This window comes from Mycena indigotica, assembly GCF_014461135.1.
Source record: "Mycena indigotica strain 171206Taipei chromosome Unknown Mind.scaff0005, whole genome shotgun sequence".
Lineage (NCBI taxonomy): Eukaryota > Fungi > Basidiomycota > Agaricomycetes > Agaricales > Mycenaceae > Mycena > Mycena indigotica.
The window spans coordinates 5630710-5700277 of NW_023503004.1; the positions used below are offsets into that span (position 1 = coordinate 5630710).

The 69568-nt window shown below is 52.2% G+C and overlaps 11 protein-coding genes across 11 annotated transcripts; 4 read left to right on the plus strand and 7 right to left on the minus strand.

The window, feature by feature from the left end:
- Positions 1–13068: 13068 nt before the first annotated feature.
- On the minus strand, positions 13069–14678 carry MIND_00653000 (uncharacterized protein; the record flags this gene model as incomplete). Its single annotated transcript, XM_037363259.1, has 12 exons — positions 13069–13164; positions 13215–13288; positions 13354–13483; positions 13554–13587; positions 13631–13738; positions 13792–13890; positions 13940–14022; positions 14080–14131; positions 14190–14269; positions 14319–14513; positions 14564–14594; positions 14644–14678. 12 exons carry the CDS (start codon positions 14676–14678, stop codon positions 13069–13071), a joined length of 1017 nt encoding a protein of 338 aa, XP_037221180.1.
- A 6708-nt stretch (positions 14679–21386) lies between these two features.
- MIND_00653100 (uncharacterized protein) lies at positions 21387–22606 on the minus strand (the record flags this gene model as incomplete). Its single annotated transcript, XM_037363260.1, has 6 exons — positions 21387–21931; positions 21987–22061; positions 22114–22205; positions 22253–22293; positions 22344–22445; positions 22502–22606. The coding sequence occupies 6 exons, from the start codon at positions 22604–22606 to the stop codon at positions 21387–21389; spliced, it is 960 nt and encodes a 319-aa protein (XP_037221181.1).
- A 447-nt stretch (positions 22607–23053) lies between these two features.
- On the plus strand, positions 23054–23518 carry MIND_00653200 (uncharacterized protein; the record flags this gene model as incomplete). Its single annotated transcript, XM_037363261.1, has 3 exons — positions 23054–23198; positions 23250–23410; positions 23456–23518. The coding sequence occupies 3 exons, from the start codon at positions 23054–23056 to the stop codon at positions 23516–23518; spliced, it is 369 nt and encodes a 122-aa protein (XP_037221182.1).
- Positions 23519–23642: 124 nt separating this feature from the next.
- MIND_00653300 (uncharacterized protein) lies at positions 23643–24324 on the minus strand (the record flags this gene model as incomplete). Its single annotated transcript, XM_037363262.1, has 3 exons — positions 24267–24324; positions 23862–24221; positions 23643–23815 (listed from the first exon to the last, which is right to left on the minus strand). Exons 1-3 carry the CDS (start codon positions 24310–24312, stop codon positions 23643–23645), a joined length of 579 nt encoding a protein of 192 aa, XP_037221183.1. The 5' UTR covers positions 24313–24324.
- A 518-nt stretch (positions 24325–24842) lies between these two features.
- MIND_00653400 (uncharacterized protein) lies at positions 24843–26982 on the plus strand (the record flags this gene model as incomplete). The annotated part of the gene is made up of 11 exons (XM_037363263.1): positions 24843–25004; positions 25050–25121; positions 25168–25320; positions 25414–25491; positions 25542–25778; positions 25827–26052; positions 26101–26140; positions 26191–26454; positions 26501–26587; positions 26636–26755; positions 26802–26982. The coding sequence occupies 11 exons, from the start codon at positions 24843–24845 to the stop codon at positions 26980–26982; spliced, it is 1620 nt and encodes a 539-aa protein (XP_037221184.1).
- Positions 26983–27250: 268 nt separating this feature from the next.
- On the minus strand, positions 27251–27811 carry MIND_00653500 (1,2-dihydroxy-3-keto-5-methylthiopentene dioxygenase; the record flags this gene model as incomplete). The annotated part of the gene is made up of 1 exon (XM_037363264.1): positions 27251–27811. Exon 1 carries the CDS (start codon positions 27791–27793, stop codon positions 27251–27253), a length of 543 nt encoding a protein of 180 aa, XP_037221185.1. The 5' UTR covers positions 27794–27811.
- A 40-nt stretch (positions 27812–27851) lies between these two features.
- MIND_00653600 (uncharacterized protein) lies at positions 27852–28397 on the plus strand (the record flags this gene model as incomplete). Its single annotated transcript, XM_037363265.1, has 3 exons — positions 27852–28086; positions 28134–28288; positions 28335–28397. 3 exons carry the CDS (start codon positions 27852–27854, stop codon positions 28395–28397), a joined length of 453 nt encoding a protein of 150 aa, XP_037221186.1.
- Positions 28398–34896: 6499 nt separating this feature from the next.
- MIND_00653700 (uncharacterized protein) lies at positions 34897–35421 on the minus strand (the record flags this gene model as incomplete). The annotated part of the gene is made up of 1 exon (XM_037363266.1): positions 34897–35421. The coding sequence occupies one exon, from the start codon at positions 35419–35421 to the stop codon at positions 34897–34899; it is 525 nt and encodes a 174-aa protein (XP_037221187.1).
- An 8086-nt stretch (positions 35422–43507) lies between these two features.
- On the plus strand, positions 43508–45032 carry MIND_00653800 (Ras-domain-containing protein; the record flags this gene model as incomplete). Its single annotated transcript, XM_037363267.1, has 5 exons — positions 43508–43772; positions 43844–43920; positions 44022–44166; positions 44291–44431; positions 44536–45032. The coding sequence occupies 5 exons, from the start codon at positions 43508–43510 to the stop codon at positions 45030–45032; spliced, it is 1125 nt and encodes a 374-aa protein (XP_037221188.1).
- A 565-nt stretch (positions 45033–45597) lies between these two features.
- MIND_00653900 (uncharacterized protein) lies at positions 45598–46458 on the minus strand (the record flags this gene model as incomplete). Its single annotated transcript, XM_037363268.1, has 1 exon — positions 45598–46458. One exon carries the CDS (start codon positions 46456–46458, stop codon positions 45598–45600), a length of 861 nt encoding a protein of 286 aa, XP_037221189.1.
- Positions 46459–47413: 955 nt separating this feature from the next.
- Positions 47414–52177, minus strand: MIND_00654000 (uncharacterized protein; the record flags this gene model as incomplete). The annotated part of the gene is made up of 27 exons (XM_037363269.1): positions 47414–47767; positions 47826–47833; positions 47887–47952; positions 48006–48122; positions 48171–48211; positions 48270–48385; positions 48432–48549; positions 48592–48698; positions 48752–48835; positions 48885–49105; positions 49161–49198; positions 49260–49326; positions 49376–49435; positions 49482–49639; positions 49863–49956; positions 50061–50096; positions 50151–50180; positions 50229–50277; positions 50350–50374; positions 50430–50546; positions 50606–50768; positions 50816–50962; positions 51019–51141; positions 51292–51475; positions 51526–51658; positions 51700–51918; positions 51969–52177. 27 exons carry the CDS (start codon positions 52175–52177, stop codon positions 47414–47416), a joined length of 3084 nt encoding a protein of 1027 aa, XP_037221190.1.
- Positions 52178–69568: the final 17391 nt, after the last annotated feature.

Consider the following 69568-nt stretch of genomic DNA (forward strand, 5'->3'; position numbering starts at 1 on the left):
ATGGACATGTTACCCTTTTGTGCCCAGGTGCATATAGAATTGATTTAAAGGTTTATAACATTTATCCTGAGATTCTCTATATATTCCATAGCTATTGTGCATGAAAATGAATTTATGAGTCCATATGTTATGATTTATTTAGTGGTCATATTGACTGCTTCTCAGTAGTGCACCTGTGCAGAGAGCTCCTTGGCTTGTCCTCTAAGGACACCTTCCTGACAGTCGCCTTGGGGCCTAGCCTGTAACACCACCCAAGCCTTCTATGCCCAACAGCAGCAGCTATAGACAAGCAGTATATAGTCAGCTACCTAGCAGGCAAACCCTTAGAGTTTCTTGGATCCTCCCCTGCTAGGTCAGCTTTGTTTGTATTCACTTACCAATGTTTATGCTTTAAATCCTCCCCTGCTACGATCTTGATCTTAGGCCTCTGGGGTGGCCTTTACACAGGTCAATTTGTAGGTGCAAATAGAGGCATGAAAAGTTTCCTTTTTTTTAGTAACTTGATTTTAGGTATACTGACCTATTTCATTCAATTAGGCGGGTCACGGTCACATCGGATTTTTTGGCCAAAATATTTGGCGGGTCACAGATCACAGCCAAATCCTTTGGTCCCAAACTGTCCTAATCGGGAAGATTTTCAAATTTTCCGCGCCTGCGGTGCGCCCGAACTTCCTCATTGGGTAATAGGTCACACAAAATTCAGCAATTGGACATTTCGGCCAAACAGTCACGGGTCACTGGGTCAGGTCAAGTCAGGTCAAGTCAGGTCAAGTTAGGTTAAGTCAAGGGCAAGTGCTAGGAGAGTAGAGCTATACTGTAGTATTTAACTCAATTCAAATACCAATATAGGTATGACATTGAATATGAAAATTTCAGTTCAAATTATTTCCTAATTAGGCAACTCCTGGCACCAGAGGCGCCCGGTAATGGCAAAATTATTTGCTTAAATCTGTATGACATGCAAAAAAAAAATCATATAAAATTGGTGGTGTGAGATGTGACATGTGAACTAAGTAAATATACTATTGCACCTCTTAAATATCAACTGCTGTTTTCTGTTCATCACAGTAAAAACTTTAATATGAGCTTATACAACATCTCAAATTACAACTGATATTAATAAGAACATCTGAATCCATTAGCTGTTTCCTATGGCTCAAACCCCAAATACAAACTGCACAAAATTAGGACTTGATTGCTCATTTTCTACGTATATCAAAATTATATGGCTTTTCTGACTAATTCAGGCTATAACAGCAGTGACCCCAAAAAATGGAAGTATGGAGCAAATGAATTGCTATGGCCAGTGCATACATCCACACAACATCTGCTTAATATAAGGCAGCACTTTAGACAGCTACTTGCTTCTAAATCATCTGTAGGATCATACTAAAGCCCTGATCTTGGATCATCCTATCTTGCAGTCACATTTTTTAAGGCGAAGTTAATCAAGGCAAAGAGTTTCATTGTTGAGACAATAGCACTTTCTGTCAGGAATTGATGGCGGTCCGCCCCCGGCCTCCGGCCCGTGATAGTGATCTCCATGGGAGTTCCAGGAGTGTCAGCAGGTACATTACATTTACATATATACTGACACCTCTTTTCCGTTGCCCCTCAGTCTTTGATCCCATATAGCGGGAGACTGAGGGTATGTTACTTTACTTACTTAACTTATATAAATACTTACTGTACTTAGTTACTGCGCTTTCCACGCATTTACAGGTAGTTAATACAGTCTTTGATCCCATATAGCGGGAGACTGAGGTTACTGCGCTTTCCGCGCATTTACAGATTTTGACAGGTTATGGGCCCCGGAGCGCTACAGCTCTGACAACATACTTGCTCTTATCAAGACTCACTGCTCGCTCTTGAAGCTAGAAGCATTTAGAAAATATTCTGCACCATCTAGGTTTTTTGCTATGGAGACTTCTAAGATCAAATTGGCTGGAGCTTCTCATTGGCCTGCATTCAAACGTTTAGCTATAAATGAACTTCGTACTTCTGGTATCTATACTCTGATAACAACAGTCATCCAGGCTACAACTCCTGCTGATGCTACTGCTGCAGTCCCTGCTGCAACTCCTACTGCTGGGTCAACTGCTACAGGTGTTCCATTTAAAGATCAACCAGAGGAACATAACAGCAGAGCTTTAGGTGTTATCCATAGTTTTCTCTCTGATGAATTATCAGGAGAATATCTCAATGATACTAGTGCTGCTGGTCTTTGGGCCAAATTACATGTCCGCTTTGAAGCGGAAAATCGTGCAGGAACTGCAGCTGGAATTCTCTCAGATCTCTTTGACACCAAACTGGTGATTGAAGGAGACCCACAGATTGTGGAATGTACTGTTATAGAGACACATATATCCCAAGTTGTGGGATTCTTCAACAGACTTTCCTCCCTTCAATATGGGATTTCTCCTGATCTTCAGCCACTAGTTCTCTTAGGTACATTGCCTACAGATGCTCACTGGACAGGTATCCGTGATAACATCACAACATCACTGGGTACCAGCATTACTCTAGATAATGTCTGTGCTAGATTGGTTGCTTTAGGAAGAAAACCTACCTTCTGCGCTCTACGTCGGCAGTTACGGACGACCAGTATATAGTTGGCGCCCTAGCAGGCGGACCCTTAGAGTTTCTTCTCTTTGGATCCTCCCCTGCTAGGTCGGTCCCTCCGTGTATTTCCGTAGCTTCTATTCACGCTTTGGATCCTCCCCTGCTAGGCTTTCGTCGGAGTCTCCAGGGTTGCCCTTACAATCAAGGGATCAAGTCCATGGCGGAATTTGGTCACCTTGACCAACACATCTTTGAATCCGCCAAGGTCCATCAGGTCTTCAAAGTCGTCAGTGTACTGGTAGACATCCTTTGTTCCCCATGTGATAGGCGGAAGTCTCCAGTTTGGAGAGAGCATGATCTTACTTGTTCTCCTCATGGGATCCAGGTCCTAGCAGGGGAGTATCCAAAGTGTGAACATTGGTAAGCTGACCTAGCAGGGGAGGATCCAAAGAGAGGAAACTCTAAGGGTCCGCCTGCATGGGGATTTGTGCAAAAAAGGCCACCCGAGTAGGTGTCAGAAATCGGCGCTTATTAACCAGGCCGCACGCCTCCGATCGAGTTCCAGACAGATAGCTTAACCACTACCCGAGGGTACAAAGGAGACGAAGGGGAAATAAAAGCGTGCCCGACAGGCACGCGGACCGCACTATATATACGCCACTCCGGCACAGCCCTAACCCGGGCTCCGGCCGGTCCCGCAATCACATGCGAGATGCGCATCACCCGCGCGTCCGCTCTTTCCCGCTACCGCTAACACACCCCCTCGCGCATGAGGCGCAAACCCACGCCACCCTGCGAGTCCAAGACCACCGACCAATCCAGCCGGTCCACATCCACCGCACGTCAAGACCAGACCACCGTGCACCTGCACAGCTAAGACTCTCTGCACGTCCAACAACCTGCGCCACCACCAGCGTCACCCGTCCTGGCAAGCCAAGTCCGCCCACCATGACGCACCCCTGAATCGGTGTACCAGCCCGTCCCATCCCAGAGCCTAACCAACCCAGGTGAAAACCCAATCCTCCAGGCCGTATTGCGCAAGACCAGCACCGTGACCAAGACCGAGTTGAAGACCAGCAGCATGCCGCCACTGAAAAGTCGCCGTCCTGCCAAGTTGATGTTCCCAGAGCAACCCAGCCATCCAACCTGACCCGACGCCAATCGCACCCCCTCCGCGAGTAGTCCCATCCGTCACCGGCGTGTCGAGTACGCCTGAAACCCCCTGGATATCCGAAACTGGCGATAGCCGCCCCTCACTGAGTGCGCCCCGCGTATCCGACCCACACCCGCAGCCGTCTGAGTATCCGGCGCCACGCACCACCCATTGAGTACTGCCGCGCTGACTGCACTATATATACGCCACTCCGGCACAGCCCTAACCCGGGCTCCGGCCAGTCCCGCAATCATATGCGAGATGCGCATCACCGCGCGTCCGCTCTTCCCGCTACCGCTAACAGTAGGATTTATATGTGACAGATATTTGTCAAAATCAATGGCCCTGATTGCTTGTAAATCAAGGCTCTTGATTCCAGTGCACGTGACTGGCAAATTTCCTTATTTGAAAGGGCGGCCCCAGAGATTTGGTGCTAAAAATGGCCAGCTGATTGCTGCCAAATCAAGGCCTCCAATGTAAATGCATGTGACCGGCAAATTTCAACCCTACCCTCTGATGTAGATGCACATATTTGCATGCAAAAAGCGGTTCTTGACAGTTTTCATGGTGGTTGCATAGTGTGCAAGCCAGATAGTGTGGCCGGTATTATTGTTCTTGGTTTTGACTTTCCGGCTGCCAGTGAGTGCAAAGTAGCCAAGTGCAACAAAGGAGGACATCAGGACTCATTGGGAGAAAAATCTGACCTTGACGACTCATATATAGCTCTGGACATATGGCAGCTAATCATAACAGCTTTGGCAGAGCACTGTTCTTAGCTATGTATTTAGCAACAGTTTCCATGCATAGGTCTAAATCATTTACATCATATCCTCCTTCACAGCAATAATGCACAGCTTTGCACAGTCCAGCTATGTAATAGCTATTTTTGCAAATATGGTAATAGGTGGGATGTGATTTAGTGATCTATCTACTACAATCAAGCCCGTATATACTACTCTCAATTTAATTACATAATCCATGACGATGTGACCTGATCCACTCATCCGGTTCTAGAATGTTCTTGTCCAGGCTTCTGGAAGGTTCTAATATAGGTCCTGGTTCAGACTTGCCAAATATGGACATGTTACCCTTTTGTGCCCAGGTGCATATAGAATTGATTTAAAGGTTTATAACATTTATCCTGAGATTCTCTATATATTCCATAGCTATTGTGCATGAAAATGAATTTATGAGTCCATATGTTATGATTTATTTAGTGGTCATATTGACTGCTTCTCAGTAGTGCACCTGTGCAGAGAGCTCCTTGGCTTGTCCTCTAAGGACACCTTCCTGACAGTCGCCTTGGGGCCTAGCCTGTAACACCACCCAAGCCTTCTATGCCCAACAGCAGCAGCTATAGACAAGCAGTATATAGTCAGCTACCTAGCAGGCAAACCCTTAGAGTTTCTTGGATCCTCCCCTGCTAGGTCAGCTTTGTTTGTATTCACTTACCAATGTTTATGCTTTAAATCCTCCCCTGCTACGATCTTGATCTTAGGCCTCTGGGGTGGCCTTTACACAGGTCAATTTGTAGGTGCAAATAGAGGCATGAAAAGTTTCCTTTTTTTTAGTAACTTGATTTTAGGTATACTGACCTATTTCATTCAATTAGGCGGGTCACGGTCACATCGGATTTTTTGGCCAAAATATTTCGGCGGGTCACAGATCACAGCCAAATCCTTTGGTCCCAAACTGTCCTAATCGGGAAGATTTTCAAATTTTCCGCGCCTGCGGTGCGCCGAACTTCCTCATTGGGTAATAGGTCACACAAAATTCAGCAATTGGACATTTCGGCCAAACAGTCACGGGTCACTGGGTCAGGTCAAGTCAGGTCAAGTCAGGTCAAGTTAGGTTAAGTCAAGGGCAAGTGCTAGGAGAGTAGAGCTATACTGTAGTATTTAACTCAATTCAAATACCAATATAGGTATGACATTGAATATGAAAATTTCAGTTCAAATTATTTCCTAATTAGGCAACTCCTGGCACCAGAGGCGCCCGGTAATGGCAAAATTATTTGCTTAAATCTGTATGACATGCAAAAAAAAAAATCATATAAAATTGGTGGTGTGAGATGTGACATGTGAACTAAGTAAATATACTATTGCACCTCTTAAATATCAACTGCTGTTTTCTGTTCATCACAGTAAAAACTTTAATATGAGCTTATACAACATCTCAAATTACAACTGATATTAATAAGAACATCTGAATCCATTAGCTGTTTCCTATGGCTCAAACCCCAAATACAAACTGCACAAAATTAGGACTTGATTGCTCATTTTCTACGTATATCAAAATTATATGGCTTTTCTGACTAATTCAGGCTATAACAGCAGTGACCCCAAAAAATGGAAGTATGGAGCAAATGAATTGCTATGGCCAGTGCATACATCCACACAACATCTGCTTAATATAAGGCAGCACTTTAGACAGCTACTTGCTTCTAAATCATCTGTAGGATCATACTAAAGCCCTGATCTTGGATCATCCTATCTTGCAGTCACATTTTTTAAGGCGAAGTTAATCAAGGCAAAGAGTTTCATTGTTGAGACAATAGCACTTTCTGTCAGGAATTGATGGCGGTCCCCCGGCCTCCGGCCCGTGATAGTGATCTCCATGGGAGTTCCAGGAGTGTCAGCAGGTACATTACATTTACATATATACTGACACCTCTTTTCCGTTTGCCCCTCAGTCTTTGATCCCATATAGCGGGAGACTGAGGGTATGTTACTTTACTTACTTAACTTATATAAATACTTACTGTACTTAGTTACTGCGCTTTCCACGCATTTACAGGTAGTTAATACAGTCTTTGATCCCATATAGGGGAGACTGAGGTTACTGCGCTTTCGCGCATTTACAGATTTTGACAGGTTATGGGCCCCGGAGCGCTACAGCTCTGACAACATACTTGCTCTTATCAAGACTCACTGCTCGCTCTTGAAGCTAGAAGCATTTAGAAAATATTCTGCACCATCTAGGTTTTTTGCTATGGAGACTTCTAAGATCAAATTGGCTGGAGCTTCTCATTGGCCTGCATTCAAACGTTTAGCTATAAATGAACTTCGTACTTCTGGTATCTATACTCTGATAACAACAGTCATCCAGGCTACAACTCCTGCTGATGCTACTGCTGCAGTCCCTGCTGCAACTCCTACTGCTGGGTCAACTGCTACAGGTGTTCCATTTAAAGATCAACCAGAGGAACATAACAGCAGAGCTTTAGGTGTTATCCATAGTTTTCTCTCTGATGAATTATCAGGAGAATATCTCAATGATACTAGTGCTGCTGGTCTTTGGGCCAAATTACATGTCCGCTTTGAAGCGGAAAATCGTGCAGGAACTGCAGCTGGAATTCTCTCAGATCTCTTTGACACCAAACTGGTGATTGAAGGAGACCCACAGATTGTGGAATGTACTGTTATAGAGACACATATATCCCAAGTTGTGGGATTCTTCAACAGACTTTCCTCCCTTCAATATGGGATTTCTCCTGATCTTCAGCCACTAGTTCTCTTAGGTACATTGCCTACAGATGCTCACTGGACAGGTATCCGTGATAACATCACAACATCACTGGGTACCAGCATTACTCTAGATAATGTCTGTGCTAGATTGGTTGCTTTAGGAAGAAAACCTACAGATAGCAACAGTCAAGAGAACTCTGCTCTTTCTGCCAAATCCCTGGCTTCTTCCAATGCCAAGTTTACTAAATACTATCTGAAACATGGGAAAAACAACTCTCATAATACAGATGAATGCACTGTCATGAAGGGTTTTCTCAAGGACAATAATAAGAATAGTGGAGGGAAGAAAGACAGAAAGAGAGGTGCTAAAGCCAAAGCCAATAAATCTACAGAGTCTGATGATGAGGATTCTGATGAAGATTCTGCTAGCTTTGCCACTGCCTATGTAGATGCTAAATCATATTCTGCTTTGCATGCTTATTTGGCTAAGGATAGTGAGAAAGCAAAAGAGGCCATAATTATAGATTCTGGTGCTTCAACCACTATGACTCCAAATCTAGACTGGTTTGAAACAGGAACTTATAAAATTCTTGATCCACCACAAAAAGTCAGATTAGGTGATAATTCATATGCAGAAGCCATGGGTATAGGCATTATGAAACATTCATGCCAGACCAAACATGGAAAAACTCTTGTTTCTCTTAGAGCACTACATATTCCTACTTTCGGAATCACACTCATCTCAGTGAGATAACTGGCCAAGAAAGGCTTTGACTGTATTTTCACAGGTGATGAATGTATTGTCAGAGATGCCTCTGGAAAACGCATGATTGAAGCTACTACTCATGGTGGACTTTATCATGTAAAATTTAAATCACTCAAGGATGATCCTCAAGCACTATTTGCTATTGATATCAACCACCTTCACAGAATCTCTGGACATACAAATATGCAACATCTGCAGAAGGCAGTTCAGAAAGGTCAACTTGGTGAAATCACAATATTGACAGGTCAACCTAAACTTTGTGAATCTTGTGTTATTGGGAAAATGAAAAAGTTGCCCTTCCCAAACAGCCAAACTGTAGCTCATGGACCTCTAGATATTGTCTCATGTGATGTAGGAGGTCCAGTGACACCTGAAGGTCCTGGTGGTATTAGATATTGGATTGTCATTATTGATCATTTTTCATCACATACTTGGGTTTTGCTTACAGATAAGAAATCTAAAGTCTACAAGTTACTCAAGGAATGGAGAAAAACCACAGAAGAGCATTTCAAACAAAATATTGCCAATTGGGAATTCTGTCCTGGCTGGATTAGATTCTTTCGTACTGATGGGGGTGGTGAATTTACCTCTAATCAGATGGAAATTGAATTCAAAAACCAGGGAATCATTCATGAAACTACAGCTCCATATACACCTGAACAAAATGGTGTTGCTGAAAGAATGAATCAAACTCTAGTGACTAGAGCTATAACAATGCTAGTTGATTCTAGGTTACCTCGTAAATTTTGGACTTGGGCCATGTTAGCTGCTGCCTACACATTGAACAGGACCCCAACTGCTTCTAAGAATTATCGCATTCCTCATACAATACTGTATGATTGGCCTGTGAATATCAAACGACTGCACCGTTGGGGTTGTAGAGCATATCCAAAAATTCCAGATGCAAAACAGGCTAGGAAATTTGGGGACAAAACACAAAGATGTGTATTTGTTGGCTACCATGAAAACAGCAATGCCTATGATCTTTTAGTTATCAATAAAGATGGAACCACTGCCACTCATGTGAAGTTTGATGATGATCATCATTTCACTGATTATCAGCCTAAACTGGAGCCTGTGAATGATTCAACACATAAACTTGAACACATGTCACAGATATTGCGTAAGAGGGAAACACCATATTTTGATGATGATCAGGATGATATACCTGTTTTCCCATCTACACCAGTACAGAGTTCAGTAGGGGGGTTCTATTATAGCACCACCACCAGATAAGAACCCTGGTCCTATACAGATTCCAGCACAGATGCCAAATGTTATACCTCCTGAGCAAATAGCTCCTAGGAGAAGCAATAGACCTAAAGTCCTTGCAAAACATAAGAATGCTGAATATGAACGGATTGCCTCAGGTCCGCAAAGTTTACGTTCAGCTCCAAATCTAGAGCCAGTACAAACTCCAGAAGCAGATAAAATTCCAGAAGCTCTTTTTGATATCACAGATCATGCTGTCCTCTTAGCTACTCTGGAAGATGTGCAAGATGTTGCTTATGCCACTGCAGTCCTCGTGATCCTCCAAATTGGGAGGCTGCTAGAAGTGGTCCAGATGAAGACTATTGGAGAGCAGCATTTAAAGAAGAGATTTCTGCATTTATTGAAAATGGAGTTATTGAAGTGGTAAAACTTCCTGAAGGAGTCAAGCCAATAAAATCCAAAGTTATTCCCAACATTAAAACAGATGAGAAAGGGGACATTACTCGTTTCAAAGTCCGTATTGTTGCTAGAGGTGATTTACAGAAGGAAGGTATTGACTATAAGGAAGTTTTTGCTCCAACTGCAAACTTAGAGTCAATCAGAATCCTTTGTGCCTTAGCAGCAAAATATGATCTTGAACTAGATCAAATGGATGTTTCTACTGCTTTTTTGAATGGGGAACTACAGGAACAAGTCTATATGATGGCTCCAGAAGATGCAAATCTCCCTGAAGGATATTGCTGGCTTCTAAAACGTTCAGTTTATGGTCTACACTAAGCTGGACATACTTGGAATCATACTCTTGATACAGCACTGTTAAAACTAGGATTTTACAGGCTTAATGCTGAGACTTGTCTCTATGTCTATCAGAAAGGAAAACAAACTTGTTTCCTACTAGTCTATGTGGATGATCTACTTCTAGCCACAACTACCAAAGAGTTTATGGCACAGATCAAAGAGACATTAAAATCTACATTCAAAATGATGTAAGGGCAACCCTGGAGACTCCGACGAAAGCCTAGCAGGGGAGGATCCAAAGCGTGAATAGAAGCTACGGAAATACACGGAGGGACCGACCTAGCAGGGGAGGATCCAAAGAGAAGAAACTCTAAGGGTCCGCCTGCTAGGGCGCCAACTATATACTGGTTGTCCGTAACTGCCGACGTAGAGCGCAGAAGGCCTGAGCGGCGTCGCAGGCTCTGTCCCAAGGTGATCGTTGGGAGGGTCTTGACAGATTGGTAATTGTGCGGGCGAAGGAGGCCGTGGACGATGGTCGGGGTGGGTCGGAGCGTCCGAGGGGGCGCCGGTCGGATGCGCCTCGGATGCGTTCGGAGGGTCCGAAGGAGGCCGAAGTGGGGGTTCCCCTGACATCACCCCCCCCCTTTGAATACGGCGTCCCGACGCATAGTTCGAAAGGGCAAGGAGTCGAAGGTCGCTGAGGCGATGTGCCGTGGTTTACCCGGGTACCTCCGATAGAAGTCCGCAATCTTGTCTGGCGCAAAGACACGGTCGAACCGAACCCACGAGTCGTGTGAAGCATCGTAGCCTTTCCACCTGACGAAATAGTTAAGACGCTTATACCTTATCCTGGCATCCAAGATTTGAGACTCCGACGAAAGCCTAGCAGGGGAGGATCCAAAGCGTGAATAGAAGCTACGGAAATACACGGAGGGACCGACCTAGCAGGGGAGGATCCAAAGAGAAGAAACTCTAAGGGTCCGCCTGCTAGGGCGCCAACTATATACTGGTCGTCCGTAACTGCCGACGTAGAGCGCAGAAGGCCTGAGCGGCGTCGCAAGCTCTGTCCCAAGGTGATCGTTGGGAGGGTCTTGACGGATCGGTGATTGTGCGGGCAAAGGAGGCCGTGGACGATGGTCAGGGTGGGTCGGAGCGTCCGAGGGGTCGCCGGTCGGATACGCCTCGGATGCGTTCGGAGGGTCCGAAGGAGGTCGAAGCGGGGGTTCCCCTGACAAATGAGAGATTTAGGTCCAGCCAGATATCTTCTAGGAATTGAAATTACTAGAAATCGCAAACAGCATCGGATCCGTCTAAGTCAAGCCCAGTATATTAGCAAGGTCTTAGAGCGCTATGGAATGCAGGATACTCAAAATGGTGTCAAAACACCTATGCCTCCAAGACAGCAATTGTCTATTATAGATCCTGAAAATGATGAAACAATCCACAAGAAACAGCTTGTTCAAAATGGACCAATTATGCCATATCAAAGTATTGTGGGGTCTATCATGTATGCAATGCTAGATACCAGACCTGACTTAGCATATGTTGCTGGAGTTTTGGGTCATTATAGTGCAAATCCAAAAGCATGCCACTGGGAGACAGCCAAGAGAGTTCTCAGATATCTGAAGACTACCAAAGATTGGGGTCTGACATATGATGGATCTGATATAGGCATGGATCTAAACTTCATAGGCTACTCAGATGCAGACTGGAATGGTGACAGAGATACTTCAAGGTCAACATCAGGCTATGTATTTCTTTCTGCAAAAGCAGCTATTGGGTGGTCAAGCCGAAGACAAAGTCTTGTAGCTCTATCCTCTACAGAAAGCGAGTTTATTGGACTTGCTAATGCTGGACAACATTTAGCATGGCTTAGATCATTCTTTGAAGAAATAGGTCAACCACAACAGGGAGCTACTGAACTACGATGTGATAATCGTGCAGCTATCATTCTCTCCAAAGATCCTCAATATAGCGGGAGACTGAGGGTATGTTACTTTACTTACTTAACTTATATAAATACTTACTGTACTTAGTTACTGCGCTTTCCGCGCATTTACAGGTAGTTAATACAGTCTTTGATCCCATATAGCGGGAGACTGAGGTTACTGCGCTTTCCGCGCATTTACAGATTTTGACACTTTCTAATATCTTTGTCCTTCTATGGGTACATTGTGCAATATTTGACTACAAAGCTTGGAGACGTGCTACAGAGACATCCCATCTGCTATATATACTACAGAAGTGAGGAGTTTTAAATTTAGATACTTCCCTGGTACTATCAATACCAGTAACATGTTCCCCACATCTGCTTATGAAAATGAAATGTTTCCGGATAAAGTTAAAATGACAGTTTGGTTCTCTGTCAGCTACAAATGCTACATGTTGGTATATTGCAGTACTGTTAGCTACAGTTAACTATATCTTGCTACAGATCAAATGCAGATCCTATATTGACTACATATCTTCCCACCTGGCTACTGTAGGAAAACTTTTTCCTGATGTTGGCCTATCACAGAGTATCATTCTGTTACAAAGACTTGCTCTTGCCTGAATTTGGTAGTAGACTGGGTTAGCTCCTAGGTTTCTGTTTGATTTGTAGGAGTTTATGAACCAAACCTCAACTCTATTGCCTTTTTAAGAAATTTTGATTATCACCAAAAGCTGTCAAGAGTTTAATTGGGATACAAAGCTGTAAAACTGAGATTTTGCATTAAGTACCATAAACAAGTCCAATTTAAAGCTATTACTATTCTCAATTAATTCACAAAATCATGATTAGGAATGAGTGAACCATCTCTGGAAATATACACACTGCCAGCATTAGTGTATGGCATGTAGACCTTGAGATTTCATGGACTCTTTGACATGCATAAAATTACAAAAAGTTTTGGAGCAACATTTGAAGCTGGTGGCTGGCACCCCAAATAAACTGGTTTGTTGTTTTAAAATTTACACGTACGATCCAAGACACTCTATAGTATGTAATATTCATAAGGGAGCAAAAAGCTTATCAGCATCAAGTGGGATACAAGACAGATTTCCTAAGAACTGTTCTTAGGACAGGACAGTGTTTAAACTTTTTTTTTGAGCTGTGAAAAAATGATCGACAAATTATGTAAGTTTACTACTACAAGTGTTGGATGAACGTATCTCGCAAACGGCGCACATTATGCCTTGGTAAACCACACCCCACCCTTCACTGAGTCGTCGCGATCTGAATCGCTTTCCGTTCGCGCTTCCCCCGCGGCGTTCGACCGTGCTCGCTATGACAATTTCAGATCAGGCTTTCCTGGAGCCGGACAAAAACACGCACGTTCGGCGCCAGCGTGGCCTTGCCGCGAGTGCCGTGCTCTGGGTCAATATTCGCGCCTGCATTGTGGTGGACGTCTGGACGCACAGTGAGTGCCAGTGCAGAGCCGCCGAACAAGGCCCATATGAATATAAAGACGCACTGATTCCATTGGGGACAAGCTCGCTGAGGGGCGCGCCATCGCTGTGGAAGTGCAGCGCCGTCACAGTTATGGCCTCGTCGCTCCTGCTGATGCCGGGAGCCAGCCGCTTCCGCGCGTTGAGGTTAGAAAGCTGCAGGATATCAGCGTGAGTGCTGCACAGCAGCACGGGTACGGAAGGGTATACCATTGTCAAGACGTACACCCGCCCGATGGAATATGCAATCCCCAGGGACACTGCAATAGGCATCAGCACTACTCGACCGTTTAGCGGGTAGACATGCCGTTGCTCTCCTTGTTGACGAGGTACGCGACGAGCGTGGCTGTCGCTACGGTCGCAGTCGCGCCACCGGTTTGGATGGTCTGGCGCGCCAGGCGATTAAGCACGCTGTAAATTCAGGTCAAAACGGGCTCAAGGATGGGCGGGGCGGCGGCACGTACCTTTGAGTGTCGCAAAAGACGCTACGCGCCTTGCGGAACTCCCAAAGCAGCGCGAGCGCGATGATGACGTCGGTGACGGCCTGCGAGACGATCCACAGCCTGCCATGCGGGTTAGCAGGGAAAGCGGGAAGGGCGTTGGACGACCGACGTGGCGGGGCGTTCGAGCCGTCCGCGGTCGGTGTAGAGTGGATAGCGGCTGACTACTACAGAGGCAATGATTGACGCGGTGAGCTGCAGAGTGCGACTGCGTGAGTACTAGGAGAGGAGGAAGCTGCTGAAGATACCCACGGCCAGTCCGATAACGAGGAAAAGGAACAGCGAAAATAAGAAGTTTCGTGAGCTGATGCGCGGCGGGGTTCCCGGTCAGCGAAGAACTCTACCTGCGATGACACACTCACAAGCGCAGATATCGGACGACCAAGAAGCACTGTACCAGTGCAGCCACGACGCCCGTGGTGACGCTGAGGAGCGGGAATGTCTGCAGTCTGGCGTCAGGAATATCTTTGCCTGTTCAGAGGTCAACTCGCCCAGTTTTGCCTGCTGAGGTAGGCTGCATCGCTCGCATGGGTGATCGTGTACAAATAGACCGCGGCATAGCCCTCCACAGCGGCGACGGTGTCCACAAGCCAGCAAAGCAATACGAACGACTTGAGCTGCCAGTCGTCGTCCGGAAACGTGCGGAAGTACTTGATGACCTGGCCAACCTCGGCGCTGTAGAGAAGCTGTGCCCGCGCATTAGTGGTTGGTGCAATGACGAGGAGTAGTGTCGCACCGAACTGACCCACGTCCCGACGAGCAAAGGGCTGCGGGGAAAGCGTTGGCATACACACAACACGGTTAACAAAAACGCACCCGGTGATGATATTCAGTGAAGGAAGGCCGGCCATGCGTCGGAGTGGGGGAGGCAAGAGAAGAAAGAAATGGCGTCCGCCCACTCTGTGAAACAAATAAGGCCCCACGATTTTCGCCTTGTAATTGAATGCCATCCTCGATTGAGGAGGCGGCGAGGGACGAGGGATACAAACGTCGGCCCACGCCGCCCCCTATAGGCCAGATTGCGGAGCCGTTGCCTTGACTATTTGAATACGGAGCTGCCCGGAGGTGATCTGAATGAAATCGCGTGTCGGGGGGAGCAGTGGTGTGAATGGCGCATGCAGTTGAGTGAAACGCCAAGGGCATGGATACAGTACCCAGCAGCAAGTAGTAATTCTCGATCAGCTCGTGCGGATCCACCTCTAGCTAATTGGGTGTGTCGCCCCGGCCCGAGGCCGACGCCAGCCTTGAGAGAATCGTTTCGTGCGGTTGGAAGTCGACGACCAACCAACGCCGATGATTGCCGCAGCAGATCGGTGAATAATTCCATGCGTCGCAGTGTGGGTGTGATTTTGCAAGCCACTCGGGCTGTTCAGGAGCTGGTAACTGTGCTCGCGGACTATGCATGCGAGCGAAGTTCTTTGCTGTTCTTTGAGTGCATGCACTATGGAACGGGCCGCGCCAGCCGCGGCGGCGATCTGGTCCGGAGGCTAATTGGCAAGCGTCTTTATGGGTGACTTTCTTAGAGCCTTGGGCTCTCTGGTGGGTGTTGTGGAAGGAACAGGAGCAGGTGCCGGACCTTCCGGTGGGCGGAGGTCGAACTTGGAGAAGAAAAAACGTGACACTCGTCACTGCTTCCAGATCCCTCTTCGCTCCTCCCATCTGCCTTGCATGCAATGCATCCATCTCTCGGTTATGCGCTCGCTGTGCGCTCATACAAGCACTAGTTTCTACGGCATATAAGGCGTGCACGGACTCTGGTGCGTTTTCCGTCCACCCATTGCGATGTCTGCTCAAACTGTTGCTTAGCTTGCACACTCTTCTTTTGCTTGGTCCTCAGCCCGTGGTCGCCTCTGGCGCGAAGACATCCGCGAGTGAGGAGAGCCAGAGCCTACCAGGCGGTACTGCATTCGGTATCGCGGCAGTCATGCAAGACGACCAGAAAGAGACAATCAGCCTGACTGGTGAAAGTCGTCCGGGCTATGCTTCCAGCGAAGCAGGACTTAGCACGATGAAAACGAAGCGGACTGCGGTAAGCTTCCTTCACACTGCTGAAATGCCTCCCGCTGACATGACTTTTTTGTGCGCTCTTGGTAGCCAAATCTTCTTACCACTCTCCAAGACGAGTCGCAATCCTGGCAGAGATGGCAAAATTGAAAGAAGGCGCGGAACTTTGGGTACGTGGCAACGCTGTTGCTGCCAAACTCTGAACTGAAGCCGCTTTACAGCGACGACAACCTTTAAAACCGCATCCCTCCCAACTGCAAGCAGCCTTTTGTCCATGGGTTGTCGGGACTGTACCGAAAAATCTCCCCATCGTTCTTTGCTGTCACGGAAAGCAAGTGGAGAGCTAAATCTATCCGCCCAATGTTTTCCCGTCTTCATGTGGAGCATTCGCCAAGATCCGGCTACCCAAACCCCACATCCATCGACATGTCGGCTCAGCACTTTTCTTTCACCACCATTTGACCCCGCTACACCGACACGTCCCGTCTGTCTCTATTCCTCACTCGAAATCCACCTCTCGACAAATTTTCTTCGCCACATCACATATCTCGGGTGGCCATCTCTCCACAGAGTACACCAATCGCGGCGGCGACCCTATCTCCCCATGCGTGAACCACGTTGCATCATACGCCGCCATCTCGGCGCTCTCTGCTTCGTAGGCTGGTGTCTGATGACAGCGGTGCTTGAAAGCACTTTTGTCGTCGTTGGGGCCATAGATTTCACGACTATCTTGCAACTGCCGCGCCGAACTTCCTTCATCATGCGAGCTGTGAAACGAAGGACGGCGCACGTTCTACCGAATGCCGACTACGCCTCATTCTCATTTGTTTGCCACGTTTTCAGCCACTGGCGGGCAGTGGCGGCAACGAAATGTCCTGATGGTGATACTGCCATCGCAGGCGGCTGCGACTACCCTATCCTCCGACTTCACTCTTGTCGACCGTTTCCCAAAGCGACAGCCCGTGATTGTACCTCATCGATATCTCCGCGATGCCATTCAAGTTGCAAACCTTTGTGCGAAAGAATGGCGGTTATTCGGCGATGGTTTGGGAGATCTATTCATTGCTCATGTCTTGGGGTACTCCAAACACGCGTTATGACGCCGCTATGGTATAGCTCCCACTATGTCTTCCATGCACTTAACAGGTGCCCTTTCCTGCTCTATACACTTCTTTCTACACCGTTCCCACTTTACCCTTTCCTCCATTCATTCTATACCATTACAAACACTATCTCCCCACCATGCCAGGTATCCTCGATACTTGTACATATACACTCGAAAACTCTACGCCCCATTTTCTACTTTCCCTACACAGGCCGTTCGGCAGGTCACCCCCCCCTTGTATTTTCTTACGCATATCTTCGCTTTTGACTACTTCGACTGCCCACTTGTGCTCCTGCCCGATTTGGTAGGTAACCTGCCCTTTTGGGAAACACCGAAAAAAGTTGTGGCCCAGACGCCGCTCGAGACATAAGTAGAATTTTGGTAGGCAAGTTTATAGTACGGCTCGCCCCGCACCTTTGGGCTAGCTTATTCACGCAACTCGTTGCAACATTATCAAGTTAAAACGCTAGCGCTCTCAAACTGGTTACTTGCTGGTCACAGTCACGGCATCACAAACTCTGCCTCCCGCCTTCTACTGTCCGCACATAACATCGTACGGGAACTCCGTAGCTAACGAAGAGGGCACTTCGACGCTTGACGAAAGCCAATTGCATCACGGTCCTGGCTAGGAATGCTGGGCCCTAGCCCGGAAACACGAATGGGAAAATGTGATGCTAGAAACGATGGTACGCTGCTGACCTTGGCTGCTCTCACTGACTCTCACCACGCAGCGTATCTCCACGCGGGCTAATTGTCCACAAAGTCTCATCTCAGGCACAAACCAAGAACGTGAATATCGTTTGTGACCTGCTTTTTTCACGCTGCTTCGCTCGAGCTTCCGAACTGGAATACGGCAACCGGTGGTGCCGCCTTTGCTATTCTAAAGAGACGGAGATAAATGGTTGACTGGTGTGTCTGCTTGCTCCTCGGCTGGTCAAAAATTGCCCAAGGCTGACTTTACTTGCCCTCTCTCTCTATCTCTCTGTACGGCAGAATCCAAGATTCCCTCTCCCAATCCCCGTTCACACTCCACTAAGCCGACAAGGACCTTCCACGGTCCCTTTCTCTCCCTCTTTCGCTTCCCGTCCCCTTCCGCCTCTGCTCCTCTGGACGCTAGACTTTGTTGCCGGATGTAGAAAGGATCTTCTCCCCCCCGTGCTTCAAATGATTCTATGACACTCTTCGTCGTGGGTCAAGAAGGGCATTGGTGCGACTGACGGAGCGACAGTTGGCTGAAAACGAGACACGCCGTTTGTGTCGCGAGTTGCAACACGAAGACTGCGCGGAAGCGACGCGACTTTCGAGGATGGCGCGGCCGTCTCTAGAACGCACTATGCGCGGCAAGAACCACTCCAAATTCTATCGTCAATCGTCATGGGCGAAGGGCGTTGGGCCGCGGGCGGGGAGCGGATGAACAAAGCATTGCGGGGTTTAACCAGACCAAAGTATACGCTCAATTCGACCACCAAGTATCTCTGCCAAATGACGGGCACGATTTTCGACAAGCATTGCAACTTGAGTTGGCCAACGCATTTTCGTAACCCGCCAGTCGCGACTCGCGACATCTCTGGGGAGGCTTGACTGGGAGCATGACTCGGTTTTCTAGACTCTCTGAGCATTCCCCCGGAGCCCTCTTTATGCATTCCAAACGCATAGTAGAGACGACACCCCTTCACCAACGTCCTTTCGCGCCTTCTTATCTTGAGTCACATGCGTCACGGTCACGCTACACCCACACAATTTTGCAAGTTTCAATGTACGAAACCTGCTTCCCTATGGACCGCACCTAATGGTGCAACAGAGGACATACATTGCACCCAATTCTTTTGGGACTCGGATACGACGCTGAAGGTCCTCATCGACACTATTTTCTCCAACAACATCCATCCGGCCTGAATCGACTTGTCCTACATTTTGCGACGGATTCAGACTGGCAAACTTGTACTACACGATCACCGACTGCTCACCATCCTTCCTATCGACATTTCCGAACACATCGACTGGCTCATTCGTCATTTGGGTGTTTTTTCAGCCCCCAAAGCCATTCAATGGCCAGGATGTTGCTCAGACAGCTCATCAAGTGTCTCTAGTGATGTAGCAGTATCTCCCTTCCTACCTGAAAATGTCCGCCGCCGCCGCGCCTCCTCCGGCGACCCCTTTCATCATCGTCTTTTCCCGAAGGTCACCCTGTCACTGTCACGCTGCAGGGACACGATTTCGCGACTCTGTATTTACAACACCTGCGCTTCCGTCGACCGTATCTCGTCGTGCAATACATCTTCTTCAGTGACCCTAATTCTTCTCGGATCCAAATCCCCCCTTCAAGGTCCTCTTCGATGGTGTTTTTGGCTAACGAGCTGAATCCGGCCTTTTCGATGAGATCGCAGTATTTCGACACCTCTAGATCTGGTTCGGGAAAGTTGTTTTCAGAGCCAGCGCTTTCAACTTCCCATGCGCCAATGCTCGCGTCTACTGTAGTGGTGTAGTACACTACTTTTACGCAATTCAATCTATTGCAAAACCAAATGTGCTCGTGATTGTCCGTATCGAGCTGGCGCGTTCTCTCTGATCAGAGTTTTGGGAGAGTATTACTGCCATACTGTCATATCGTCAACCCTGACTCAAAATTGCTCGATCGTGGAAGAAGCTTGTCAAGCTAATGTACTCGTCAATACTGTGGCCTGACGAGGAGTCGTGGCCTGCATAGCCCGTTTCTGCTGCTCTCCTCGCAACACAATGCAGTCCAAGGGCACATGCAAATGCATCAAATTATGTGGGGGGGGTCACAACGGCAAAAGGACTACAATGTTGTGTCGTAACACGAGGAGTCGTCGAGGACAAGTCCGTGAAAAACCGAAAACTTCGCAACACTGTATGGCCTGCGCAAGCGTCGCTAGGAAATGGTCAGTTGACTGTGTATCTACGTTATCTGACTCACTCACTAGTGTAGACAATAGTCTATGCCTGGGAGAGTAACATCTCGATCGGAATTCTTCTGTGCCGACAAGAAGCCTTTCCATTCTTCCGCATCTTGGGCAAATATTTCCGTATGACCTTCCGATGAGCTTTCTCTGCCCCCGCAAGTCTCACGTCTTCTTCCTGTACTTTGCGCTGCGTCGTTGTCAAATGCAGAAAAGTGGCGCTAACAGAAGGGACCTACTGGCTCAATGCACAATGCGAGCAGCTGTACGCACCGACATGTCGAGCGATGCTTGTTCCAGGCGTGGGGATATACCTCCCTCCTGTCGTCCAGCTGGATTTCTCTACCACAGCCCCAACAGTCAACCACCCACCGCGATATTCCTGACTTTGGGTCAGAGTCGAAGCGACGCCTGAGACTATCGCAGAAGGGATCCTTCCTGAGATTCTTTATTCGTTCGTCTTCACCTTACGCCGTCTTGATGCCTTCGATATGCCCGGGAGGGCAGGTGAATCCATTTACCAGAGTCGGCCACCTTCATCGCGCAGCAACGAAGCCTCTCCTCGTAGTCGAGGTCGGCGACATCATCAACATTGATATAGGAAGGTGGTGGCGGCGGGGGGAAAGGTCAATTGGGCCGCGTCGTGACTAGGTCTGAAGGGGGCGGGAGCCAAGTGAGCGTTGAGGCTGTGGACAGAGTCAGACAAATGCGACGCCGTATCACCCTTTCCAACTCCAACTTGCCTCGTTCCGCGTCACTCTCTGGGTCTTGGCGCAGCCAGGCTTCGTGGCTATCATCTCTGAGTGGTACTGATATTGCGAGGCATTGCGGCGTTCAAGTCGGAAAAGGATGGCTGGGGAGTCTCTGGGAGTTGAAGGTGGATGAGGAAGGAAGGAAAGGATAGCGGGAGGATGTCTCAGTGTGATTGAGCACACAATCAGTGCCTGCTATCCTTTCCTTCTTTCCTCATCCACCTTCAACTGCCAGAGACTTTCCCCTCCCCAGCCATCCTGCCAACTTGAACGCCGCAACGCTCGCACTATCAGTACCACCCACAGACAACAGTCACGAAGCCTGGTCGCGCCAAGACCCAGAGAGCGACGCGGAACGAGGCAAGTCGAAGTTCAAAAGGGTAGAGGGCTGAGGGAAAGAGAAGTGGGCTATGTAACGATGTCTGCCAACCGATTTATCGGTTTTGCCTATAGTCTCCGAGTCCCAAGAATCATGCTTAATTCCCACCGCTGGAAATGCTCAGCAGCCTATCAATGGCCTTGAACCTTAGACTCCGCATGACGAGGATGTAATTCTCCCATGGCATTCGGAGTCCGGACCGACTCCAAATCATAAACTCCGAGTTACTGAGACAATAGCATAGCACTATCAGTCTATCACTGTCTAGCAGTCTGCCAGTGCCAACATAGGTACATGATTGTTCTGCCAGTGCCAGTGGTCATTTGTATCGGATAGGAATAGTTGCACAGTCAAGCTCCTTCCTTCAAGTTGTCAATCCGAATCATGATCAAACTTCATCACAACCGCTCGCAAGACCAATCCATAATCCCCTCCTCCCCGCGCAAGCCCACTGGCACAAAGTCCTCTGCCGCCCGCAGCTCCCCTTGTCCGCGGAAGTGCGTCTCGATGCGGACGCTTCCCTGCGGGAACAAGCCCTCCAGGATTTCGCTCCATGAGTCGGGCGAGTGGATGTACAGCTCGAGGCCGTCACCAGACGCACGCTCAGCTTCGTCACGAAAGAATGTCTCGAGGCCGGCGGTGCGCGTGGCGATCATGGCCCCGAAGATGATTGTGCCGGGTAATGGGGAGAGGAGATTGGCAAGAGCGGAAATGACCGCGAGTTGATCGAGGGCTGAGAACAGGTGGAAGACGAAGGAGATGTGGAGTACGGATACGTGCCCTTGGAGTTCGGTGAGGGAGCGGAGAGAAGCGAGCGTGAGTGGAGTGGGGGCTGAAGTGGCAGAGGCGAGAAATTTTGAGTTTAAAATATCTCCTGCGAGGAATGTTGCCGGGAAAGACGCCCGAGTTGACTTGAAGAGGGCATGCCCGAGCTCCCAGAATTCTGGGAAGCATAAGTGATTAAAGTGAAGAATGATACTTGGGTTTACAAGTCTAACCTTGCCGCAAGTCGCATGCGATGACATTGTGAGCGGGGACACCGTCTGCGACGACTTTGCGGGCATCCGTCCCGACTGCAACAACAGTGACAATGAGCACTTGCGCGGAAGTAACGGCAAGACAGACAAAAACAGCCAACATCGAGGAACAATGCGGTAGGTTGTTCGAGGAGGAGCTTGATAGCGCGAGAATATGCCGGTAGAAGAGCTATCTTCAGTCTATACTGTTGTCAACGTTTGTCGAAGTAGACTCGATGAGGAAGCACCGTAGGAAGCTAAATACCCGGATACACGTATACGGAAAAGACTGCGCTCTAGTTAGCGACGAGTGTGGAAGCATGAAGCAGTACAACACACCGCATAAGCCCGAGCCTGAACACCCAGAACGTGCTTCTCAATCTCCTCGCGGTCGGTGAGGCCAGTTTGTGCTTGGAAGAACGCAAGTGCTTGGTCGTCCGCCTGAGCGTTGTGAGTAAGTACTAAGAAGAACAGCCTCAGTATCTGTGAGGACACACCGCGAGCGTAGTCCAGAGATCCAGGTCGAGTGGTGGGATGTGAGAAGCCATGGTGGGCCGTGGATCACAGCGAATCCACATCAAGATGTCGTCCCGCATCCGCATGGGCTATAGTTGGCCAGTATGTTGCGATTCCGCGAAGATGGCAAACGCCACGCCCGAATCGACGATTTCGAGGGCCGCCATGAGCTCGGGTCAACATCGAATCTGGCTGGTTCTCGTGCGGGCCTGTATCGGCTTCAGAATGGTTTTTTAAAATCTGAAATCATAAACATTCTCAGTGAGACTTGAAGCTTGAATGCCTTACATTTACTCTCAGGAAACATCGGAAATCAACCTCAATTGCTCTTCACTCGAACCTGTGTAGCTCTGCAGCGGCGGAGGGTCAATGAATATGAGGCAAAAAGCTTTGACGGCCATGGCCGCGCCACTCAAGCCTGTAGTGATATTAATCACGCTCGGCCCTCGGGCTTCTCCCCTCCGGACCAGATCTTGTACCACCGCTTATAACCTCACCCTCAAAGCTCGGCGCTCATCCTCGCTACCGCCCCCATGTCCTCCCCCGCCCCCAAACGCAAATTCGCGCTCTTCGCGCCATACATCGCTACCCCCGCCGCAGCCGCCTTACGCGCCAAACACGGCCGCGCCCACCTCGCAGCCTTGGCCCCACTCATCCAGCGCGGGATCATCAGCAGCAGTGCGCCCCTCTCTCTCTTGCATGACACCAGCGCTAACGACAAGGGTTAAGCGGTCGGTGGCCCGTTTTACGCCGACTCTGGCGCGGGTGAGACTGCGGACGGGAAAGACAAGGACCGCGCGTTTGGAGGGTCGTTCTTCGTGATGGAGGCGGGGAGCTATCGGGAGGCGCTGGAGATTGTGAAGCAGGACCCGTATTATAAGGAGGCACTGGTGAGTGGCCATGGTGTGTTATATTGTATCGTCTGACGAGGCCAGTGGGACATCCCCAACATCCGTCTGGTCGAATACCGCACCCCGCCCAAGCCAGCGAAGCTTTGAGATGAAAGGAAACGGGGTATGGAGATAGCGGGAGAATGGGGACCAAAAGTGGGCAGAGAGCGAGAAGAACGGGGACAGGAGTGGTAAAGAGAAAGCTTTAAATATGTCCATACGTACTGAGCATCTACACCATGGCCTGTAATTGCTTCTCCCCCACATCAATAGTACCACCAACCGGCAGCGCCGTATACCGTGGCGGATCGTCCGCACTATCGTCCACAGGGTCGTGTCGGTGAGGGTCGAAGAAGTCCATCGTGATCTCATACGCCATGAGCAGCGCGAAAACGATCACCGCAACTGCAAAGCGTCAGAGGTGAATTCTCCCAGGCCAAGAATGACACACATATGATGAAGAGCGGCAACAGGCCTCCGACCAACACAAACAACGCAGCCTGCCAGATGGGCATAGCACGCAGTGCGTTCCAAATGCGGCGCGGGACAGAGCGTGAGGGTGTGGGAGTGCCAGAGGCGAGGGTGGAAGGTGAGGAAAGAGTGGTAGTCGGGGCAGCAACGACCTTGTCTGAGCCAAAGGTATGCTTAAACGCGGCGATGAGCTTCTCGCGGACGCGTGCCGCTCCACAGCTATTGCCATGCACGGGAATAGCAGCGATAGCGGGTCTGGCAGCGGTGAGGTGGTCGATGTCGATGAGCGGGCTAGCGATGTCGGCGGGCACAACGACAAGGCGTATCGGGGCGGCAGCGACTAAGACAGTCAGTCCAACGTGGTCGTGGACAACAGCGGACGCACCAAACGCAAGCCCCGCGACAAAGGAGAGGAGGACGGGGAGTTTCATGGAGAGCAAGAGCAAGATGTGAAAACGTGTCACATTCACGTATCACCTTTCGATCTCGTTTCCCTGCGATTGCAAACTACAGGGGCGAGCGCTAAGCGCAAGGGTCGAGAGACAGCAGTATATGGTTTGGTGGCCGCGACTTGCGTCTTGCGACAGAACATAACACACAGCAAGCCCACCGTGAGTCCGTGACGCACATTCGGAAGTGAGTGCTAACACTAGTTGAAAGAAAACATACCGTCTACAGCGTCGTCGTCCGGATCCTAGCCGCCGCTGACGAGGTGTGTTGTACGCTCTTTTCCGATTGTCTCGGTCGAAGACCAGCAAGTGGCAGGTGCCGCTCTATTCATAGGCCAAATCGTTGCTTGAACTTGCTTCGAGGTCACCCACCAGCACACGGTGGTATTCTTTCACCGACGGGCCGCGGAGCCGCTGACGCCTGAAGGTAACTCAGACGTCGTGAGAGGAACTGCTGCTGAAGATTCAGGTTTAAAGGCCCACCACTCATTGGCATTCCGGGCTGTCTAACCATGATAGTAGGCATCCTTCTCCCTGTCGCAGGGACGCTGGTCGCGTATCTCTGCGCCCATGCGCTCCTCATCTTCTACCGAAATCGCGCCTCGCCCCTCCGCCGTATCCTCCCCAGCCCGCCAACACAGAACATCGTGCTGGGAAACTTCAAACAAATTGCTGTAAGTTTTGACGCTGCCCTCGTCTCTATGCTGATTGGCCCCCAGGACGACGCCACGCTGACGAGCAAATGGCGCGAAGAATACGGCTCGACATACCTCTTCCACGGCCTGTTCAGCGTGTGTTTCTTCTCCGTTGTTCCTCGGGTTCCGATAGCCGTCTCAGGTCTCGGAGCTGTTTACGACGGACTTGAAAGCTCTCAATCATATCATGGCGCATCCGGAGATCTACCAGCGACCGCCGACCCAGCGCGATACCATTCGTCGTTTGATTGGCGAGGGTGTTTTGTTTGCTGAGGCGGAGCAGCATAAACGACATGTACGTCTTCATCGTTCAGGGTGAGCTTGAGCTGAACTTCATAGCGGCGAGTTATGGAAAGTCTAGTATGCGACTCCCTCCACCTATTGACAGTGTCACTTGCAGAACCCGGCTTTTGGCACGATTCAGATTCGAGCAGTAACCCAAATCTTCGTGGAAAAGGCACTGCAGGTATTTGGATCCGTCCTCTGCCAAGGGCTAGACTATTGACCACGCGACAGCTGCGCGATTTGTGGGCGAAGGAGCAGTCCGGCACGATAGAAGTCATCTCTGGCCTACGCAAGATGACGCTCGATGTCATTGGGCGGGCCGGTTTCGGATACGACTTCGCAGCGCTAGACGGCACCGGCAATACAGAGCTTGACCAGGCATTCACAGGGCTCTTCCATGCGCCGAATTCCAAGCTCTATGGCGCGTTGCGTGTGGCACAGAGCATGATGCCGATTCTCAAATTATTTGTCCGTGTTTTCTGCTATAGCAACAAAAAGACGAGCTGAACTTTGTAGCCTGTGCCCGGTCAACGACTGCTGAACGCAGCGCGCGAACGCATGTTTGTCATCAGCCGCCAGATTATCGAAGAAAGCAAAGCGCACCTGCTGGCCGAAGACGAGGAATTAGACAAATTAAACTCGCTGGATCGCCGGCGCGACCTGCTCTCCATACTCCTCCGCGCAAATATGTCGGCTGACCTGCCAGACCATCAGAAACTTAGCGACAACGAAGTTGTGGCCCGTGAGTGTGCCTGTGCCGCGATAACGGCGGCTCATTGAGCGACCGTAGAAATCCCGGGGTTCTTCCTTGCAGGGCACGAAACAACCAGGTACTTCCAGCCTCATCTTCCGGGTCTTGCCGAATTAACCTTCTACTCAGCTCCGCAGCAGCATGGGCACTGCACGCACTTTCAACCAACAAAGCCGCCCAGACGAAGCTGCGGGAGGAGGTGCTTTCAGTGGACACCGACCACCCGACGCTGGATGAGCTCAACGCGCTGCCGTACTTGGAACAGGTCGTGCGGGAGACGCTGCGCGCCCATTCACCGGTGACAGCGATGCAGAGGAAGGCGATGTATGACGATGCATTGCCGCTTTCGAAGCCAATCGTCGACCGCGAAGGGCGGGAGCACTGGAGTCTTCCGTGGGTATCCACCCTCTGGATGATGCAGTATTGACGCCAGCGACAGCATTCCCCGAGGACAGATGGTCCAGCTGCCGATCTGGGCTGTTAATACGTCCAAAGAAGTCTGGGGAGAGGATGCATTGGAATTCAAGTCTAGCATCTTCTTCTCCCTGGATTGGAGAGACTGATATTCCAATAGGCCTGAGCGATGGAGCGCGGTCCCTGCGGCCGCGAGCGAGGTCCCAGGTGTATGGGCCAACCTCTTCACATTTCTGTCTGGCCCCCACCACTGTATTGGATTCCGCTTTGCGCTGGTCGAGTCAGTGTACTGGGACTTACTTCGATGCCAAACTGACGCTCAACAGGTTCAAGGCGCTGCTATTCACTCTTGTTCGCGCATTCGAGTTCGACGCCAGCGTCCCGAAGAGCGGTATTGCCCCGTTCACCGCCGGCGCTATTCAGCGCCCGTCCGTCCTGCTCCCTGGGCAGAGTCAGAGAGGACAGAAGTCGGGGCTGCCGTTGGTTGTAACCCCCTTGAATACCTGATTAATTACTAGTATTGCTCTAAGTTGTCAAGTTGAATGAACTTCAAGTGCGTAGGAGGGATGGGAATAGTTTGAAGATAGTGGTCGTCCGTCATGCAAGCAACCCGCAAAAGGGGATCAAAGTTTCGAATGTGAGAAAAACAGATAGGTTTGCAGGCGAGGAACATGGTTTCATTTCAGTCTCCCAGAGTATAGATAACATGATTGGATACCAATTGGTTTTACATTGCGATTCCTTCTCTCCACTCACCAGTCCACCCCACTTATCCTCATGCTCCGACACCAATAGTGCATAAGTACTCCACACGATGCTCGTTAGAATCCGTCGCCGCGCTTCTTGCATGAGGAATCCACTTTGGCTCGTCCTGGAAAAGCCGCAGCGCCTTGATCCGGTCCTGCTCGTCGAGGGTGAAGCGGTGGTAGATTCCCGCGGGCAGTACAAGCAGGTCGCCAGCCCCCACCGCAATACGGATCCACGCGTCCGACGGTGTCTCCCGGACATCGAAAAAGCCGCTGCCGCTCAGAATGTAGCGAATCTCCTCGTCTTCATGCATGTGCTCTTCAAAGAAGCCTTTGATTTTGGCCTCGTAGACGTCGCCCATGCCCTCCCGCGACACATCGATGGTATCTCTGTTCTTGTACCCTCGGTCTCGCGCAATGGCTTCCAGCTTGTCCTCATAGCCAGCAATGGGGATGTGCCACGTCAAAACCTTCATATTCGCCAACTCCGGGGGCTCGACGGGGCGGTATGGCTGCAGGTCATGCGGGAGCCGCTGGTCGCCGGGAAGATTGTCGAAGTAGTAGGCACGCATAGAGGGCAGATGGCAAAGTGAAAAAACGAAGGAAATGATGTTACCTTATGTTACCACGATGACGCAATCGGTCATCGGTCCGTTGAACTCCGGTTGGCGACTGCAGGACGTCAGCGGGTCCCACTCTGATAAACTCCGGTCCTTGGCAATCCAACTCATGTCGACTTCTCCCAATCGCAAATATGCGTTCTTCGGCCCCTACATCACGACGCCTGATGCACGCGATCTGCAGGCCCGACTCATGAAGGAGCACTTCGCACGGCTGAAGCCGCTGGTCGAGCAGGGCGTTATCAGTACGATCGCTCGACCATCTGCGCGTGCTGGCTGAAAGATAACATAGAACTGGGTGGCCCGGTATACACCGACGGCAGCGCAGGTGACGTCAAGGGCGTGGCCGATCGCAACTTCGGAGGCTCGTTCTTCATTCTCGAGACGCCGAGCTACGACGCGGCGATGGCGATCATCAAGGACGATGTATACTACCTCGAGGGCCTGGTGCGTGGCTTAGCTGGCTGCTCAAATTTTCATTTCATGGGTTCAGTGGGATGTCCCCAACCTCCACCTTGTTGAATATATCGTTGCTTTCGGCAGCTACCCATTTTGACTCGCAGCATTAAAGTTGTACTCTCTGGAACATGAACTTGAATTTGGATGCATTGGCAATGGCAGTATTACTCGAGCTGTACTTCGGATCAAGTAACTAACATGCTGTGGGTTGTAATTTGATCATTTCTTCCACTACCAGCCATCGTTTTCCGCCTCATAACAACTCACAGTGCTTTTCGCTGCCTTGCTGCTTTCAAGTTAAAATAATCGCAGCACGCACCGCCGGACTCCAAAATTCTTCCGCGACGAAGCCGAGCGCGCATCGGGCAATGGTCATTCAAAGAAAAATCCCATATAATATTCATCTACTTAAATCAAATCAGTAACTTGTCTGAAATAACCAAATGTTTTGACCATTCAGCATCCAACGCTACTCAGTCAAGGATCAATAGAGAAGTAGAGACATGGCCTGTAGTGATTGCGTTTTCCCTCCACTCGGAACACTCTGCGGGAACCATCTGCGGGAACCATCTGCGGGAACCATCTGCGATCGTCCCAAAAAAGGCAGGTCACCTGCCCAATCGGGCAGGAGCACAAGCAAGCAGTCAAGGTTGTCGAATGTGAACATATGTGAAAGAAAATGAAGGTTAGTGGTGCAGGTAAGAACAAGAGTAACATAAGAGGTTGTAAAACTCGTTGTAGCAATGGTCCGTTTGGTATGTATGACACCCGGGAGGAACGGAAACAGTATGTGAATACAGAGGTCGCTAATGGAGAGGATGAGAGATGATGACGCCGAGCAAACGAACGTGGAAAGGCCATGGATAGTAGGGTATGAGGGGAGAAGTCGTTGCGCCCATATGATAACAAGGAAGTATTTGGGAAGGAATGAGCGAGAAAGGCGTTGTGGTAGTGGTGGGTGAGGGATTGCGGGTGGGTGTTTCAGTAATCAGAGCCATGTATGGAGCCTTGCAATAGACTCGTCATTTTGTCAGAAGACGGAATTGATACATTGCCGACAGATGCGCTTGGAACCCGTAGATGGAGAAGTAATGACGTTGCGAAAGAGGCGGCGGGACTCCAGTATATCGGCGGCTGCAGCACCCAAAATGACAGTCGGAGAAACATTTCGAAGGGCACTTCTTCAGTCTCTGGGATGGGTTTCAGCCCCGCTCCAGCCCTAGACAACCGAAAAAGCGCTCACATATACATCGACCTCTCGGACGACGACCTCGTCGGCAAAACAACCATTTCGCTGAACTAAAGCCGTCTAACTTGATAGGAAGCGGTCCACGATAGCCATCCTGAAGGGAATCAAGTCGCGGTGGCGATTGGTGTCCTTGCTGGTGAGATAGCGCAGAGTAGCGGCCACAGCTGTGACGCGGTTCTTTGCAAGGAAAATTTTGAAGCCAGGGAATAAGGGCGAACGAAACGGAAAGGTGCGGAAAGGTCGAAGAGTGACGAAAGGAAAGTGGGTATCGAGTAATGGGTAAAATGTGAAGTTTTGCTGTCGTTTGCTGGCGAAAAGGAGGTTCCCAATCCATGTCTTTGCATAGTTTTGTGGGGTTCATACGAAAGGTTCTCCCCTCCAACTTCGTCTATCGAACGGCGACAAGCAACCGAGAGCATTTTCCGCAACTTTAGGATAGGCGTTTGTAGGGTGTCGTTGCTGTAAAAAGCATGAACTTAGGTATTAGCCGCTATAGTCTAGCTACGCACCAGATATAACCCTTCGCTATGTTTCTGGGTAGCAGTTACACGGGCTCTATTTGCTCCATCTGATATTCCGGTCCTATCGGTAGACGAAGAGCGAGCGCATTGAGTGAAATGGCAACAGTGCTGAACGAGAGGCGGCCGAAATGCTTTCCATGGTAGGTCTTTCGTGAATACTGTACAGGCTGGTTAGCCAAGACAAGGTGGTAAATCGTCTAACGGCGTTTCCATTCATTTCCATTCAAGCGCTGACTCCTCTCCTGTCTTTTCGCAAAGCGCTCGGAAAGCTGGTGATATGAAAGCAAATATACATTGCCGTCGAGTTAGACAATTGGCGTGAGGGGGGATTGGGCAGCTAGAAGCGAAATAAGTCGTTGTTGACGGCGGCACGACGACAAACAAGGCTGACCAAGGGCAAGACCACGAGAAGAAGCATCCCTGAGCAACGACGCTCTGGCTATGCGCAGCGCTAGCTGCCAGACACGCAAAGCTGTGAGCGCTCGTCAACTTCCCTGCAAAAGCAAAGGAAAGAAACGGCGCACCAATTCCTTGCCCGTTTTCATTCTCGCACTAGCCTGAGCTCCTGGATTCTGTAAAAATAGGCACGAAGGCGCGCGAGAGTCGGCTCATCCTGGTCGACTTGTCCGGACGTGTCGAAGGAATCAGTGGGTGACAGTCAGGAAGAAGATTTTGTGGATCACGAGGACAATCTGCACCGAATACTCCTACATCATATTTTAGGCATGGAGAGCCCTCGCCACTCGAAACCATTCGAGCGCCTAAAGAACCTATGTTGTTCACCTTGAGCGACAATGGATGGGGCCGCGGGCACCACGATTTACGACACTTAGCCCGCCGCGGGATTCAATGTGTCTCGACTCTCGAGCTGTCTTAAGCAAGCGGGAATCATGGCGGCCCTCGAAATGCTTGGTTCGTGAGTGGCATCTGCCCCCTTCGCGACATACCAGCTGCAAGCTGCAGCCTACGCGAACCTGGAAGATGTGGGAAGCCATCTTGATCTCGTACGACCAGGCTGCCAGGGGTGATGGGCTTCCCACATCCCACCAAGGGGTACGCGCCGGCGCAAGCCGAGACGTCAGGGGGGAGGGGAGGGGGGTGGTCTGGTGACCTTAATTCACTTTTCTTTTGTAGGGTACAGAGTGGCTAGGAATGCTATTAATGGTCTCAGCATGCATATAATTGTCATTGAAAGCAGATTTTAAGGTTCTTCTGAGGCATGTATAAGCATTTTGATAGGAATTTCCTATTTGGGTGGTGATGACATGGCCACGGCACACCCAAGTCACACCTGCCAGCTATGCCTGCAGCCAAAATTGGTTTTATAATGATGTCCGCAGGGTGTATGTGGGTGGAGAGCACAAGAAGGGACACTATATATAGAGGAAATTAGTAGTACTGCATGACATTTTCACCAGTTTCGGGCACCCATCATCATGGAATTGCCTTTTTGGGACATCACGTGCAATCACGTGGCGTGACGTCACACAGGGAGGGGGGGTGTCCAGCAGTAGTTAACTCACTTTTCTGACCTGACGTCGGGGGTTTCAGCTATGCATACCTCTTGCATCCCACCACTCGACCTGATTCTCTTGATTACGCTCGAGGTGTGCCCCACAAATGCCGAGACCGCTCTTTTCACGCGCAATGCTCAGGCGGACGACCCAGCACTCGCGTTCTTTCAAGCACAAACTGGCCTCACGGCCCTCACCAACCGCGAACAGATTGAGAAGCACGTTCTCGATGTCCAAGCTGGGGCTTATTCGGTGTGTTGTATGCTTGATGCTTCCAAACTCGTCGCTGACTGGAGCGCACTGGCAGTCTGACTTACATGCATCCCGGCATTTAGCTTCAACAAATGTACATGTTAATACCAACATGGCCAAAGCCATCTACCACCCTGCCATAAAGCACCTATTCGAACGACCTGCAGCATTACTTATTCCTCAATGTTGGCTATTCAATTCCGTCTGTCTAACCCCTGCTTCCGCGCAAATACTACTCATTCTTGTCGGACCCGCAAAGGCGTCACAGACTGCGTCTTTACTTACAATGCCAGTCATTTTAACCTGCGCTGACTCCCGAGGTCAGTCTTTTACATATCCTGGGTTTTCCGCTGACCCTCTTCAGACTTTTGGGTTCCTCTCCAAATCGGCACGGGCGTCTTTCTCACTGGTAGCAACATCAGACATCTAAGTCCTAGGCTCCATGTTCCTTTCTTTCACGGCCAGCATACTAGTCTTCAACCTCTTCTCCGCCATATCACAACTCATGCTCCTCGCCGCCGCCTCAACCATCCTCTCCGGAGCCATAATCGCCACACGCACTCGGGCCGTCGGCCTCAGGCTCCGTAATTCTTCTGCGACGAAGCCGACTTGGAGCGCGCATCGGGCAATGACCATGAGCCATACATGCGCTCGCCCGCTTCAAAGCGCGAAACTCGAAGCTTGAAGGGCTTGTTCAAATTCCCGTAAGGCAGCGTTCAGTTCACATCGAGAGACATTTTGTGGAGCAGGAGATCTGTGGCTGCAGAGGGTTTTGTCGGTGGGCATACGCAGGGAGAAGGCGATGATCGATTGGTCATGCAAGAGGTCTTGAATCTTGATGTTGAGAGACGCCTTTGCTTCGAGTCAAGTCTAAGAAGGGACGGAGTCTGTAGAACTACTGCGTGGCCCAAATGATGGAACCACAGGTATGTCACTGCTGTGGACAAGCTGTGTATACATTTTAGATGCTTTAGACGCCATAAGTACACAGCCTCGGGTGTGTGTGTGTGTGTGTCACAGTGTGTGTGTACGTACAATACGGTGTGTATGGTACAAATCCGGAAAACAACATACTCAATACTAGTATAAATGAACAACAAACAAGTGTCAACAATACATTTCGACAATTGCTTACAGTGACTTGTAGGGTGGAAACGGTCGTAAAGACCACTGGCAGGCGCAACGAACAAGGACACAACAACAAGTGGCACACACAGAGAGTAATAAGAACACTTGCAACAAATACAAAGGCAATCTGAACGCCCGCCGTGTACTTAATCAATCGTTGTTTCCTCAAGTGGTTGTCTCTGACTCGTGTGATCGAGCAGACAATCGGTGCCCATCCACGAGGGTCACTAGTATAAAAGGACCATGACTCTCAGTTGATACCTACAGCCTCTCGCCATACCTTCCTGCCTCCCTCATCCACCGTCTTCAACTGCCAGAGACTTTCCCCGAAGTAACAATGCCTCCGAATCGCACTCGGGCTATCGGTACTACCCACAGACAACAGTCACGGCGCTGGCTGAGTGCAACACTAGCACGACGACGAAACGAAACGAGGCAAGTCGGAGTTCGAAAGGGTGATACGGCGTCGCATTTGTCTGACTCTGTCGACAGCCTCTGTGCTGATCTGGCTCCAACTCCCTTCAGTCACGACGCGGCCCAATTTACCTTCCCTATGCCCCCGCCGCCACCACCTCCCTATATTATTGATGTTGATGATGTCGCCGACCTCGACTACGAGGAGAGGCTTCTCCTCTGCGCGACGAAGGTGGCCGACTCTGGTCTTTGGATTCACCTGCCACCCCCCACTGGACATCTCGAAAACGTGAAGACAGCGCATCGGAAAGACGCCCGAGAGAAGAATCTGAGGCAGGATCCCTTCTGCTGTAACATCCGCCGTGGGCCAAGGCAATGGCTGGTTCAATGTTGGGGCTGCGGGGACAACATCAAGCTCGATAGTAGGAAAGCCCTGTATCCGTATGCTTGGCTGAAGCATCGGAATACATGCCTTTGGGTGCAGCTACTCGCGTTGGGCATCGAGCCAGTAGGTCCCTTCCGTTAGCGCCACCTTTCTGCAATTGACAATGACACAGCACAAAGTGCAGGAAGGAGATGTAAGACTTGCGAGGGGAGAGATTGAGCACAGGAAGCTAATACGCAAGTATTCACCGAAGATGCGAAAGGATAGGAAGACTCGGACTTCTCGCCACCACAGAGGGATTTCAATCAAGATGTTGCTCTCCCAGGCATAGACTAGTGTCTATACTAGTGAGTGAGTCACACTGGCATAACTACAAGTCGATAACAGTCAACTGACCTTTTCCTAGCGACGCTTGCGCCGGCCATGTGGGGTCGCGAATTTTTCGGTTTTTCTTGTTCTCGTTTTACCACACAATATTGTAGTCCTTGTGTCGTTGACCCTCGGATATTGTAGTACTTATGCCGTTTAATTTGATGTATTTGCCCTTGGGCTGCATTGTGTTGCGAGGAAGGCAGCAGTAACGCCATGCAGGCCACAACTCCTCGTGAGGCCAAAGCATTGACGAGTACATTAGCTTGACAAGCTTCTTCCACCATCGAGCAATTTGGGATCGGGGTTGACGATGACAATATGGCAGTAATACTCTCCGAAAGCTCTGAGGGCCAGGTCGACGAGGACAATCACGAGCACATTTGGTTTTAAAATAGATTAAATTGCGTTAGAGTAGTGTACTTACTACACCACTACAGTAGACGCGAGCATTGACGTATGGGAAGTGGTAAGCGATGGCTCAGAAAATAACTTTCACGGCCCAGATGTGTCGAAATACCGCGATCTCGTCCAGAACGGCGGATTCAGCTCGTTAGCCAGAAACACCCTCGACGACGACCTTGAGGGGGGGATTTTGATCCAAGAAGAATGAGGTGAAGGAGATATACGCAGGACCAGATACGGTCGATGGAAGCGCAGGTGTGGTAGATACGGAGTTGCGACAATGATGAAAAGAGTCGCCGGAGGAGGCGCGGCGGCAGCGGCGAACATTTTCAAGTAGAGGAGAAGATACTGCTGCATCACTAGAGACACTTGATAAGTTGTCTGAGTAACATCCTGAACTCTTGGATGGCTTTGGGGGCTGAAAAAACACCCAAATGACGAATGAGCCAGTCGATGTGTTCGGAAATGTCGATAGGAAGGATGGTGAGCAGTCGGTGATCATGTAGTAAAAGTTTGCCAGCCTGAATCCCTCGCAAAATGTACGACAAGTCAATTCTGGCCCTGTGGATGCCGTTGGAGAAAACGGTGTCGCAGAGGACCTTAACGGTCGTATTCGAGCCCGAAAAGAATTGAGTGTAATGCATGACCTCCATTTCAGCATGAGATGCAGTCCATGGTGAAGCAGGTTCCGCACATTGAGACTTAGGAAATCCTGTGCTTGCAGCGTGACCGTGACGGATGTGACTGGAGGTGAGAAGACGCGAAAAGCCGCCGTCGAATGGATGTCGTCTCTTCCATGGGTTTGAAACGTATGAAAAGGCCTTTGGAGAAAGTCGTAAAGTGTCGAAAAGACAGTCCGGCATCCGAGAGATGTCGCGCCGCATACAGGGTGGGTGAGGAAAGATGCGTTGGCAGCATTATCCCAGTGTGTCGTGGTTGCCGAAGAACGTGCCCGTCATTTGGCGGAGATACTTGGTGAGCGGACGGAGCGCATTGTTTAGTCTGGACTAACCCCACATTGCTTGGTTCATCTGCTCTCGGGCTCCTCCGCCCAACGCCCATGGCCATTGACGATAGATTTCGGGAAGTAGTCTTGCGGCGTATAGGGTGTGTGCGTTCTAGAGACGGTAGCGCCATCCTCCAAAGCTACGGCGCCTCCGAGCCATCTTCGCGAAAGGCAGGGAAGGCGTGTCTCATTTTCATGCAACTTCTGCTTCTTCCATGTCGGCCGCAATATTTCTCGCTAGCCCCGACGATGACTTGAAGCGAAGGGGAAAGATGGAAAGATCTTTTCTACATGCGGCGACCCGCAACCAGATATAGCGCCGAAAGAGTAACGGCAGAAGGGTAAGAGGAAGGGACTATGTGAGGTTCTTGCCGGTCATGAAGGAAGTGTGAACGAGGCATTGTGAGCGGGGATCGTGGATTCTGCAGTAGGGAAGAAAAGTCAGCGTCTGAAACCTTTGGACCGGGCAAGGAGCGGGTAGACACACCAAGCGACCATTTGTGTCTCGGTCTCTGTGAACAACAGCGAGGGCGGCACAGTCGGAAATACTGCGAGCCATGCACAGTGTAGCATATTCCGGTTCGGGAGGTCGAAGCAGCGCAGAAAGCCGGTCGCAAGATCTTCTCGGTTTGAGCTTCAGGCAATGTCGACATTCGGTCTGCTTGGAGATCCGCTGGATGCTACGAGTCAGTAAGTGCGGACGTGGTGGAGGGCAGTCAAGAGCAGGCGTACCATCGTCAGGCCCGTTCCTAGCATCGCAGTTTTCCCTTCCATGCTCAGGTACCAGGTTGCCTCGCCGGTATCACGCAGCCATTGGGTTCCGTTGAAGTGCCCTCTTTGATAGTTATGGAGTTCATGGCATGTTGGGTGCGGACAGTGGAAGGCGGGAGGATGAAGGGAAGAAGTAGCTTAAGATATGTGATGCATGACTGTGACCGCCGCTAGATTCGTGCTTGAGAGCGACTTCAATCTGACCATAAGTAGTTGCATAGCGTTGTTCAAAAGCAGCATGACGAGAAAATACCAAGAGTACGAATCTGGGAGCCTATGTCGATTAATTCACGAACTCAAAAACACGGCGTGGACCAAACCCGGGCCCCCTCGTCGTCGTCAGTATCTCGTTGCGTCGTCATTTACAGAAAGTACGACTGTGGCCATGAACTCATTTGGTTTCCCAGTGAAAGATATGCCATTGATTTTGAATACTCGGTACATAAACACGTATCTTTCCATTAAATCCATCCTCTTCAGTTCTCCCGCCGGAACTTCTACAAACCAGCAGCCGCCAGCAGCAGATTGAAGTTGGGGGTACCAAGACCCTGTGGCCTATAAGAAAGCCGCCACGGATATCACAAGAGACACGCACCGTAACTGGGTCCCAGTCAGCTTTGGCGGAGAAGCCATTGGTATTGCAACCCGGGTTAGTACCTACGTCCATTCAGTACCCATTCCACCAAGCTAGAGCATGAACAAGTAGCTTACCGGTGGTAACATCGGTGAACGCCGCCCTGCCGGCGGGACTATACAGGAATGGGTTGAGGAAGCCGAGAATAGGCTTGCCCGCTGCGAGGAGGCGGTCGTTTACAAGCGAGATGATGGACGCGAAGATCGGGGAGGCGCACGACGTGCCGTCGACAAGCCGGAAGCTACCCTCTACACCATGAATCAGCAACGAGTGGAGATAAAAACATGGTACGCACGCCAGGCGATCTCGACGCTTTCTGCGGAGGCTGCGACATCAGGCAAACCACGGCCGGTTGCGTTATAGAGCCCGGCATACTGGTCACCAATGCCTGCGAGGTAGGATTGCACATCGCCAAGCTGGAAATCGGGTGTGCTTAGAAGGAATTGAATCAGCTCCATGCAGTCAAAAGCTAGCAAATGCTGAAGACTTACGCGAAATGGTTGGAGAAACCTCCGCCTGAAAGCGAGGCGGCAGTCGGCAGGGGCACACCAGTGACACCGCCAACGGAGGTGATGAAGGGGCATCCACCGGGTGCGGTCGGGACCAAAGAAGTACACTCCGTCTGCTGAACGGCCTGTGTAGTGAAAGCAAAAAATGAGTAGCGAGGATACCGGGCACGGTGGGGAAATAGTGTTTGTAATGGTATAGAACGAATGGAGGAAAGGGTAAAGTAAAAACTGTGCAGTAAAGAAGAAGTGGGGGGCAGGAAAGGATGCCTGTTGAGTGCATGGAAGACATAGTTGCTATACCCTGGCGGCGGCAAAGCGCGTGTTTGGAGTACCCAAGACAAGATCAATGAATAAATCTCCCGATCCGTCGGCGAATCACTGCCATTATTTTGCACAAGGGCTTGCAATGGTACCGCGGAAATATCGATGAAATACAATCGTGGGCTGTCGCTTTGGGAAACAGTGAAGTCGGAGGATAGAGTAGTCGCAGTCGCCCTGCAATGGTGGGATCGCCATCAGGACATTTCGGTGCCGCCAGTGGCTGAAAACGTGGCAGACCATGAGAAGGAGGCGTAGTCGGCATTCAGCAGAGCATGCTCCGTCCTTCGTTAAACAACTCGCATGATGAAGAAAGTGTGGCGCGGGGGTTGCAAGATATTCTTGAAAGTCTATCCCAATCATACGACGACAAAAGTGCTTCCAAGCAGTGTTGTCATCAGACACCAGCCCACGAAGCTGAGAGCGCCGAGATGGCGGCGTATGATGCAACGCGGTTCACGCATGGGGAGATAGGGTCGCCGCTGCGATTGTTGTCCTCTGTGGAGAGATGGCCACCCGGGATATGTGATGCGGCGAAGAAAATTTGTCGAGAGGTGGATTTCGAGTGAGGAATGGAGACAGACGGGACATGTCGGTGTAGCGGGGTCAAATAGTGGTGAAAGGAGAAGTGCTGAGCTGACTTGTCGATGGATGTAGGGTTTGGGTGGCCAGATCTTGGCGAATGCTTCACAGGAAGCCATGGGCGGATAGATTTAGGTCTCCACTCGCTTCCCGTCACGGCAAAGAGCCATGGGGAGAGTTTTCGGTACCGTTCCGATGACCCATGGACGAAAAGTTGCTTGCAGTTTGGGGGGGGGAAGAGGATTCAAAGGGTGTCGTCGCTGTAAAGAGGTTTCAGTCCAGGTTTTGGCAGCAGCTGCGTTGCCACGTACCCGAAGTCCCGCGCCTCTCTTCATATTTGCCATCTCTGCCGGAATTGCGCCTCGTCTCGGAGAGTGTAAAGAAGATTTGCCTACCAAGAGCGCACAAAAAAGTCATGTCAGCGGGAGGCATTTCAGCAGTGTGAGGGTAGCTTACGGTCCGCTTCATTTTCATCGTGCTGCTGAGTCCCGCTTCGCTGGAAGCATGGCGCGGGCGACTTACACCAGTCAGGCTGATTGTCTCTTTCTGGTCGTCTTGTAGGACTGCCGCGATACCGAATGCAGTACCCCCCTGTGAGCTCTGGATCTCCCCGCTCGCGGATGTCTTCGCCAGAGGCGAGCACGGGCTGAGGACCAAGCAAAAGAAGAGTGTGCAAGCTGACTCAGTTTGAGTAGGTAGCATGCATGGTTGGACGGTAAACGCAGCAGGACCAGTACGTGCACGCCTTATATGCCGTAGAAACTAGTGCTTGTATGACCGCAGAGCGAGCGCAAAACCGAGAGATGGATGCATTCCATGAAAAGCAGATGGGAGGAGCGGAGAGGAATCTGGAAGCAGTGACGTGTGTGTGTCACGTTTTTCTTCTCCAAGTTTGACCTATGCCCACCGGAAGATCCGGCACCTGCTCCTGTTCCTTCCACAACACCCAACAGACAGCTCAAGGCTCCAAGAAAGTCACGCATACGCACGCTGGCCTATTAGCCTCCTGACCAGATCGCTACTGGCGGCAAATCGGACTTTCCCCCCCAGACACTTGGGCACTTTATGTCGAGAATCGACCAGTTAGTTCCTGTAGCTCACGAAGGTTGTGCTTATCTCTCGCTATTTCATTGGTTGACTTAAACCTTATGCTTTTCAAGATGCAAGTGATAACCTGCGTGGTTTCGACCGCACAGTTTCTAATTTCTGTGCCAAAGGTACTGTAAACGTGATGATATTTGTGTGTTAGCGATGGCAACCCGCAGGGACACTGCCCAAACCATGCGTGAGCTTATCAAAAAAAATCTTGCATAGACAATCAGCTTCGAAGAAAAAAAAGATTGGTGCTTGCATGAAGATGGCATACTAGTACTAGTGGCACCAATCGAGCGGCAAGTATTGGTCTCTGGTTTTCAATTCGCTTGAAGCTGACTACATCGCCATACGTCTTCCTGCCCATGTCAATGCATAGCATGCAATTGCCGCCACAAACAAGTCACACAGTATAGTCTGCTTCACAACATCCCGCCTTTATCGCGCGGGCTACAGCTCTCAAACTGTCCCTGGTTTAGAACCCGTCAAACAGCGACATCGTTGTCGAGAAAGGGATGTGCGGCTTGACCAAGAGCGAGGCAACCAGGGTGGAAGATTTGGGCTTGCGGAGGAGTATGTTCGGTCGCGTGGTAAAGAATATGGGCCGCCATAGCTTCAGCCCGGTCAGCAAGGCGGTAAAAGCGGATAGATGGGTGAAACGACACACGCACTTTTTTTTCCCGCCCACATGTCCCGATTTCCTCCCTGAATGTGGATGCGTACCGGACGTTTGGCTCCGGTCTAGATCTTCGGGACAGTCTCCACTCCAGAACAGGCGATTTGAATCCTTGCCTGAGAGTCACTGTAGCAGGTAAACATTCGCGTAAGACGAGTTTCTCAGTTGCTGACCTAGGACGCCGATAACTCCCAGATTCCAGAATTCAGCCATTTAGAGCGTTTTCACGGAAAGCCGAGGGCTGAACGAGTGGATAGATGCGTTTGAAATCATGGGTAGTGGTGGTCGAAGAATGAGAAAGCATACGGGTGTCACGCTTGCCGATTTCTGCTCGCAACTCTCGAGCTCGAGCACCCGCGGAAACGCTTAAGCCGACGAGGACATATTCGAGGAACCGTTCAACACTTTCGAAGACTTATTGGATTCAGGTCTATTCTGCAGCACCAGCGCGCCGAATGGATGGAGAAACACTTATTTCTAAGGCGGTAGGTACCCGTCGACAAGAAGGGAAACGTTCTCGAAAGGATGGGCGGAGTGGTCATGCAATCGTATCGGGGGAGGGGGAAGACATCAACGGCCGTTCGAACGAGCTAGCAATTTCGCCTGTGAGCCCAGGCGAGCAATGCAGGAGCATGGTGTTGTGTACGGGCCAGTCGTTGTGAGGGACGTATAGGGAGAACACACGCGGAAAGCGATATATGCTGTTTTTGCTATATAATGGTTGAGACAAGGCAACAATGCCGATTTTGGGGCCCGTTATTGTCGATCGATGCATTTTAGACCTCCATTGTGCTGGAGGGGGGGTAGGAGGGCCGGAGGGACGTTGAATGTAGAGATATGGTCGGGGAAAGGAGGAGGAAATAAGTTGGGTCTGTTACTAGTCCATAGAATTGCGCCGCGACTGCGGCGTATAAGGGAGTCGCCAAATGAAATGTCGGCGAAATCATTTCGAGAGGCGTCAGAGGCTTGGAGACGGAAACAAGTTGAGTTGGTGGTATTCGTGTCAGCAGATAGAAGGCGAGAGTGACGGTGGTCAATGAGCCGGGTGCCGTTCTCCTGTGATGTACATGAGTCGATTCGTACTTGCGATTCGGTCCCGCGGCAGCGAACGAGATGTGGAAGCTGGACAGGGCATGTGGGATGAGGAAGAGGATGGCGACATTGATAACGGGGCCACTTGGTGTTTCTGGAGCGGTGGAGCATGATAGCGGGATAGGACCAGTTATCGGGAAAGCCGTTGCCCGGGAAGAAAAGGGCTCGGGCTGATAGGAAAGCCGTCCAGGCTATATGAAGGGACTTGTCGTGAAAACACAATCGCGAGGCCGTTTTTCAGCGCGTCGTCCTCTGTGTCATTAGTGATAGGCTTGAGCAAGCTCAAGTTGCGGTCTGGAAGCCGAAGAATGGAGACAGACGGTGTTATGTTCAGTGGGAGGAGGAGGTCGATTACAACCCCGAGAATGAGAGGGCAGAATGACGCTGGAGTAGAGGCGGGCGATGGAGTAGAGTGAGTAGATGCCAGGGAGGATGATCTATGGGATGTAAAAGGCGGAAGACGTGAGGAAGTCGCGTTTGGGGTAGCAGCGAAACCATCGTCTTGCGTGCTGGGAGTCATTTTGGATAAACAAATGGTCTTGCTTGTCGTCTCAGAACTGGCGGGGGGTCAAAATCAATAACACGGAGGAGATGGTTGTTCCCACATTTTGCGCCACTTCCAGAAAGTCAGTGATACGACAGAATTAACAGGTCAAAAAACTCACTTTGGACCAGACAAACGTCTTTTTCAGTTGTTACCATCACTTAGACCCACGTGGAAGAAGATCCCGAGAAGCGGAAACTGAAAGCAAGACCCGCAGAAATGTAACTGTCTTTTGAAGTAGCGCGTTGACGATGTTTTGGGACGAGTTTTAACAAGCAACGATGGTCGGAGTATTTGAATGTGGAGCTATTACAACGCATCTGGCTAGCATATGCATAAGCATGGATGGGAGTGGAAAAAAAGAGCAAAATCACGCACAATTTTCCACCACCGAAGTCCCCGCTCTTCATTGCCCACCCTGAAGCTTGTCCACAAGTGCCCGTCCACCTTCTTTCCAACCAGAGTCGCAGCGGGTTATTGAAAAGCAGCCCAACGCTGGACGGGATGGTCAGCGGCAGCAGAGAATGAATGGTCTTGAGCGACGCACCTCGGGACCGGCGCCATGTTCCTCCAGCATCTGAACGAGAGTCCCAGTGGGATTCGAGGACAAGGAGTGTGCAAAGGCCAGCGGGCCGGACGTTGTAGACCGCATGAGCGTGGTTAACAAGAGGGAAGGCAAAATCGGCCCGAACAAGCGCCAAGCTGCTTCACGTCTCCCTCGCTCTTCCTCGCGGGCAGCCCCGAAGAACTTGGAGCTCTTACGCCCATATTTATGCGGAGAGGGCTTATGAGCAAGCCGGTATCGTCGGTGGTGGAGATGGTTAAGACGAAAGAGTGTCTGTGTGACTGCCGTTGATCTTGACTAAAACCTGCGCCAACCCTGTGGAAGACGGAGCCTCTGACTGCCAGCCATCTGATTGCCTCGTTGAGATCTAGCGTGCGAAGTCGGGGACAAGCGCGAACCACCGCGAGAATATCATCCATGGACGCATCACAGTCGAAAAGCTGTAAATCAGAAAGACCCGACAAGGAGGAGTAGTCTCCAGACATCCCCCAGGCATTGAACTCCTTTAAGGATGGCAGTCCTTGGGTGAGTAGGCTCGACGGAAGACGGGGCCTCCATTCTGGGGGATGAGAGTTTAGGTCATCTTCGATCCATACGGCAAGCGACGAGAGATTCGGAAACTTGACGACTGCCATTTCCTCCGCGAGCAGCACCAGAACATCATGTGGCGCACTGAAGTCGAGAGATCCTAATCGATGGGGTTGGAGCAAGAGAGATTCGATCATAGCTCGGGCGTCGATAGGCTCGAATAATGGCAGCCCCACGACGATGTGCAGAAGGCGCGTCCCAGACCGTTCCACCTGGCCAAAAAACAGCGAGGGATCCCAACGCGTCAGGTAGATTGTGGCCCAAAGCTCGGGGGTGTGGAGGCAGAAAGTATGCCAGCTGCGGCAAACAAGGAGGAGACGGTGTGTCTGAAGCTCCTGTGAAGCAAGAATGTGTTGAAGAAAGATTTCGGTGAGAATTTCAGGCGGCATAGCGTGTATGAAGCAAGCGGTAGGGCGGGTCCTGGCAGCCTGAAGCTGTTTGTCGGGCGGAGTCTTTGAGAGGTGATTTCCCGTTGGTCGATGGTGAGCAGCTCAAGAGGCGATGATGAGCAAGAAAAGGCGCAATGATTGTATTATTGCAAGAAATTTCCCAAATATGGGCGAGTTCCCAAGCATCGTAAATTACGCGCAATCATGTCTGCCTTTTCGGGGTCACTACGCAATAACCTCGTTGGTCCCGTCGTCAACGTCAACGGCGCGGCGGCCGCACCCCACACACGCTCTCTTCCTACCCCCATCCCATCCACTATCCTCCCCCCCTCGTCATCTTACCCCCGCGAACGACGACCCGAGCGCCAAGCAAAGCTTGATCCACCCAATACGGCACGACAAGCGACAGCACCTTGTGAAGATTCCAAGCTAAGACGATTAGAGTATGGCAAGCCCTGCGTGGCACTACGTGCTCAAGTTTATCATTACTGGCGCGCCTTCTTGTTCTCCTCTGACGATGTCCTAACACTTCGCGTGCAGGAGATGCGGCCGTAGGGAAGTCGTCCCTCCTCGTCCGCCTAACCGACCAGCGCTTCCTAGCCAATCCGGATCCGACGGTGCGTATTCCTCTTCCTGCCTTCTTTCCCTCCCACACCCTCTTCCCCTCTCCCCCAGCCCGCACTCCTCACTGTCAGCACCGGACTGACCACTCTGCCAGCTTGGTGTCGAATTCGGGTCCAAGCTGCTGACGCTGCAAGGGCCAGGGCCACATGAAGGGACTGTTGTGAAGCTGCAATGCTGGGACACGGCTGGGACGGAGTCGTTCCGCTCGATTACGAGGAGTTACTATCGCGGGGCTGCGGGTGCGTGTCCGCACCCTTTTTCCCTTCACGTTTCTCGTCCATTCATTGTCCCTGTTCTTTTCGCGTTTCTGTCCCTCTACACTTTCTCCCTCTCGTGTTGTCCCGTATTCTGACGTTGAATTAGGCTGCCTGCTTGTCTATGATGTCACCTCCCGCAAGTCTTTCGACAACGTCCGCATGTGGCTCGCAGACGTCCGGGCGCATGCGGATGCCCATGTCAGCTGCATCCTTGTAGGAAACAAGGTCGACCTATGTGAAGGCGATGGTGTGTTTCCCTCTCTCCTCCCGTTCTACATCTAGCTTTTTACCTTCCTTTCGGCTTCTTCATCCCGCTCTCAAACCAAAGATCTAAACTAAAGAAACCTACAGGTGCAATACCACGCGCTGTACCCAAAGAGCTGGCCCAGCAATTTGCAAACGACGAGGGGCTGCTTTTTACGGAGGCGAGTGCGCGGAGCGGCGACGGCGTTGAAGATGCATTCATGCGTGCTGCGGAGGAGATTATCGGCAAGGTGCGGGGAGGCAAGTTTGACGATGCAAGGGTGAGTGCGCTTTCTCCACATATTCCTACCCCTTTGTCATTGTCCTTCGTTTTCCACTTCTGCTCCGGCTTTCCCTCTTTATTTATTCTTTCTGCCCTCGTTTCTCTTGTTTCAGAAGGCAAGCTCGCTAACTTGCTTCTAGTCCCCCGGCGTCAAGCTCTCCAAACCTGGCGCGGGTCTCCCCCTCGACGGAGGAGGGTCAGCACGGCCGGCAGGACAACAACAGTGCTGCACCTAAGCAACGTGTACGAGGCGGACGGGGACGTTACCAATGTTATGACCAGGGATAATGACGATCTGAGGATTAACTGGAGAGTGTACTAGTACTAGTATAAACGGATGTTTTGTTTGCGGCGTTTTTGTTACTTATATGTATGTGTAGATAAGATTCAGATACGAGTACGACAATGTCGATTCGAGGTCATGTTTGACCGTAATATCAATGTCACTGTCAGTCCAAAGGAAGCATCTGTCTGAACTCATTGAGGAGTGCTTTGTGGTGATGTGGCCACTTTTGACTAAACTGATAGCAGATAGTAAATCCTCATAGATGTGTACAAAAATACTGGGTGGATTTTGGATATGATGTAAAAGGTAAGGGACCACAGTTCAAATACGGAGAGGCATGAAGAGGAGTAAATGCTGGACAACATTGAGAGCGAGAAGTGGGAATTCGGGGCGCACCATGCCGAAAGATGCTTGAAAGTACTGCCGCCTCCTAATAGCACCGGCTTCGATCGAAGCAGCCGGTACTTGTTCTAATAACACGAAACTGTAACGTGGGCTGTCCCCCCGGGCCGGTTCTGTATTGTACATCTTTCGTGAAGCACTTGAGAGCAAAGTCGAGTTTGTTTAAGTCATCAGTAGCATTGTACAATTACAATCTCATCTAATACTTGATCGTGATGACGGCGTTCGTAGCGCCATTCGTGTTGACTGTCGTCGTCAGGCCCTCCGCCGAGTCCTGCGCCGTCGACCAGCTGATGCTCGGCGTCGCGCCATTCGCAAGCTTGAGGTTGATGCCGGAGAACTTGGTCGAGCCGGCGGGGTAGTCCGAGATGGCCGTGACGGCGTATGCCTCGAGGGTTTCGGTCGCCCAGGTGAGCTGCGCGGCGCCGGTGACGGTGAGCGATGTGCCCGCGATATTGGAGAAGGATGTGACGTAGTTGAAGGAAGAGCCGGACTGCGAGGTGAGGGTGATCACGCCGTTGAGGGTCTGGCCCGCGGAGACCCGCGTGACGGCCGTGTTAAAGACGGAATTTCCGACGAGGTACCAAGAGGCGACGCCCCAGAACGAGCCACCGCCAGCTGCGCTGGGCCCGTACTGCAGAACGGGTTGGATGATGGCATCGCCCGAGTTGGGCTCGATGGAGTTGAACAAGAAGATCGTCTGGCCATGGTTGGTCGCGGGAACAGGGGGAACAGTCCACGTGGTCGTGAAGCTGGAAATGGGCGACGAGCCCTGGTTGAGCCAGCTGGCATAGGTGATCCAGCCGGTCTGCAGGGGGGCGACGGCATTGCGGACCGGTGTTGGGCGGACGCCGACGGAGACCTTCTTCACGATACTGCCTGCGGCGTCGAAGACGTGAACCTGGTCGTTCACGTGCGCGATGCGGCCTCCTGCCGGGATTTGGTGAACGTCGGCAGCGGCTTTGGGCCCGCCCGGCACGATGACGGTCGCTGCTGGGGCAGCAAGGGCCGAAAGAGGAGCGAGAACGGCGCTGACGAGGAGGGCAAGGGAGTAGCGCATGGCAAATGGAAGAAGCTATGTAGCAGTTAGGATTAGGAACACATTGGGATAGACAACGCACAGAGGAAAGTCTTCGCAGCGAGGGACCGAGTTGGAACCACAAAGCACCTCTAGCTCTCCCCAGCTTTTAATAGCGTATATGGCCCGGCCGCGCGAGCAAACGACGCGATATGTTTCTATTTCCATCCTCCCACGGCGGCAGTGCATACACGCGGTCTCCGCTGCTTCGCGACCGACTGACCATCTTCACAGTATGGAGCCCAAAGCCCGAAATCTCGAGAGAAGCTGATTTGTGATGCTGGAGACCCTCCGCCGGGCTTATCGCAGACTAGAATCGACAAATGTTGCGCAGATGATGCATTGCTTCGTATTCAGCGCGCCAGAATAGACGCAGATAGCTCCATCGGCGGGTGCGCTGGCGAGTGGTCAGCAGGACGATAGCACAACATGTGGGCATGCGGTGCCGAAGATCGTCGCAGAAACGAAGCCTAAATAACTTGTGGCTTTGGAGCATCTCTATGTTTGACACAGAGCGACAGGCCTTGGACAGGACGCGTTATCGCGGGCCTGAATTCGGAACGCTGCAGCCAAGGTAAGTAAGTGCTTTGCATCCAAGGAAAGCACCTACTGACGCGTATATCAATGGCAGGTAGGGCCGCGGCCTCTCATCTCCACTCTCTAAATCGAGTGTTGGCAACGAGATGGGTGTTGGTAACGAAGAGGGTCACGTCGTTGATGCCAAGCAGTGTATATTTTTAGTCGAAACGCAGCCGGGCCGTTGTGCTCCGCCGGTGCTGCGATGCACTAGGTTTCGAACCCAGCCATGAACAAGCAGTATGAATTCCACAGCGGCTGGCTCATGCCGAGTACAGTGCTCAATTATCAGTCTAGGATTTGAATCAATCTTAAAAGTCGACGGCACAGTTATTAATACAAATTGTCTTTACCAAGGTAGCTACACCGTCAACTTGAGCGTGTCGGACGTCGGCAAGAGCACATAAAACACCGACGCATGGCGCTCATTGCTCGTGATACCAGAGACCTGCGAGCGCATTCGGTCAAAATCGAGACAGCTTTGTCGCCAGACGAATAAAACATGACGAACCGTGAAAAGCGCATCACTCTCCGAGCCGTAGCTGCTCGCCTCGTCGACCTCGTCGAGCAAGTTTTGCATGTACTCCTTGGTGCCAATCTTCCACCAGTGGTCGGGGCCGCCAACTTCGACAATAACCTGTGATGGGTAGACGTGGTCGCTAAATACGATGAGAGGTTGGTCTGCCTGCGCATAGAAAATGGCGTACGATGGATTCTAATAGAGCATTGAGCCGGTGAGTATAGTGCTATCTTTCCCTCCATATTACGCGCACCTTCCACCCTAACAGTAAGGATCAATCGAGTAGGGATAGGATAAACTGAAAATAGGCACACCGATGAAGAACTCCTTCCCAATTTCGTGTTGGTACACGATTGCGCCTGAACAGCCTTCAATGGAGACTAAATCACCAAATTCATTCAAATCTTGCTCGCAGAAACAAATCTGAAGTTACCGTATGCATCGACATAATGGACAAAGTCGGTCCAGCACCCGTTGTGGATTACCTTGTCAGGTAAACGGTCCTCCGCAAATTTGCCATAATAAGACACGCTCTCTTTCATGTATATCGCTGTCTTCCATTAGGGCCTCGATTAGTACGCACATAAAAGACACGCACTGTTTCCCGTAGCGTTATATAGGCTGGCGGTTATCGAAGAGCTACCGAAATAGTCAATCATGGAGAAGGCAGAGCCGGTCTCGAGTGAGTTCGGCGTACCTGACATCAGGCAGCGCAGAGACCTCTGCCTTGGCGGTCTTCAGACGCGCGTCGACCTCCTCTTTGTGAAGACCCCTCAAGTCGGCGGCGACACGCGCAACCTCCGCGTCAGAGATCTCTTCAATGGGCTTGTCGCGGTAGAGTGCTAGTGCGTGCACGAACGTGCGGTCGATTTGGGTCCCTAACATTCTTCCTGAGGCGGTAGTAGTAGCCTATTCGCGGCGGGGATGGATTGGAGGAAAGCTCATGGATGAAAGCCTTTATACGCTGTGAATTTTGACTGCGCCAGAAGTTACGCATACGAGTTGGAGCCGTGACGCACAGGGTACTGGTATGCGCCGCAGCGACATCGTGCGGGCTGTCTCTGGGGCTTCGATTGACATTCTTGGTAAGACACTGCCGCGAGACTTGATATAGCAGTGGACGACTCTGCAATAATGGTAAGCACGATTCCAACGGGGACAAGATGAGCGCTGACACACTCTTTCTCCCAGCAGCGACAAGCCCATCTTGCGATGCACAACGACGGGCGGGCGCGGAGGGTGAATCGCGGGATGGAGGGAAATCTAGTCGACGTCAGCCAACGAGCGAACCGAGGAAGAGCGGAATACGCACCGAGAGCGCAATGCTACATCGACTTTGGGAAATGTAAGCAGCAGCAGATCCAAGGGGAGACGTTATCGACGTGCTGCAGGGCGTCGAGCACGAAGGCAAACGCAGGGAGGCGGCAGCGTGGGACCGTGCCCGGCGAGTCGGGTCCGGCACCCGGGCACGTGTCGCTGACCAACCACGCTCACTTTCCTCCATTTCCCCGATCCTCCCGCCAACCAGCCCGCCTACAGGCCGAATTGGCAACATGGGCCGTGTCCTGCGTCAAGACGGGCCACTCACGCTGCCGCTGCCGGCTAGCTGGGGCCGCTCGCTCACCACTGCAGCAAAACGTCAAGAACTATCTACTGCCGCCAAACCTCTGACTCCTCCCTCCCGCACTGGCACTCGGCAAACCCGTCCCGCAACATGCAGCGCCGCGCTCCAATGTCTGTGCCGCCCTCGGAAGCTGAATGTGGGGGTTAGCTACGGGGGCAAAAACGGACAGAAACACGCACTACGGGTCGGCACGCGCGAGGCCTGTAAACGAGGATCAGCACGCGAATGGAGTGCCGTAGCTGGGAAAACACGTCAGCAAGAAAACCCCGGCAAGCACGACATTACCGCCTTCGACGCCGGCTCCTGCGATACTTGCGCCGTCGATCAAGAACTGCAATGAGTTCGTCAGCGAGCGAGCTTGAAGCAACAACAGCATATGCATCTGCATCACCACCACGGCAAGGACCAGTTGCTCGAGTTGAAGAGGGAGGGACGACTCTGACCTGACGGTAAGCACGATTCAAATTCGGAGGAGAAGACGGCGCTGAGGTACTATTCCTGCCTGCAGCGACCAAGGCAGCGAGGAGCAGCTTCCCGCCGGCGCTAGGAGTTCAAAACGAAGCACACGCTCTGACTCCAACAAGGCCTAAAGACGGTCAGCAACATGATGCCGAAACAACCATAAGGTTGCTTACTAGCATTGGCGCTGACTCCCGACAAGCCTACTGGAGACGATGGTCAGTGAGGAGGTGGGGCAGCATGAACGGTACGTGCTGCGCAAGGGGTGGTGGCTCGTTGGCAACGCCAAACGAAGGTTGTTCTAAGATTAACGGTCAGCAGGAACGAGATGGTAACGACACGCGCCTGCGTTGGAAACGACGCCTGGAAATGAAGGCAGTGAACAAAGATCAAGAAGTAGCAGACCTTCAAGACCCTCCGACGAGAGAGCGCAGTCAAGGCCTGCAAACAATGGTCAGCGGGGAGGTGGAGCAAATGGATTCAGAATGGTACGACAATCATGTCCAGCGGAGTAGGGCACAGGAACTGACTTCGTAATTAGCAACATAGCCGGCAGCAAAGGTCAGCACGCACCTTTGCCCAATGGTGAAGGCACGACAACAGCGACTTCACCTATTAACGACTATGACGAGGCCGTCAGAGCGACAGAGCCCACGGCCACAACCAACATATGCACCTACATTGCAACACTGACAACTTGAAGACACCGCCGCACGACTCTGCACTGATAGTGAGCACACAAGGCAAACGGGAACAAGACGAGCGCTGACATACCCAGCAGTGGCGGCAGCGTGGGACCGCAGCCGGCGTCCCGGGTCCGTCACCCGGGCACGTGTTGCTGACCAATCACGCCCGTTCTCTTCTTCCTCCCGCTTGCTACCCCCGACCAGCCTGCCCAAAAGCCGCGCTTACAGCACAGGCCGCGGTCGGACTCAACGCCAGCCACCTACGCGGCGTCTACCGGCAGGCTGGACTGGTGCTCGCTCGGCAGCGCGACCGCAAAATTTATAGTACTGCGGGCCGGATCTCTGACTACGCCATCTTTAACCCACACAACAAAATGCAGAAGCGCCACGAGCGTCCGTGCCGCTCTCGCAACTCGCCAAATCGATGCTAATGAACGCGTTCGTCAGCGGCAATGTCAAGAACAAGCCAAACACCATGGCCAGCCTGGGCGACAATCGTAAACGGGACTTCTGCGGCGATGTGTGGACGAGAGTCAGTCTGCGAAGGCGAAAATAGGGTGGATGAGAAAGGTACAGCTCGTTGACAAGTGGTGTGCTTGCTGACTCCGTTGTCCAAGCGGCCTGCGAACGAAGATTAGTCGCTGGGTGAAGGACGAGGGGTAGGGCCACAGTAAGACCTACGTCTGGCGAGTGTCGTTCGCTCACAGTCTTGCCAGCAAGCCTCACCGCGGCAACTGGGCAAGCCGGCACATCGAAGCGCCATCGAAAACGCGTTGCCTGGCCGAAGTCCCGGCAGATATCTGCAAAACTTGATCAGCAGCAGCCAAGACAAGACCAATCAGGCGCAAACTCGAACTCGGGATGCATCGGGCGCTGCTGCTCGCAAGGGAGGGCCTAAACGACTGGCTTTCAGCGCGAGCGACATCATAATAAACCCGCCAAAGTCTTACCTGTTCCAGCCGCGATTGCGCCGCTCAGCGCGGCCCCAAACGCGCCGTCCTCGACGCCTATCGCGGACGGCTCGCCTGGCCGATTCCCAGCGAAAACCCTGCAAAAATTGGTCAACAATATCGACTTCAAGAGGATCCTTCGCAAACTGGGCATCAAGGACAGTCTTGGGCGAAACAAGGCCTTCTGTTTCGTGGTAAGTCGCAATATTAGAAGCGAGAGAAGCTGAGACTGACCCCAGCAGTGTTTCGAATCGCCCGCAGCGAATGTGCTGTCGAGCGCGGCCTCAATCGCGCCATCGCAAAAGCAAGCGCGTGGTCTTCGAGGTCTGTCGCAAAGGCATCGCTGGGCCGAATTCCAGCAACAGACCTGCAAAATTCGGTTAGCAAGAGCCAGAACACGATGGATACTTTGCAAACTGGAGATGGACAACAGTTCTGGACGAAACGGTGGTGGTAAACAACGACCTTGACAGTGAGCGATGCTGGGACTTACCCCAGCAGTCTTGCAAATAACAGGCCGCGATTGGATCGTTTAGCGCGCCATCCTCGAGGTAAATCGCGAAGCCAAGCGCCCTGTCTTCGACGACTATCGCTAAGGCATCGCTTGGCCGAATTCCAGCCATAGACCTGCAAAACTCGGTCAGCAAGAACAACAACACGATGGACACTTTGCAAACTGGGTATAGACAACAGTCTTGGGCGAAAGGAGGCGATCTGGGCGGCGGTAAGCAACGATATTGAGGAACAGCGAGACGGGGACTGACCCCAGCAGCTTGACGAATAACTGGCCGCGATTGCACCGTCCAGAGCGACCCGCCGACTCCAACGAGACAAGAGGACTGTGAAGGACGGTCAGCGGGGAGATGACGAAGTAGAGTCCAAACATGGAAGGTTACCGACTAAAAACCGTCTTGTCATTGACGACGACTTCGGTTGCGAACGACAGGGAAAGGTCGACAGCCAACCCGAGCTAACTGGAGATGATGGTCAGCGAGAACTTGAAGACGAAGCAGCAGGAATGGTACGTGCTGCATAACGAAGGCTGGTCTGAAATTAACCGTCAGCAGGCAGGAAGGAGACGGTAATGACACACACTTATGGTGGAACCCGACAACGACAACGCCTGGAAATGAAGTCAGCAAGCAAAGATCAAGAGCTTCAAGACCTCCGAGGAGACAGCACAGTTGGGGCCTGTAAACGATGGTCAGCGGGGAGGTGGAGCGAAGGGAGTAAGAATGGTACGATGGTCATATTCAACGAAGGCGGGCACGAGAACTGACTTCGGAATCAGCGATGAAGCCAACAGCAGAAGACAACGCGCACCTTTGCCCAAGGGTGGAACCATTCCGACCACAATTTCCACCCATCGAGGACTATGATGACTCCGTCAACGAGCCACGACAACCACCAGCTTGTGTACCTGCGTTGCAGCCCCAGCAAGATAGACAACGCCAAGGGGACGGGCGATGATGTTGAAGGCGAAAAGTAATCGGCGATGACGAGCGCAATTCGCCTGTGGACGACAGTCAGCAAGGGAATGAAGAAGGGGAGTATCCACCGGTGAACTTGAGGGAAGCCGTAGCGCAAACAATGACCTAGGCTTGACATCGTCTGCGCTACGGCTTCCATCAAGTCAGCGAGGGGAGGGAATGATGAACAGGGAACAGAGGGAAGGAGGGAGATGGAGGAGACGACGGCCTGTACACAACGGTCAGCACAACGACACCGATGACGACAATAAAGTCAACCACACGTGATGATCGACCGACGACCGGGTGGGCCGGAGGCGAGCTGGAGGCGAGCGGACGATGAGCAGGGCGACGACGATGGCTGGGGGAAATTGTGAGGGAGGGAGGGAGTAGAGGAAAGGCAGATGGGGGGGGAAAGGTAGAGAGTGAATTTGCGAAGATGGTGGGGACTAACAAACTTATAGCGGTGGCCAAAGAGCGGCTTCTCGGACATGTCCACACGTCATCGGGAGAAAGGTGGCCATCGAAGGCGGTGACAGACCTGTCAAGTGGACAAAGTGCGGCGGGTTGGTAAGATATCCGTTCCTCGCCTTATGTAATCGGCCTTCGAAGCACACTTCGCCAGTGCGTGACTTACTCCACCTAACGCTTGTTTTATGTGTGTGTCAAATTGGATGGTATCCCGCGCCGCGATAAGCTTCGGACAGTTCTCGGCAGACGGAGACAAAGAATGTTCAGAACCTATCTGAAATATGCTTGCACATCGGTGAGAAAGGCGCAGAGCCCGAGAGGTACCGGGCCAACTTCCCGATCGGGAATTGTGTGTTCTTTGCAAAATTCTCTGCAGAGGGAATGCAGGCGATGCGCGTGACTTTCATACGAGTATGCGAGGCATCGCGCACATTCATGTCCAAGGTTTTCCCAGTCAAAATTTATAAACAAAAAAGATGAAAATGTAGGGTGTGAAAATGCCTGTAGTAGAACAGCTCGAGAGGGAAGACAAGCAGGAAGAGCACCAATAGCACTAGGACGACGTGCTGAGAAGGTCGCTCGGGCGTACATATCGCCACCCCACGCCCGCCTGCCACAGGCACGTCACTAACCTCGCAACGTGCATGGCTTCCCTTCTTTAACCGCACTACCCACGCCCACACTTCCATCCTTCCGCCGCCCGATTGCTCCCCGAGGCGCCACTGAGCTGGCTTCCGAATTACTTGCGGCGCGGCGGGCCGCCAGTGTCTGCCAGTGTGAAAGACTTGAAGCATTACAGTAGGAATCACCCAGTAGCATTCATGCTGGCACCCACCTCATGCTACTACCTGGCTCACCCCCAAGCAGCAACTTCAAGTTTTTGAACACACACCTTGTTTCCACCCGAGTCCGCCTTATCAACCCCACTCCGCACCATACCCGCAAGCTTCTCGACAGCTACGATCACGTCGGGCAAACCGGGACAGTGACGCAAACTCACCACTCTATCTCCCTCCACACGTGCGCTCCGAGTCCGCCCTTGGACCGCAGCTTCGTTTGTTGACGTGACGATTTGACCGTCACATCAAATACTGGTTGAATGCACTCCACCACCACCTTTCCTCGCCGTCGTGGTGCTCAACGCGCCCATTCAAGTGCCGGTACGTCTGCAAGCCCTCTTGACTTCATGCTTTCCCCTTACACCATCCCCAGAGCCATCTGTGCCTGGGGTACTCGCCTCTGAATGTCGCTTCGACATCCTGATGCTTCAAGTTGCCCATGAACTTGAACGCGGTGAGTCTGGCCGTTCCCTTGATCTCTTGCCTTCTCACATTCAAGTTGTCGTCAGCCAAAAGCTTGAGTCATTGACTTGCCTTCCCAAGAAACCGACAGCGCACCTGCTCTGGCGCGTTCACCCGAGCTCCTCTGCTGCACACCTTCCTCCAGATCTTCACACCATACCCGTGCGCCTACTTTTGCCCTCGAGGTATGGCCGCAATTACCTCTTCTTGACCTTAACTTACCGCTTGCAGATTTTGTGTTTGCTCGGCGGTCTCATGTCGGTATTGGAGCGGGAACCTCTGCGTGGCAGCGGCGGCGGCCAACCACGATGATGGGTGTCTGCTCGTACGACTCGGAGTTGTATGTTTCTTTAGCAACTTACGTCCAGCATCGCTGACCTGTTTGCACAGCCGCTGTTTGCCATTCGAGCAGGAACCCGTGCCGGTCTTGTGTCGGAAACCTCTGCCAATATCCAGAACTGATGTCGGTGCCAGTGTACAAGGCTGGTAAGTTTTCGTTACTCTTCTGGGGTGTGTTGAGAGCTAACCTGGAGCTCTAGTGGCCGCACCTGCGTGAATGTACGGGGAACCTCTGCTTGTAAGTCACATGCATTCCTTTCCATCCATGACACTGACCTTCGATAGGTTCTTTGTCTCGTTGTCATCGCTGGTGGAGCGGGAAACTATGGCGGTCGGGGGAACCTCTGCTCGGACATAGAACTTATGCTGGTATAATCTTTTCTTTTGAGTCTCACATCATTGACCTTTGCTAGGCTTCCTCTTGGATCTACCGCTGACTCCCGAGCGGTAATCCATGCCGGCACGGAGCACCGCTGGTCAGCGATATCGCAGGCCATGGTGGTATGACGAACCGGTGCTCAGACGCGGAACTAATACTGGTATGCTGATATGCGTTTTGAATCTAACTTTGCTGACCCATGCCTTGGATAGGTCTTTTTTCGCATCTAAAGCTCCGGAGTCCGGACGGTCCGACCACTCCCGACCGGCGCGGGGGACCTTTGGCTGAACACTGATGGGGACGCTGCTGGTTGGTCGTGGTACGTCTCTATCTCCTTTTCCAACCTGTAGACTGACTTGTTTGGCTAGAAATTAGCGATTTTGATCGTCATTGCGGATCAATTGATGCTTACGTAAGCAAATTTCGGCGCACATTCTTGACCTTCAAAAGCTCATTTTTTTCTTCAGGGTTTTGACGGCCGCCGGCCCAACATTGTTCTGGGCCTCGATGTTCCCGCAGCCAAAGCCCTGTCTTTGGCGGCACTTAGGCCGCCATCGCCCAGCCGCCCAACATCACATCAGTCGGCGCATCAACCCATCGTGCCGTCGGCGCTGCTTTGCCATCTGGCTAGCATGGTGCCTTGCCTTGGTGCTGCCAGTTTTTGGCATACCCTCGCTCCAGTTGCCTCCGTTGCCGGTTCCCGCCTGCAGCCTCCCGCGGACCTTGCCGGGATTGATGGCGCATCACTACCTCCCACGTAAGCAGCTTCCAGCGTACATGTTTGACCTTCACATGGTCATTTTTTCTCCAGGCTCTGGATGGCTAGAGGCCCAACACTGTTCTGGGCTCCGGAGCCAAAGCTCTGTCTTTGGCTTCCATTCCACCCAGTCGGTCATCGCCGCCATCACCGAACATCAGCCGCATCAGTTGGTGCATCACCGCCAATACCAACTGATGCCTCACAGCCGTCGTTGATGGCAGATCATTTCAGGTCTGTTCTCTCCTTGTCTCCACTCTTGTCCTCCCACTAACCCAATTTCCAGTGCTTGCGACGGCTGCCGACGCCCGGATCATTGATATCATCAGATTTTGATGGTATTTTCAGGTGCATCTTTACCCCTTCTTTTTGCGATTTAAAGCTCATTTTTTCACAGGTCCGGGCCGCCGGAGGCAAAAATCACGCCCTCGCTGTCAACGCCCTCGGCACAGTGGATCCGCCACTGTTGCTGCCGGCGCCTTGTACGTTCATGTTATCTTTGACTTCTATTTCCGCTGATATCTTTGTCTAGGCCATCTCAACCATGACCTCTGTGTGTCGCCGGTCTCTCGGCTCCAACAATCTCGGCGCAACGGCCCGACTAGCTCTCCAGCCCGTCTCTCATCAAGTATCTCTCGCGCTCATATCACGCCTGCGGGACACTACTCGGCCCTCATACCTTGTGGGCGTGACGGCCCGACTGGCTATCGAGTCCGCCTTCCATTGAGCTCGCGCCCATACTCATGGGACGCCCGCGGGAGCCTACCCAGCCATCACCTACCCCAACGCATCGGGTCTGTCTTTGTCGTTGCGGCCCTATGGTCCCCGATTGACGGTGAGCTTATATTATCTTGTACTTTGTAACCTTGCTAACACGTTTGCATAGCTGCCCTCCCGCTGGCTCGCGCTTCACCCTTCCCTTCCCTCGCACCACCCGAGGCCGATGTAGCCAGCCGGCGAGATCGACAAGCCCTGCCTTGTGTTGTTCGCGCGGCCGGAGTCGACACCAGAGTCTTGCGCGGCATATAACGCGAGTTTGATGGTATTCTCAGGTGCAATCTTGGATGCCCTTTGCATGATTCAAGGCTCATTTTTCTGCAGGTCCGGGCCGCTGGAGGCCAACGCGCGGGAGGACTTGCAAAGGGATCGGCTGTGTGTTGGCCACACGGCCGTCAGTGGGAGCTGGACAGCACGGTGGACGGCCCATTGACGCGTCGCGCTGCCATTGGAAGGGGAGTGCGGATGGAGGGACGTGCGTGGAGGGAGTTGGACACGTATTTGACGCAATCAAACGCGTCGCGACGCGTCGTTAATTAGCGTGTCTCATAGAAATCCTGAATACATGGCTTTGACCCCCACCCGAGAAGCCCGAGCCTGACTCCGAGTACCCTACCACCATGTCTGCCCGAGAACCCCGCCAAATCCTGTCCAACCAGCTCCCAAATCCCAATTTTTCTCCCGCTACTCGACGCACAAAAGTCCTCACATGACGTTGTTTATGGGTCCGTGCACGGCTCGCAGCAGTATATTAGAATGGCCTTGGCCTCGCGCGACTTGGCGAGCGAGCGCGACTTAGCGTTGGAGCGAGGCGTGCAAGGGGGGGGTAACATGTTATATAAGCAGATTTAATCAATCAGCGCCACCTGTGCGGCGCAGGCGCAGGCGGAGGCGCAGGACGCGAACGCGGCGTGCGTGGAGGAAGACAGTTATATCAATGGCTTCTCATCGACGGTCGCTGCTGGGGCAGCAAGGGCCGAAAGAGGAGCGAGGACGGCGCTGACGAGGAGGGCAAGGGAGTACAAATGGAAGAAGCTATGTAGCAGTTAGGATTAGGAACACATTGGGATAGACAACGCACAGAGGAAAGTCTTCGCAGCGAGGGACCGAGTTGGAACCACAAAGCACCTCTAGCTCTCCCCAGCTTTTAATAGCGTATATGGCCCGGCCGCGCGAGCAAACGACGCGATATGTTTCTATTTCCATCCTCCCACGGCGGCAGTGCATACACGCGGTCTCCGCTGCTTCGCGACCGACTGACCATCTTCACAGTATGGAGCCCAAAGCCCGAAATCTCGAGAGAAGCTGATTTGTGATGCTGGAGACCCTCCGCCGGGCTTATCGCAGACTAGAATCGACAAATGTTGCGCAGATGATGCATTGCTTCGTATTCAGCGCGCCAGAATAGACGCAGATAGCTCCATCGGCGGGTGCGCTGGCGAGTGGTCAGCAGGACGATAGCACAACATGTGGGCATGCGGTGCCGAAGATCGTCGCAGAAACGAAGCCTAAATAACTTGTGGCTTTGGAGCATCTCTATGTTTGACACAGAGCGACAGGCCTTGGACAGGACGCGTTATCGCGGGCCTGAATTCGGAACGCTGCAGCCAAGGTAAGTAAGTGCTTTGCATCCAAGGAAAGCACCTACTGACGCGTATATCAATGGCAGGTAGGGCCGCGGCCTCGCATCTCCACTCTCTAAATCGAGTGTTGGCAACGAGATGGGTGTTGGTAACGAAGAGGGTCACGTCGTTGATGCCAAGCAGTGTATATTTTTAGTCGAAACGCAGCCGGGCCGTTGTGCTCCGCCGGTGCTGCGATGCACTAGGTTTCGAACCCAGCCATGAACAAGCAGTATGAATTCCACAGCGGCTGGCTCATGCCGAGTACAGTGCTCAATTATCAGTCTAGGATTTGAATCAATCTTAAAAGTCGACGGCACAGTTATTAATACAAATTGTCTTTACCAAGGTAGCTACACCGTCAACTTGAGCGTGTCGGACGTCGGCAAGAGCACATAAAACACCGACGCATGGCGCTCATTGCTCGTGATACCAGAGACCTGCGAGCGCATTCGGTCAAAATCGAGACAGCTTTGTCGCCAGACGAATAAAACATGACGAACCGTGAAAAGCGCATCACTCTCCGAGCCGTAGCTGCTCGCCTCGTCGACCTCGTCGAGCAAGTTTTGCATGTACTCCTTGGTGCCAATCTTCCACCAGTGGTCGGGGCCGCCAACTTCGACAATAACCTGTGATGGGTAGACGTGGTCGCTAAATACGATGAGAGGTTGGTCTGCCTGCGCATAGAAAATGGCGTACGATGGATTCTAATAGAGCATTGAGCCGGTGAGTATAGTGCTATCTTTCCCTCCATATTACGCGCACCTTCCACCCTAACAGTAAGGATCAATCGAGTAGGGATAGGATAAACTGAAAATAGGCACACCGATGAAGAACTCCTTCCCAATTTCGTGTTGGTACACGATTGCGCCTGAACAGCCTTCAATGGAGACTAAATCACCAAATTCATTCAAATCTTGCTCGCAGAAACAAATCTGAAGTTACCGTATGCATCGACATAATGGACAAAGTCGGTCCAGCACCCGTTGTGGATTACCTTGTCAGGTAAACGGTCCTCCGCAAATTTGCCATAATAAGACACGCTCTCTTTCATGTATATCGCTGTCTTCCATTAGGGCCTCGATTAGTACGCACATAAAAGACACGCACTGTTTCCCGTAGCGTTATATAGGCTGGCGGTTATCGAAGAGCTACCGAAATAGTCAATCATGGAGAAGGCAGAGCCGGTCTCGAGTGAGTTCGGCGTACCTGACATCAGGCAGCGCAGAGACCTCTGCCTTGGCGGTCTTCAGACGCGCGTCGACCTCCTCTTTGTGAAGACCCCTCAAGTCGGCGGCGACACGCGCAACCTCCGCGTCAGAGATCTCTTCAATGGGCTTGTCGCGGTAGAGTGCTAGTGCGTGCACGAACGTGCGGTCGATTTGGGTCCCTAACATTCTTCCTGAGGCGGTAGTAGTAGCCTATTCGCGGCGGGGATGGATTGGAGGAAAGCTCATGGATGAAAGCCTTTATACGCTGTGAATTTTGACTGCGCCAGAAGTTACGCATACGAGTTGGAGCCGTGACGCACAGGGTACTGGTATGCGCCGCAGCGACATCGTGCGGGCTGTCTCTGGGGCTTCGATTGACATTCTTGGTAAGACACTGCCGCGAGACTTGATATAGCAGTGGACGACTCTGCAATAATGGTAAGCACGATTCCAACGGGGACAAGATGAGCGCTGACACACTCTTTCTCCCAGCAGCGACAAGCCCATCTTGCGATGCACAACGACGGGCGGGCGCGGAGGGTGAATCGCGGGATGGAGGGAAATCTAGTCGACGTCAGCCAACGAGCGAACCGAGGAAGAGCGGAATACGCACCGAGAGCGCAATGCTACATCGACTTTGGGAAATGTAAGCAGCAGCAGATCCAAGGGGAGACGTTATCGACGTGCTGCAGGGCGTCGAGCACGAAGGCAAACGCAGGGAGGCGGCAGCGTGGGACCGTGCCCGGCGAGTCGGGTCCGGCACCCGGGCACGTGTCGCTGACCAACCACGCTCACTTTCCTCCATTTCCCCGATCCTCCCGCCAACCAGCCCGCCTACAGGCCGAATTGGCAACATGGGCCGTGTCCTGCGTCAAGACGGGCCACTCACGCTGCCGCTGCCGGCTAGCTGGGGCCGCTCGCTCACCACTGCAGCAAAACGTCAAGAACTATCTACTGCCGCCAAACCTCTGACTCCTCCCTCCCGCACTGGCACTCGGCAAACCCGTCCCGCAACATGCAGCGCCGCGCTCCAATGTCTGTGCCGCCCTCGGAAGCTGAATGTGGGGGTTAGCTACGGGGGCAAAAACGGACAGAAACACGCACTACGGGTCGGCACGCGCGAGGCCTGTAAACGAGGATCAGCACGCGAATGGAGTGCCGTAGCTGGGAAAACACGTCAGCAAGAAAACCCCGGCAAGCACGACATTACCGCCTTCGACGCCGGCTCCTGCGATACTTGCGCCGTCGATCAAGAACTGCAATGAGTTCGTCAGCGAGCGAGCTTGAAGCAACAACAGCATATGCATCTGCATCACCACCACGGCAAGGACCAGTTGCTCGAGTTGAAGAGGGAGGGACGACTCTGACCTGACGGTAAGCACGATTCAAATTCGGAGGAGAAGACGGCGCTGAGGTACTATTCCTGCCTGCAGCGACCAAGGCAGCGAGGAGCAGCTTCCCGCCGGCGCTAGGAGTTCAAAACGAAGCACACGCTCTGACTCCAACAAGGCCTAAAGACGGTCAGCAACATGATGCCGAAACAACCATAAGGTTGCTTACTAGCATTGGCGCTGACTCCCGACAAGCCTACTGGAGACGATGGTCAGTGAGGAGGTGGGGCAGCATGAACGGTACGTGCTGCGCAAGGGGTGGTGGCTCGTTGGCAACGCCAAACGAAGGTTGTTCTAAGATTAACGGTCAGCAGGAACGAGATGGTAACGACACGCGCCTGCGTTGGAAACGACGCCTGGAAATGAAGGCAGTGAACAAAGATCAAGAAGTAGCAGACCTTCAAGACCCTCCGACGAGAGAGCGCAGTCAAGGCCTGCAAACAATGGTCAGCGGGGAGGTGGAGCAAATGGATTCAGAATGGTACGACAATCATGTCCAGCGGAGTAGGGCACAGGAACTGACTTCGTAATTAGCAACATAGCCGGCAGCAAAGGTCAGCACGCACCTTTGCCCAATGGTGAAGGCACGACAACAGCGACTTCACCTATTAACGACTATGACGAGGCCGTCAGCGACAGAGCCCACGGCCACAACCAACATATGCACCTACATTGCAACACTGACAACTTGAAGACACCGCCGCACGACTCTGCACTGATAGTGAGCACACAAGGCAAACGGGAACAAGACGAGCGCTGACATACCCAGCAGTGGCGGCAGCGTGGGACCGTGGCCGGCGAGTCGGGTCCGTCACCCGGTCACGTGTCGCTGACCAACCACTCCGGATCCCTTCCTCCTCCCGCTCGCTGCTCCCGACCAGCCCGCCCCAAAGCCCCCCTAACAGGACGGGCCGCGCTCGGACTCAACGCCAGCCGGTTACACGGCTTCTTCTGGCAAGCTGGACCGGCGCTCGCTCGGCAGCGCGACCTCGAAATCTAGGTACTGCGGGCCGGAACTCTCACTATACCATCCTTAACCCACACAACAAGATGCCGAGGCGCCACTAACGTCCGTGCCGCACTGGCAACTCGCCAAATCACCGCTAATGAAGGCATTCGTCAGCGGCAATGTCAGGAACAAGAAAATCCGGTACCAGCCCAAGGTCGGCAATCGCGAACGGAACGTCTGCGGCGAGTTGCAAGAATAGTCAGCATGCGAAGGCGAAAAGAGGGTGCATGAGAAAGGTATAACTCGTTGACATCTGTTGTGCTTGCTGACTCCGTTGTCCAAGCGGCCTGCGAACGAAGATTAGTCGCTGGGTGAAGGACGAGGGGTAGGGCCACAGTAAGACCTACGTCTGGCGAGTGTCGTTCGCTCACAGTCTTGCCAGCAAGCCTCACCGCGGCAACTGGGCAAGCCGGCACATCGAAGCGCCATCGAAAACGCGTTGCCTGGCCGAAGTCCCGGCAGATATCTGCAAAACTTGATCAGCAGCAGCCAAGACAAGACCAATCAGGCGCAAACTCGAACTCGGGATGCATCGGGCGCTGCTGCTCGCAAGGGAGGGCCTAAACGACTGGCTTTCAGCGCGAGCGACATCATAATAAACCCGCCAAAGTCTTACCTGTTCCAGCCGCGATTGCGCCGCTCAGCGCGGCCCCAAACGCGCCGTCCTCGACGCCTATCGCGGACGGCTCGCCTGGCCGATTCCCAGCGAAAACCCTGCAAAAATTGGTCAACAATATCGACTTCAAGAGGATCCTTCGCAAACTGGGCATCAAGGACAGTCTTGGGCGAAACAAGGCCTTCTGTTTCGTGGTAAGTCGCAATATTAGAAGCGAGAGAAGCTGAGACTGACCCCAGCAGTGTTTCGAATCGCCCGCAGCGAATGTGCTGTCGAGCGCGGCCTCAATCGCGCCATCGCAAAAGCAAGCGCGTGGTCTTCGAGGTCTGTCGCAAAGGCATCGCTGGGCCGAATTCCAGCAACAGACCTGCAAAATTCGGTTAGCAAGAGCCAGAACACGATGGATACTTTGCAAACTGGAGATGGACAACAGTTCTGGACGAAACGGTGGTGGTAAACAACGACCTTGACAGTGAGCGATGCTGGGACTTACCCCAGCAGTCTTGCAAATAACAGGCCGCGATTGGATCGTTTAGCGCGCCATCCTCGAGGTAAATCGCGAAGCCAAGCGCCCTGTCTTCGACGACTATCGCTAAGGCATCGCTTGGCCGAATTCCAGCCATAGACCTGCAAAACTCGGTCAGCAAGAACAACAACACGATGGACACTTTGCAAACTGGGTATAGACAACAGTCTTGGGCGAAAGGAGGCGATCTGGGCGGCGGTAAGCAACGATATTGAGGAACAGCGAGACGGGGACTGACCCCAGCAGCTTGACGAATAACTGGCCGCGATTGCACCGTCCAGAGCGACCCGCCGACTCCAACGAGACAAGAGGACTGTGAAGGACGGTCAGCGGGGAGATGACGAAGTAGAGTCCAAACATGGAAGGTTACCGACTAAAAACCGTCTTGTCATTGACGACGACTTCGGTTGCGAACGACAGGGAAAGGTCGACAGCCAACCCGAGCTAACTGGAGATGATGGTCAGCGAGAACTTGAAGACGAAGCAGCAGGAATGGTACGTGCTGCATAACGAAGGCTGGTCTGAAATTAACCGTCAGCAGGCAGGAAGGAGACGGTAATGACACACACTTATGGTGGAACCCGACAACGACAACGCCTGGAAATGAAGTCAGCAAGCAAAGATCAAGAGCTTCAAGACCTCCGAGGAGACAGCACAGTTGGGGCCTGTAAACGATGGTCAGCGGGGAGGTGGAGCGAAGGGAGTAAGAATGGTACGATGGTCATATTCAACGAAGGCGGGCACGAGAACTGACTTCGGAATCAGCGATGAAGCCAACAGCAGAAGACAACGCGCACCTTTGCCCAAGGGTGGAACCATTCCGACCACAATTTCCACCCATCGAGGACTATGATGACTCCGTCAACGAGCCACGACAACCACCAGCTTGTGTACCTGCGTTGCAGCCCCAGCAAGATAGACAACGCCAAGGGGACGGGCGATGATGTTGAAGGCGAAAAGTAATCGGCGATGACGAGCGCAATTCGCCTGTGGACGACAGTCAGCAAGGGAATGAAGAAGGGGAGTATCCACCGGTGAACTTGAGGGAAGCCGTAGCGCAAACAATGACCTAGGCTTGACATCGTCTGCGCTACGGCTTCCATCAAGTCAGCGAGGGGAGGGAATGATGAACAGGGAACAGAGGGAAGGAGGGAGATGGAGGAGACGACGGCCTGTACACAACGGTCAGCACAACGACACCGATGACGACAATAAAGTCAACCACACGTGATGATCGACCGACGACCGGGTGGGCCGGAGGCGAGCTGGAGGCGAGCGGACGATGAGCAGGGCGACGACGATGGCTGGGGGAAATTGTGAGGGAGGGAGGGAGTAGAGGAAAGGCAGATGGGGGGGGAAAGGTAGAGAGTGAATTTGCGAAGATGGTGGGGACTAACAAACTTATAGCGGTGGCCAAAGAGCGGCTTCTCGGACATGTCCACACGTCATCGGGAGAAAGGTGGCCATCGAAGGCGGTGACAGACCTGTCAAGTGGACAAAGTGCGGCGGGTTGGTAAGATATCCGTTCCTCGCCTTATGTAATCGGCCTTCGAAGCACACTTCGCCAGTGCGTGACTTACTCCACCTAACGCTTGTTTTATGTGTGTGTCAAATTGGATGGTATCCCGCGCCGCGATAAGCTTCGGACAGTTCTCGGCAGACGGAGACAAAGAATGTTCAGAACCTATCTGAAATATGCTTGCACATCGGTGAGAAAGGCGCAGAGCCCGAGAGGTACCGGGCCAACTTCCCGATCGGGAATTGTGTGTTCTTTGCAAAATTCTCTGCAGAGGGAATGCAGGCGATGCGCGTGACTTTCATACGAGTATGCGAGGCATCGCGCACATTCATGTCCAAGGTTTTCCCAGTCAAAATTTATAAACAAAAAAGATGAAAATGTAGGGTGTGAAAATGCCTGTAGTAGAACAGCTCGAGAGGGAAGACAAGCAGGAAGAGCACCAATAGCACTAGGACGACGTGCTGAGAAGGTCGCTCGGGCGTACATATCGCCACCCCACGCCCGCCTGCCACAGGCACGTCACTAACCTCGCAACGTGCATGGCTTCCTTCTTTAACCGCACTACCCACGCCCACACTTCCATCCTTCCGCCGCCCGATTGCTCCCCGAGGCGCCACTGAGCTGGCTTCCGAATTACTTGCGGCGCGGCGGGCCGCCAGTGTCTGCCAGTGTGAAAGACTTGAAGCATTACAGTAGGAATCACCCAGTAGCATTCATGCTGGCACCCACCTCATGCTACTACCTGGCTCACCCCCAAGCAGCAACTTCAAGTTTTTGAACACACACCTTGTTTCCACCCGAGTCCGCCTTATCAACCCCACTCCGCACCATACCCGCAAGCTTCTCGACAGCTACGATCACGTCGGGCAAACCGGGACAGTGACGCAAACTCACCACTCTATCTCCCTCCACACGTGCGCTCCGAGTCCGCCCTTGGACCGCAGCTTCGTTTGTTGACGTGACGATTTGACCGTCACATCAAATACTGGTTGAATGCACTCCACCACCACCTTTCCTCGCCGTCGTGGTGCTCAACGCGCCCATTCAAGTGCCGGTACGTCTGCAAGCCCTCTTGACTTCATGCTTTCCCCTTACACCATCCCCAGAGCCATCTGTGCCTGGGGTACTCGCCTCTGAATGTCGCTTCGACATCCTGATGCTTCAAGTTGCCCATGAACTTGAACGCGGTGAGTCTGGCCGTTCCCTTGATCTCTTGCCTTCTCACATTCAAGTTGTCGTCAGCCAAAAGCTTGAGTCATTGACTTGCCTTCCCAAGAAACCGACAGCGCACCTGCTCTGGCGCGTTCACCCGAGCTCCTCTGCTGCACACCTTCCTCCAGATCTTCACACCATACCCGTGCGCCTACTTTGCCCTCGAGGTATGGCCGCAATTACCTCTTCTTGACCTTAACTTACCGCTTGCAGATTTTGTGTTTGCTCGGCGGTCTCATGTCGGTATTGGAGCGGGAACCTCTGCGTGGCAGCGGCGGCGGCCAACCACGATGATGGGTGTCTGCTCGTACGACTCGGAGTTGTATGTTTCTTTAGCAACTTACGTCCAGCATCGCTGACCTGTTTGCACAGCCGCTGTTTGCCATTCGAGCAGGAACCCGTGCCGGTCTTGTGTCGGAAACCTCTGCCAATATCCAGAACTGATGTCGGTGCCAGTGTACAAGGCTGGTAAGTTTTCGTTACTCTTCTGGGGTGTGTTGAGAGCTAACCTGGAGCTCTAGTGGCCGCACCTGCGTGAATGTACGGGGAACCTCTGCTTGTAAGTCACATGCATTCCTTTCCATCCATGACACTGACCTTCGATAGGTTCTTTGTCTCGTTGTCATCGCTGGTGGAGCGGGAAACTATGGCGGTCGGGGAACCTCTGCTCGGACATAGAACTTATGCTGGTATAATCTTTTCTTTTGAGTCTCACATCATTGACCTTTGCTAGGCTTCCTCTTGGATCTACCGCTGACTCCCGAGCGGTAATCCATGCCGGCACGGAGCACCGCTGGTCAGCGATATCGCAGGCCATGGTGGTATGACGAACCGGTGCTCAGACGCGGAACTAATACTGGTATGCTGATATGCGTTTTGAATCTAACTTTGCTGACCCATGCCTTGGATAGGTCTTTTTTCGCATCTAAAGCTCCGGAGTCCGGACGGTCCGACCACTCCCGACCGGCGCGGGGGACCTTTGGCTGAACACTGATGGGGACGCTGCTGGTTGGTCGTGGTACGTCTCTATCTCCTTTTCCAACCTGTAGACTGACTTGTTTGGCTAGAAATTAGCGATTTTGATCGTCATTGCGGATCAATTGATGCTTACGTAAGCAAATTTCGGCGCACATTCTTGACCTTCAAAAGCTCATTTTTTTCTTCAGGGTTTTGACGGCCGCCGGCCCAACATTGTTCTGGGCCTCGATGTTCCCGCAGCCAAAGCCCTGTCTTTGGCGGCACTTAGGCCGCCATCGCCCAGCCGCCCAACATCACATCAGTCGGCGCATCAACCCATCGTGCCGTCGGCGCTGCTTTGCCATCTGGCTAGCATGGTGCCTTGCCTTGGTGCTGCCAGTTTTTGGCATACCCTCGCTCCAGTTGCCTCCGTTGCCGGTTCCCGCCTGCAGCCTCCCGCGGACCTTGCCGGGATTGATGGCGCATCACTACCTCCCACGTAAGCAGCTTCCAGCGTACATGTTTGACCTTCACATGGTCATTTTTTCTCCAGGCTCTGGATGGCTAGAGGCCCAACACTGTTCTGGGCTCCGGAGCCAAAGCTCTGTCTTTGGCTTCCATTCCACCCAGTCGGTCATCGCCGCCATCACCGAACATCAGCCGCATCAGTTGGTGCATCACCGCCAATACCAACTGATGCCTCACAGCCGTCGTTGATGGCAGATCATTTCAGGTCTGTTCTCTCCTTGTCTCCACTCTTGTCCTCCCACTAACCCAATTTCCAGTGCTTGCGACGGCTGCCGACGCCCGGATCATTGATATCATCAGATTTTGATGGTATTTTCAGGTGCATCTTTACCCCTTCTTTTTGCGATTTAAAGCTCATTTTTTCACAGGTCCGGGCCGCCGGAGGCAAAAATCACGCCCTCGCTGTCAACGCCCTCGGCACAGTGGATCCGCCACTGTTGCTGCCGGCGCCTTGTACGTTCATGTTATCTTTGACTTCTATTTCCGCTGATATCTTTGTCTAGGCCATCTCAACCATGACCTCTGTGTGTCGCCGGTCTCTCGGCTCCAACAATCTCGGCGCAACGGCCCGACTAGCTCTCCAGCCCGTCTCTCATCAAGTATCTCTCGCGCTCATATCACGCCTGCGGGACACTACTCGGCCCTCATACCTTGTGGGCGTGACGGCCCGACTGGCTATCGAGTCCGCCTTCCATTGAGCTCGCGCCCATACTCATGGGACGCCCGCGGGAGCCTACCCAGCCATCACCTACCCCAACGCATCGGGTCTGTCTTTGTCGTTGCGGCCCTATGGTCCCCGATTGACGGTGAGCTTATATTATCTTGTACTTTGTAACCTTGCTAACACGTTTGCATAGCTGCCCTCCCGCTGGCTCGCGCTTCACCCTTCCCTTCCCTCGCACCACCCGAGGCCGATGTAGCCAGCCGGCGAGATCGACAAGCCCTGCCTTGTGTTGTTCGCGCGGCCGGAGTCGACACCAGAGTCTTGCGCGGCATATAACGCGAGTTTGATGGTATTCTCAGGTGCAATCTTGGATGCCCTTTGCATGATTCAAGGCTCATTTTTCTGCAGGTCCGGGCCGCTGGAGGCCAACGCGCGGGAGGACTTGCAAAGGGATCGGCTGTGTGTTGGCCACACGGCCGTCAGTGGGAGCTGGACAGCACGGTGGACGGCCCATTGACGCGTCGCGCTGCCATTGGAAGGGGAGTGCGGATGGAGGGACGTGCGTGGAGGGAGTTGGACACGTATTTGACGCAATCAAACGCGTCGCGACGCGTCGTTAATTAGCGTGTCTCATAGAAATCCTGAATACATGGCTTTGACCCCCACCCGAGAAGCCCGAGCCTGACTCCGAGTACCCTACCACCATGTCTGCCCGAGAACCCCGCCAAATCCTGTCCAACCAGCTCCCAAATCCCAATTTTTCTCCCGCTACTCGACGCACAAAAGTCCTCACATGACGTTGTTTATGGGTCCGTGCACGGCTCGCAGCAGTATATTAGAATGGCCTTGGCCTCGCGCGACTTGGCGAGCGAGCGCGACTTAGCGTTGGAGCGAGGCGTGCAAGGGGGGGGTAACATGTTATATAAGCAGATTTAATCAATCAGCGCCACCTGTGCGGCGCAGGCGCAGGCGGAGGCGCAGGACGCGAACGCGGCGTGCGTGGAGGAAGACAGTTATATCAATGGCTTCTCATCGACGGTCGCTGCTGGGGCAGCAAGGGCCGAAAGAGGAGCGAGGACGGCGCTGACGAGGAGGGCAAGGGAGTACAAATGGAAGAAGCTATGGAGCAGTTAGGATTAGGAACACATTCGGATAGACAACGCACAGAGGAAAGTCTTCGCAGCGAGGGACCGAGTTGGAACCACCAAGCACCTCTAGCCCTCCCCAGCTTTTAATAGCGTATATGTCCCGGCCGCGCGAGCAAACGACGCGATATGTTTCTATTTCCATCCTCCCACGGCGGCAGTGCATACACGCGGTCTCCGCTGCTTCGCGACCGACTGACCATCTTCACAGTATGGAGCCCAAAGCCCGAAATCTCGAGAGAAGCTGATGTGTGATGCTGGAGACCCTCCGCCGGGCTTATCGCAGACTAGAATCGACAAATGTTGCGCAGATGATGCATTGCTTCGTATTCAGCGCGCCAGAATAGACGCAGATAGCTCCATCGGCGGGTGCGCTGGCGAGTG